Below are 65000 nucleotides of genomic sequence, written 5' to 3' on the forward strand. Positions count from 1 at the left end.
GAATGGACTTTTACATACAGAACCGTGGCCTGGTTTGATTGTCTAACGATAGCTGTACGAGCGACGGTTGAGCAGGCCAGCAATGCACTCTACGGCCGCCCTGTACTTCCACAGACATTTTTAACAGTTTTCTCTCTACTCTGTTTACCTACACCCTTCAAATTCTGCACGACAAATTGCAGCCGCCTGCACCCCGAATACCACTTGTTCCCGTCCACACTGCCTTCTAAACGGACTCTCCTTCTCGTGCAGACGACCGTGCATAACATCACTGGTCTGGTCTGGTTCAGTTGTACGTCCATCCTTTCCCAAGGACACATACCACATATCAACTGGCTACTCTTTGTGTAAATTGAGGATTTTATTTGTTCGTTTGTTTGAATGTTTGTTTGTTTGTTTTTTCCTGAAGTAATTGTTCAGATTGGCAATGGTCATATTTTTGAAATTACCGGTAGTCTACTTGAGGAAAACTCACAACACACATCACATTCTGCACCGAAAGAAGGCATGTTGTGGATTCTTATTTTTATGAGAACGAGTTAAATAACGATCTCATCTTCCATGTAAAAGCCTGCACTTATCTCTAGTGATTAACAAAGATTGCCTCCACGAGACGGAAGGTCTCTTTAAAGAATCAGGGTCAGCAAAAAGAGTCATTTCGCCGCGATTAGAACTAGGCCCCGTTTAGCCCGACCCCGCTAGTTCGTGTGTTTGCCCGCTGGGTTATTTTTCGTTATGTGTGCGTCACCAAGCGAGAGGTGTGACAGGTTTCTGCACTCACCAGAGGAAATATTTGTGTGCTCTTTTATTTTCCTGTCCATTAAGCTGGGCGGTGACATTGCAGCATTCCGATCGTATCTGTCTTAGGTTAATTATTGTTGGTGTGAATACAAGAAAGAGTTCTGTGCCCGAGTGTTATGCAAGGTTGTAGCGACATTGAAATTGCCCTCTGTGTCTGTGTGTTTGACTGTGCACACACACACACACACACACACACACACACACACACACACACACACACACACACATACACACACACGCACGCACGCACACTAGATACTTGCTTTCTTTCGTTGAACGTGTTGTGATTAACGACAGTTATTGGCCTTATGTCTTCCTGCGAATGCAAAATTAAAAGTTATCTGTGAAACGCAGAGTGTGTTTTGGGAGCACGGGCTCTGGATATATGTTAAATGTCCACCCTTTTTTGCACTGACTCTATGATTGTCAAAGACCTGTTAATGAGAATTCAGAGTGATACCACGGGCTTTTGTTTAATTGTCACAAGGGACGTGCCAGGTTGTTCTTGACTGGTGATTATTTCTGCAGCTGTGGCTTACAGTATTTACACCCCCGGTATAGGGGTGTGTATAGGTTTCACTCGATGTGTTTGTGGCGGTGTTTGTGTTCGCAAGTAGATCTCAAGAATGAACGGACCGATCGTCACCAAACTTGGTGAACAGGTTCTATACATTCCTGAGACGGTCCTTACAAAAATTGGGACCAGTCAAACACACGGTTAGGGAGTTATTGGTGGATTAAAATTATACAACGACTTATAGACGGACACCCCCGTTGGTCAAAGGGAAATAACCATTCTCACTGCCACCAACTGAGAAGGTTATTTCCCTTGACGGGGGTGTTTTTCCTATCAGAGGAATTTGTTGTTAACAATGTATTCACCATTCACAGGTGATCGGGATAGAACTGAAACGGTTGTAAAGAAAACGTGTTGATCATCCCTCAAAGGCCTCTGTCAGTCATTCAGGCTTTCACAAGAACAAAATTGAAAACGTGGAAGAAAGAAAAAAAAATTGACTATGGAAATGCATTCGATTCCGGGCAAAACGACGAGGGATTGTATCGCTTTGTATTATGAGTCACTGTCCTTACACAAGTTAATGCGTTGTCATTGTAGGGGGGCGTGGAGGGGGGGGGAGGGGGTTGTCATCATAATCATGCATCTTGAGTGTAAAGCACTACCTCAGCAACACACGCGCACACACACACACACACACTGCACACGCACGGCACACACACGCACGCACGCACGAGCCCAAGCAAACACACACACACACACACACACACACCACACACACACACACACACGCACACACGCACACGAGTGCCTGCTATTCATTATTTTATGAGTGAACACACCCTGTCTATGATTACGACTGCACCCTTTCATGTGGCGGTGTTGGATTATAGGCGTTAGTCTCCAACCTCTTTATACCAAAAACTGCTGATTCATGACTTTTTGCTTGTTCATGTGTCACGCGAAGGAAAATATTTGATAAAGTAGCACGTGGCACCAAGTGCATACCTCTCGACCGCCACTCGGCTTTGAAATGCAGAAAATTCTTTTCAGAATCAGGAAAAAGAAAAACTAAATCAACCTTGACTGGTGTGACTTTGTGTGTTGAGAATTCAGATCCATATTGTGCATAATATTATATAATTTTTCCTGTGCTTCGGAATGTGGAAAAACCATCTTTTTCCAGGGCAGTAACAAAAATAAAGCTTGACTAACTGTGATTGTGTGTATTAAGAATGCATTCCCATTTGCATGTGTTATATTTTTCCTGTTTTATTTCGGGTTTGTTTTCCATCTTCTATAGAAATTCGGTTGTCGAATGGTAATAGCTTTAGTGCTCAGACCAGCGACAAAGGCTGCGTTAAACTCAGCGTGTTTCCCCTTTTATATAATATCCGTCCCTGTATTCTCTTGACATTGTTTTAAGTTTTGTACAATGTAATCGTCCGCCAAATCTGACTGTATATTGTTTTAAAGAGCACGCTCATTAGCATTGCTTGTTGGGCTCCTTTGATTTAATTACGTGTTTGCATGCAGTATATTAATTTGCAATTCTTTAAATAAAACTTGTTGAAAGCAATCTCAACGTGTTATGTCTTTGTCTCGTTTCAGATTTCTCAGAAGAGTTTGAGACGATGGCGCTTCGGAGACGTACGTCTGACATCAGCAGGTAAATAGTCCACCGTTAACACACTCATTTCGCAAACGCACGCCCGCAAACACATACATGTACACACACACACACACACACACACACACACACACACACACAGACACGCCAGGGAGAGAAATATTTTTAACTGACAACGATACACCAGAAACCTCCACCCTATGTCTATCCGTCTGTCTGTCTGTTTGTCTGCCGCCCCCCCCTCTCTCTCTCTCTCTTCTCTCTCTCTCTCTCTCTCTCTCTCTCTCTCTCTCTCTCTCTCTCTCTCTCTCTCTCTCTCTCTCTCTCTCTGCCCCAGGACCACCCCTGGGTGTTAACGGTTATTTCAACTAAGCTCGTCCATGTGGAGAATCTCATTTTCCTATCTCAAAATATCTATCCTCAACGACGTAGAGAGTACTCCAAGTTTTGACAGCACCAAGATAACCTTGCAAAGGGGCTTTGCTTCGTCAGTGGTTGGTTTTTTTTCTCTGTTTTTTTGTTTCTGTTTTAATTTCCCGTCTAGCTCACAGTTCTTTCGGGTTCAACGTCTTGACCAGATTAGGAAGGTGTCTATAGTTTTTAACCTTGTGTTTGTGGCCGGTTAACGACGTCTTAACGGTGATCTCAGGTCAGCGACCTACACAGACGTGTTTCAACGAAAGCTTAGCGCCACTTTCGACCATCTCCCTCGTGTTTTCATTCACGTTGGGACGCTAAAACCTTCCTCTCGTCCGCACGTCCTTATGATGACCGAGACAGGCCGCCGAGACCATGGTGTCGTTAGGTTGGCCGAGGCTTCGACGTAGGTTTGGGATTCCCAAGCCCTGGGCCCGGGGTCAAGGAATTGAATCTGTAGTTGGGGGCAGTGGTGGGTGCGCATTGAAAAGAAGGAGGGGGAAAGGGGGGGGTGGAAGTAGGATTGGTATGGGGAGAGGGGGGATGAGTGGGTTGCATCGTTGTCCCATGGGTGCAACTCCCGGCCTCCCTTGATCCTCTTGTACCGCTGTGCGCGAGGAGGTGGCAGAGGCAGCAAGTGAATGTGCAGGCTCTCTGTGCAATTCCTTCCCTTGACGTTTGGCCCGACTGAAGCAAGAGCGGGCGATCGACAGGAATTTCTGCAGCAATTTTGTCCCTTGATCTCTCTTCAGCTGCAGTGTCGCCTTTGTGTTTTTTTCTTCTGTTTCCTGTTCAAGTGTTGATTGGAGAGGTGCTCTTTAATCTGTTCGATTCTAAGATTAAAGAGAATTGTTGACAAAGCGCAAATGGGTCTGGGAACGTTACAAGAATGGATTGTCTTTTTCCGTGTATTAGATGAAAGCTGAGCCAGTGCATAAATGTGTGTGTGTGATGAGAATTAATCATTCCTGCAAAGGAAGTGCTCAAACAAGCTCATTTTGCATCTCAAGGAAACCGAATTCATCTGATCCCTCTGTTCCTTTCTGTTGCCGTAGAAATCCGTCTGGCATTTAAATTTGTCGTCTCTTTCTTACATATTCGGGGACAATGTCGTGATGCTGAAGTACATCTTCTTCATCTTCTTATTCTTTTTCTTCTTCTTCTTCTTCTTCTTCTTCTTCTTCTTCTTCTTCTTCTTCTTCTTCTTCTTCTTCTTCTTCTTCTTCTTCTTCTTCTCAAGTTCTTCTTCTTCTATTTCTAACTGCTCTGTTTCTCTATTAGTAAATTTTTTCTTCTTCTAAGAACAACAAGACAAAAGAAGATCAAAGATATTGCACAGCACCCTCAAAAGACAAGTGAGGGTGATGGATAGAAGAGAGGTGATCTTGTGATCCATCGAGACCAGACAAAGGTTGAAGATTGCTGCCTGACCCCGACCACCACCCCCCATCCCCCCCCCCTTCCCCCCAGTATGATCCCCAACACACCCAGTAACACACGAACCCCCCTCCACCCACATGCACGCACAGTACACGCACGCCCCCCCCCCACACACACACACACACATCCGTCTTCATCACACTCCTCCCCAAGAAGAGAATTTATCTTGTGATCCATCGAGACAAGACCGGCAAAGGTTGGATATTGCAACCAACACCAAGCCACCACTATACCCCAACCCCATCCCCTTACCATCCTGCCCCTGAAACCCCCCGGGATATTTAAGCCATGACAGAAGAGTCAAAAATACCGGCCTTTTCCATCTGATCCATATGTCAACCCTCCCGTCCAGCTGGGAATTACTGGCCAATGACCATTCCCTGGCTCCCCCCGTCGGCTGCTGACCACTGCGCTGCTGATGATATCGGTGTCCGGTTTCCATCGTCAGTGGCCGCCGGCTACTCTGAGAAAGAGACACTGATAATAAATGGTTGGACTCCTGGGGAAGGGGTGTGTGTGTGTGTGGTGGATGTGTGTGTGTGTGTGTGTGTGTGTCTGTCTGTCTGTCTGCATATTTGTGTGTGTGTGTGTGTGTGTGTTTTTTGTCTTTCTGTCTGGTTGTCTGTCTGTCGGTCTGTCTCTCGGTCTGTCTGTTGGTCTGTCAGGGAGGAATGATTGCATATTGGTAAAGCGTGGCAGGGGCAAATCATTTTGGATTTCCGAACAGTTCTCCCTCAAATGCATGCTCTTTGAGGAGTGATAGCTTATATGTATATTATATGTTTAACATACTGTGTCTGACTTCAAATGTCGAGTGATTAGATGGTTAGACTTCCTGGGTAAAAAAAAACATTTGACTGTTAGGTGAGATTCATGACAGCAGGATTTGTCATTTGTCAAAGAGATCTTCATACTTTTTTCAAGGGAGGTACATTTTCGGTTCAAGGTTGCCCTTTACAAAAATTGATAACTACGGGGTTTTTTTTTCTCCGCTGATTTCTGGCGCGAAAGAAGCAGTCCAGTTTATTTTGAATATTTCAGTCTCTTGGCGAAATCATGCTACTAAACTTGTTGAGCATATGTTTTTCGTCTGCAATTTAAACAGATGTAGTGTGAAGAGTTTTCGTCCATCACTCCCAAATGTGCTGATCGCTACATTTTTCTGGCCGACCTTCTACCCGAAAAAGTTCAAAGATCTCTGATCCCGATACGTCTGGGCTGCCTATCAATAAAGAAGCCCCAGAGTTAAAAGGTATCCCCCTGTCCGACGAAGATTTGCTGATCCTGGCATTTCTAAGCCGTCCACCATCCGTGGAAGATTTGCTCGTCCTGTCCTCACCAGCGAAGCCTGACAACAGAAGGTGAAGGTTTCTGTCTCATCTACGATCACCTATTGTGGTTGTGCTGGCGCAGTGGCCTGGTGGTTAAGACGTCGGCCTTCCGTGTGGAAGGTTCGGGGTTCTAATCCTAGCCGCGCCTGGAGATTTGTACGTATATCTAGCCCTAATGTACCTAACCCTCCCGTCATTATTGTTTTGTAGGATGTGTGGGTGTAAGGGATACACCCGTGAACCCATGAAATATATTTCTGAGACAACAGAAATAATGTTTCCGACGAATGTAATCACGATCTGGCGCGATGGACTAGGGAACATTAAATATGACTAATAACAGGCAACTTTGCTGGAGAGTCAGCAGTTACAAATCCACGGATGACTTGAAAGGGATGGAACTCACTTGACGTTTTTATGAATGTAACATTTTGCGATAAACGCTAACCATTTTTAACTGTAAATTCAGCAGACAAATGTTGCTTTCCTCTGCAAGCGATGTGGTCGTAGTGTATGTAAAGCCTTGCGTGGGTTGGTGATAAAATCGTAACGAAGGAACGAAAGTATCTTTACAAGGCTATGGTTCTAGGGGGAAGTAGAATGGATAGGGGTCTATGGCAAAATGTGCACAAGCACACACAAAATACGATGGAACGAATGTTACTTTAAGAGGCTGAAGGTCTTGAACGAGGAGGAATGGATAGAAGAGTGTGACTGTCGCGGAGAAGGGCATGGGACGTCTTCCTCTAAGAAGGGAACTTTACGATCGCTCGTCTTTTAGGACGGCCGAAGAGAGTAGGGGCGGTTAATTCAGTTAAAGGGGAACAACCTCGGTTTATAGGCTTGTCTTCCTTTGCACGTTTCACACTCTTCTGACCATCAATGTCAGGCACGTTTTACAGCGGCGGACAGTTCCAGATTGGCGGAGGCGGGGGCGTGAGGAGGACATGGTTTTATTTTTAGGTCTGCTAGCACGTCCTGTGATGTTAATTGAGTTGGGTTTTTTACGACTATGTACAGGAAAGAAGTGAGCACATGCCATTAAACGGGGATGGATGGGGGAGGGGCACGGAGCAGTTCGAGGACTAGTTTAATGGGGTGGGGGTGAGAAGGGGGTGGTTACAGATAAAGAAATGGGTCAGAAAGTGAGATGTTTCTGGGCAGGATTTTTTTTTCTATTCCTTTTTTATGTCCTAGCTGGGACTTTTTTACTGGTCACTTTTTCGGAATCGGTCGACAGGAAAACCTTTAAAAATGTAAAGTGCATGCGTTCTCAAGAACAAGGCTTGCGCAGGCACGCTCACGGGAGAGATAGAGAGAGGAAAGAAAGAAGAGAAGAGAGAGATGAAAGAGCCAGAAGGTCCGTGAGCCGTTTCTGGATGGCTTCCCTTTTTCTTCTGAGTTGTGGTGGACCTCTTGCTGGGTTTTCTGCATCGTTCAACACGAAGACCCTAAAAATCCGAGTGCACATGCTTTCAGAAGGGCTAGCAAGAGATATGGATACACAGTCAGACGGACAGATAGACAGATGGAGTGGAAGAAATAGATGGTTTCCAAAGACTCTTGCGACCCAAAACCGGCACAGTTCCAGTGGAAGGGGGAGGGGGAGGGGGGCGGGCGAGAGAGAGATGATTGTTATTTGACGAGAGAGAGAGAGAGAGAGAGAGAGAGAGGGAGAGAGAGAGAGAGAGAGAGAGAGAGAGAGAGAGAGAGAGAGAGAGAGAGAGAGAGAGAGAGAGAGAGAGAGAGAGAGAGAGAGAGAGAGAGCGAAAGATAGGGGGAAGAGACAGAGAGAGAAAATTGATATTTGACGAGAGGAAGAGAGAGAGAGTGAGAGTCTAAAAGAGAGAGACTGAAAGAGAGCGAGCGAATTATTATTGGACGACGGAGTCTGATTGCGCCCCGTAATGGTACCGATCATTGGCGGCGTCTTTGATCTTGCAGTATGATGGACATTGAATCACTTGCCGCGCCTGTACGTTGCATGCTTGGCTGAGCATCTTTTTGAACCGTGTCCAAGATTGCGTGCGCCAATGAGGGAAATTGTGGGAATCGGCAAAAGGAGAAAAATCACGGTGCCTGTCGCCGTAATACTTAATGACTTTGTCTTCCTGAGCGTGGAAATGGTCGTTGCTTTCTCTTACTTTTTACCATTGTGTGCTCTCTCTCTCTCTCTCTCTCTCTCTCTCTCTCTCTCTCTCTCTCTCTCTCTCTCTCTCTCTCTCTCTCTCTCTCTCTCTCTCTCTCTCTCTCTCTCTCTCTCTCACGTACGCAAACCATCTTGAACACGCGGCCAGTGCAACTGGCCTTGACACGGAAGGATTCAAGGGGGGCAATCTCAGTCATCTGAAAGAGGGAAATCCAAACGCAATCCGCCTTGTTCGATTTTATGGGCTTGGACGATAGAGAAAAATAAGAAAAGCAAAAGCTGGAGTCCAGTCTGGACGAAACTGCTATCAAGAACGCAGAATTGATTTTTTCTGAGTTTTTTTTTTTTTAGCCGTAAGCGCCATTTCTCATTTCGAATTTCTCATAACTGCTGTTCACCACAGTGAAACCAACAAAGGGGCCTCACTCTGGAAGAGTTTCCTGCTCCGATAAACATGGCGCTTACGGCTAAAAAAAAACTCAGAAAAAATCAATTCTGCGTTCTTGATAGCAGTTTCGTCCAGACTGGACTCCAGCTTTTGCTTTTCTTATTTTTCTCTATCGTCCAAGCCCATAAAATCGAACAAGGCGGATTGCGTTTGGATTTCCCTCTTTCAGATGACTGAGATTGCCCCCCTTGAATCCTTCCGTGTCAAGGCCAGTTGTACTGGCCGCGTGTTCAAGATGGTACGCAAACACACACACCGTCACACACACACACACACACACACACACACACACACACACACACACACGCGCGCGCGCGCGTGCGCCGAAAAACTGAACAAGTCGCGTAAGGCGAAAATACAATATTTAGTTAAGTAGCTGTCGAACTCACAGAATGAAAGTGAACGCAACGCAACGCAGCAAGACCGTATACTCGTAGCATCGTCACTCCACCGCCCGTGGCAAAGGCAGTGCACGTGGAATTGACAAGAAGAGCGGGGTATTCGTTGCGCTGAGAAGGATTGCACGCTTTTCTGTACCTCTCTTCGTTTTAACTTTCTGAGCGTGTTTTTAATCCAAACATATCATATCTATATATTTTTGGAATCAGGAACCGACAAGGAATAAGATGAAAGTGTTTTTAAATTGATTTCGAAAAAAAAAATTTGATAATAATTTTTATATATTTAATTTTCAGAGCTTGTTTTTAATCCGAATATAACATATTTATATGTTTTTGGAATCAGCAAATGATGGAGAATAAGATAAACGTAAATTTGGATCGTTTTATAAATTTTTATTTTTTTTTACAATTTTCAGATTTTTAATGACCAAAGTCATTAATTAATTTTTAAGCCACCAAGCTGAAATGCAATACCAAACCCCGGGCTTCGTCGAAGAGTACTTGACCAAAATTTCAACCAATTTGGTTGAAAAATGAGGGCGTGACAGTGCCGCCTCAACTTTCACGAAAAGCCGGATATGACGTCATCAAAGACATTTATCAAAAAAATGAAAAAAACGTTCGGGGATTTCATACCCAGGAACTCTCATGTCAAATTTCATAAAGATCGGTCCAGTAGTTTAGTCTGAATCGCTCTACACACACACACACACACACGCACACACACACACACGCACGCACATACACCACGACCCTCGTTTCGATTCCCCCTCGATGTTAAAATATTTAGTCAAAACTTGACTAAATATAATTAAAAGGGAGACTGGTGCAGTAAATCCTTGTTTATCGGTATTTTCTCGCGACATTACCGTATCGTCTTTATAAGACTCTTTGAAGTCTACCAACTGAAACTTGAACTGCTGCAATCTTTGACTTACTTTCATATCAGCAGTTCGGTAGCCAGAACGAAAACATTTGCTGATATTATCAACATTTCACCTTTCTGTCTTTGTAATACGAGATGTGTAGCTTCCTTAGACTCTGTTTTTAACCTTTCCTTTTTTTCAGCATCGATGATACATGCATGAGCTTGTTTTGCGGATCATCCTTTCTAAGAATGAAAATCGTGAATTCCTTTCAATCTTTTTTTAATAAACTTTTATTTATTTTTTTTTTTTACCATTCTTTTTAAATGTTTAAAATTTTTTATCTCTGGTGTCAGGAGACTGCAAGGTTGCGCATAACTGAAGTTTACAGTTGTTGTAGGTTAGTATCTAGATCGCTTATTCCTCATTTTCTCACTAGTTATTTCAATGTTGTTTTGACTTTGTGTGTTGCAGTACTGCAGAGGAAGAGGACATGTACTGGAAAGAGATTGGTGCTGCCTTGGCCTTGACCTCTTTGGCCAGAGGTCGAATCGTCAACACCTAGAGAGCGTGTCGTCATCCGCCGAACCTCATCGCCGCCACCTCTGACGCAGTTTCATCCGCTTCTGGTCCCTCTGCCCTGCAATATTTTCTTATCTTCTTTTTTTCTGTTTTTACATGGATTGGAGGAAACATTGCCATGGACTTTGTGAAATCATTCAGTGTAAATTGACGTCACCCTTTTTCTCAAGCTGTTTGTGTGTCCCCTGTGGATTTGACGTCATTCAACACCTGCGTAGTGCGCAACTGATGACACGGGAGGAGACTTTTTGTTTGGCTTCGTCAACGTTTTAAAATGCATCGTAAAGTCTGTTGAAGCTACATTACCATGGAAACTCGTCGAAGACCACAGCAACTGTTTGGTTTTCCTTGCCAGAGGAAGAAGCGCGATGGAACACAGACTGAGCCAAGTGATTTGTCATTATGAATTTGTCCCGAATTATATCCCGAATTCTGCAGTTTCCCATCGTCGTTAAAATATCAAGTTCTGCCCTTCTTGTGAAAGCGATCGTCTACACCATCTCTGACCTTCCAAAGGATTTTACATGGGATCAGATTGTCTTTCCGCTTTGACAAATCCCCCCCCCCCCCCCCCCCCTCGAAAAACAAAATCAACAGCCTAGCCTCCTTGTGGGACTTTTTGCTGAATTATTTTTTGCAAATTGGCATTTGTCTCTTTCACATTTATTCAGCAAGAAATGGCCGCTCTGTGCAAAAAGCAGTCACACGGTTGATTTTTGGCATGTGGCCAAGTGGAAGGATGTTCTCACGGACAGAGTTATGGTAGAAAACATGGTCATCAACACGCGAAGGATGGTACCTTTAAACTTAAATTTTGGCGCTGGAAACTGACTTTTCGCTTTTTTTTCATGGGCGAGTACTATTCAGATTGCTGTACATGATTTTAACGCTTTCTTATTCAATCACCCAGACGGACTACTGAAATATATATGACTACGGAGCAGCTGACTACTGAACCACGATGCTTGAAGCGGATTCACAGTTTGAAGACTGATCGAAACATAATGAAGCAAGGTTCTGATGAACTGAATACAGAAGATTGTGGGAATACGAGGATGATGTATAGAATGTACAAATGTGTCATGTCTGAAAATTGTGTTCAGTTCTAGGAAAACCAATCATTGCGTGTGTGTGTGTGTGTCTATTTGTGGATTTGGTGTCTTTTCTACAATAAGTCTGTGTGAGAGCGTGCATGCGTATCAGTCTCAGTTTTCTGTGATTCATCAAATCAATGATAGAGCTGCGCTTGAAGCCTATGGACGCGATATATATGATTACGTTATTTTCTTTGTCCTTTTTTCCTTATAAATTGTGTTTGTTCGCTGCATCTGATGATAAATGAATGAATCGTATTTCTTTGATGTCATTTTGCTCATACATGTCCAGAGCGCGCTTTCCGAAAATATGTTGTCCTCATTGTTTGGGCGCATACCTGCATGAATATCAAGGGCAATTGTCATCATTTCCACACTATTCTTCGGTCGAACTTTTAAACCATGCATTTTTTTGTGTGTACCTCAACAAAGTAATTTCTATATTAGCATGTCCGCTGTTATCGGAATAATCCAAGGCGCATTAGGTTAAAACTACGACTGAGCTGGAAAAATGTCTTTTAAGCTTGGCAAATATGGAGAGATTCTAGGACAATCTGAGAGATTTCCTGCTAAAAATGAGATCATTTCTGGAAAATAGTAACAAGAAATGAAGCCTTAAACAATAAGGATGTTCGAGTGAATGCAGTTTATACCATCCCCTCCGGGGGGTGGGGATGGGGGGGGGTGCAATCGCGGTTGGAGAGGACAGAAAAGCACAGAAGATCTAACCAGAAAAGTAAATTGTGTCGTTCTGGAACAGACAGGCGTGTGAACTTAAAGGGGCACTGGGCTGCACTTTAAGGAAGGTATGTTAAAATAAATTTCTCTAAGACATGATACAAAAACTGACCTTGCCGTTCTTGAATCGTGAAATCGTCGTAACTGTAAACCAAAATGTAACGAAAAAACGCATGCGAGCCTGGCTGTTGCTGCTATTTTGAATATGTCATGTAAAACAAAGAATCACACAGTGCAAGAGTGACCGTATTTCATTGTTTTGTGAAATAGGTTCTAGGAAAGGGTTGATGAAAGTAGTCGATGACTTTTCTTGAATGACAGTCATATGAGCGTATCCTGTTTGCTGGCCCATAGACAGTTGTCATCACACTTTAAGTCGAATTTGGAGGAAATGTTGTCTCTACGTATGTGGTCTTGTTTTGTTTTGTTACCCTGTCAACCTTTCCCATTTCTACTCACCCTTAAAATGTATATGTGTCGGCCTTCCCTCCCCATTTTCTCACTTGCGCTGACACCAGAACTGAGAGAAATGTCTTAACTGCTTTGAGTTTGCGCGCCGCGTACACTGTCCTTTTTACTCTCAGGTATTATGGTTCATGATGAAGTTGTTCATTCTCTCTCTCTCTCTCTCTCTCTCTCTCTCTCTCTCTCTCTCTCTCTCTCTCTCTCTCTCTCTCTCTCTCTCTCTCTCTCTTTTCATGTTTATGACGCAGCATATTCGCTTGCCAGATTGTGTATAATACGTAGAGAGAGAGAAACGTGAAATGCTAGTGCAGCTGAACTCTCGTCGACTATTAGTCAACCATGGCTAATGCAAGCTTTTGTTTGTATTTTTGCTTTTATGTACAGTGTGATTTTCATCCACATCTATTGCAAAATAACAAACACTGAAACTGGAGTAGGCCTTTTGTCATTACTGGAGTGGCTGACACTCAAAATTTGCCTTTTCTTTACATCTTAGTTTTAGTTCAACGTCACGTGTTTGTCCGTGTTTAATAATGGTCTCGGTCAGCTGACCCAGATTTCACAGTGAAATAGCGCCATTCTCGTCTGATAATTATCGCCTCTGATGGGTTTGATAGCCCGAAACTATTTGAACAGCAGCCTCATATCTTGGATCCCAAGACAAGTGATCCAAGTGTCAATCAATGCGCCATTCACTTCGCGTTGAGAGATGTTCTCTTGCTGATTAAACATTAGCATGTTTGCAACCCAACCCTAATCCAGAAGCGTTATCTATACTACACGTCAGAAGAATCTAAGCAGGTGAAGATTTTGTCGATTTCATTAAGCGGAACTTAAAGGCACAGTGCGCCTCCCGTAAACCATCACAGATACTGTCAGGCTTTTACACACAGTACAAACACCCTTCCATTTGAACGCTCACCAAACGGGAACATCCTAGGTACCCTACGTAAAGAGCGAGCAATTTTCAAAGAATTAATTTTGCGGATTGTGTCAGAGACAATCGGACCGTGGTTCGTTTTGGCGCTAGACCTAACTTTTAAAATCAAAATAATAAATTGACAGCTTGTTACACAAACATTCTTAAATCATAAAAGAATTCTTTTTTCATCAAGACAAGATCAGTACAATTCGAAGTTTTGAAAGTTTGAAAAAAGAAACGCCCGGAAGCAGGGTCACGCAAGGTCGTGGTTCTCGTAGCAGACGACGGTTTATGTCTTTCGCCAGTTCCTCTGAACAGTCAAAAGCCATCGCGAGAGTTCTTGTGAACCACAGCCGTTTGTTTCGTGTATATTCAGAGGTACATAATACAGACCTGTGCACATCTACGGTTTCTCCGTAATTTCTCCGATTTTTATACGCGGAATACGGTGCTACGGATTTGTAATTAAAATTCCGAAATTCCAATGTTTTACTAAAAAAAATTTTTTTCTGTTTTAAAATGTTTTGACTAATTAGTTAGCCGCTGCGCTGAAAAGACGTTTTCCGATTTACCGGAAGTGCGCGTGTTCTCAGCATTGAGTCTTTGTTCTTAGACTTAGTTCGTCCAGCGTCTGCGTGGCAACTTGTGATTAAAGTGAAACATGAAAAAGAAAAAAAGAGTGCGAGATTCAGATAGTGAAGAGACCGCATCACGGTGGTCTAGTGGTAAGGCGTCCGCCCAGTGAGCGGGAGGTCGTGGGTTCGAACCCCGGCTGGGTCATACCTAAGACTTTAAAATTGGCAATCTAGTGGCTGCTTCCCCTGGCGTCTGGCATTATGGGTTTAGTGCTAGGACTGGTTGGTCCGGTGTCGGAATAATGTGACTGTGTGAGACATGAAGCCTGTGCTGCGACTTCTGTCTTGTGTGTGGCGCACGTTAAATGTCAAAGCAGCACCGCCCTGATATAACCCTTCGTGGTCGACTGAGCGTTAAGCAAACAAACAAACAAACAAAAGATAGTGAAGAGGAGACACCAGCTCTGTCACCAAAGAAGAAGAAAACGGCACAACAGTGCTGGAAGTCCAGTTATTCTCAAGACAACCTGGAGATCGTAAAATCCAGTTTGCGTGCTTTGTGAGCAGAATTATGTCTTGAACTGTCTTTACAGCTTACCACTGAAACATTTTAAAAACTACTGAAATTTGGTTTGTTTACTACTGATGAGCGTTTTGCGTGTGCACAGGTCTGATAATAACGTGCTATTGCAGATAAGCTCACAGCGAGTTGCATTCAAATTACTAACTGACGACTGCATTGTGAAAAAGGGAAACTGGATCACACGGGTTCACGATGGCTCAGGGTTAATATAAACCACGCAGAAATAAATTCTTTGAAAATTGCTCGCTCTTTACGGAGGGCACCTAGGATGTTCTCAAGCGGTGAGTGTTTAAATGAAAGGGTGTTTGTACTGTGTGTAAAAGCCTGACAGTATCTGTGATGGTTTACGGGAGGCTTACTGTGCCTTTAACTTTTGCGAAGTCGATTTCCGGAAGAGTCTGTGATCCCCGTACCACTGTACAGACTCTACCGTCTATAGCATCAGGCTGTTGAGTTTTGGATACGGTATGGAAATAAATGGCGTTTCGAACAGTGTACATCCCAAAGATCAAAACCCAAACGCAGCCGCCTTGTTTCTTACGTCGAGTAGCATATCAAAGGTCGTCATAAGAGATTTGCTACATCCAGGTGGGCGATGTGAAAAAAGTTTGTCTGCTCTCAAGGTGAATACACAATACAACTACACTTTTGCTGAGACTTTTTTCTTCGTACTATAGTATTATTCCAATCACGTTCGTAGTGAAATTGTTGTTGTCCTTTTTCAATGAAGGCGGGATTCTTTTTGAGAAAAAAAATGAGGTTGATGACAAAAAGCTTATTGTCAGATTGCGAATGTCTTTTTGGAGTGGAAATTATTTTGTGGGAGAGATATGTTGTTTTCAAATCCCTCTCTTTTTATGACTGGAATGGCAGCTGATCATATAATTCTGGAGCCTTTGTATCCTGCCGCTGGTTCATGGCTGGGGTTGTGGAATTTTCCCTGAACGGAACTGACTGAAATATCAACGACGTTGAACTTTTCGAACGAAAACAATAACCCTTTTTAATTTGTGTACCTTTCTTCTCAAGACTAACTTGTGTCTTGGTCGATTTAAAAGGTACTAGGTAGCTTGGCCTTCCCGTATAAACCTTCGTGTAAACCACAACATTTCTAGCCAGGCTTTTATATATGTGATACGAGGGTCCATCCACAAAGACACACGACCAAAAGCCAACTATCTCCAGGCTTTTACACGGGATAAGACAACCATCCACTAAGACATACAAAAAGCCAAGTCTGTCCTGGCTTAGTTATACACGGGATAAGACATCCAACCACTAAGACATACAAAAAGCCAAGTCTGTCCTGGCTTAGTTATACACGGGATAAGACATCCATCAGGACATACAAAAAGCCAAGTCTGTCCTGGCTTAGTTATACACGGGATAAGACATCCATCCCCTAAGACATACAAAAAGCCAAGTCTGTCCTGGCTTAGTTATACACGGGATAAGAACATCCATCCACAGAGGCACATACAAGTCTGTCCTGGCTTAGTTATACACGGGATAAGAACATCCATCCACAGAGGCACATACAAGTCTGTCCTGGCTTAGTTATACACGGGATAAGACATCCATCCACTGAGACATACAAAAATTCAAGTCTGTCCTTGCTTAGTTATACACGGAATAAGAACATCCATCCACAGAGGCACATCCAAGTCTGTCCTGGCTTAGTTATACACGGGATAAGACATCCATCCACTGAGACATACAAAAATTCAAGTCTGTCCTTGCTTAGTTATACACGGGATAAGACATCCATCCACTGAGACATACAAAAATTCAAGTCTGTCCTGGCTTAGTTATACACGGGATAAGACATCCATCCACTGAGGCACATACAAAAAGCCAAGTCTGTCCTGGCTTAGTTATACACGGGATAAGAACATCCATCCACAGAGGCACATACAAGTCTGTCCTGGCTTAGTTATACACGGGATAAGACATCCATCCACTGAGACATACAAAAAGCCAAGTCTGTCCTGGCTTAGTTATACACGGGATCAGACATCCATCCACTGAGGCACATACAAAAAGCCTGTGTGCAGAGCGAATTTATTTAAACTTTTGTCAGTTACAAATTCATTCAGCAAATGAGACCCAGTTTGCTCAAAAAGCCGCCATTCTGTAGATTGTTGGTATGTGTCGTAGATGGAAGATGCTTTTATTTCCATGTAAAAGCCTGGACAGATCTGGGATGATTTACACGGTGGTTTACACGAGAAGGATAGCAACTTCAAGTAGTTTGTATAAAACCAATGTGTCTCTGCTTACAGATGCTTCTATTACATTGCTTTGGTGTTTTGAAGGGCTGATAAAGATCATGAATACTCTGGTCTCACTGATTTCTGATGACGACCCCAGTCTGTAAACGGCATTAAGAGCTGATTGGATATTCAGCTGACGGTTCCGAATGGACAAACAAATAAATCATTGCCCGGTCTCAGTAGAAAGAAGCATTATAGGTGGGGTTTCTTTACTGTTTTTCTTTTGGAAAGGTGTTTGCAACCAATGCAAACTATGTATTTGACTAACACGAGAAGAAAGATATTTTTGCAGGAGTCAGAAGTTCACTCCAACACAGCAAATGTAAAATGGCAAAGCCCTCTTCTCAGAGGGTTTTTCAAAAAGTGAGTTTAAACGCCGCAGTTCGCTATTCTTTTGTAAAGAATATTTTCAGATGTTTTTGTTTTCTTGGAGATATACCTGCCATAATTGTACAATGACAGACTGTTCTGAGAGCACTGACCAAAGATGTCTATGACATTGTTATGTGGGCATGGTACTAATCGACATGGTAAGACAAGGGACAGGCAGAGAATGACGACAAGAGACAAAGGGTAAGAGAGAGTGGTGTGTGTGCGCGCGTGTGTGTGTTTGCGTGGATGTGTGTGTGTGCGTGCGTGCGTGTGTACATGCGTGCGTGTGTGCGCGCTGAAAGAGTGTCTTCGGTTGGTCAAAATAAACAATAATAAACGAACACCTTTAATTCCGGCAGTAATGTTTATGACGAAAGACAATGAAGCTGTTTGATCGTTACTATGGCACATTTTGTGTCTGTGCAAAGTTTTGAAAGTGGTGTTTTTTTCGTGCTGGTTGGTTCTGATTGTTGCTGGTATTAGGAGATGTATCTTTTTATCTCGAATTAACTGAACTCAATTTGAATTGACTCTCTTCAATGTCAATCTTTCCAAATTGGTGTCAAGGTTTGTGACAGCTTGGGGCAATTTTGTTTTGGAGAATTTGCCTCCAGTTTTGAAACAAAATATTAGTTAGAGATACATTTTGAAACGTGAGGCTGTATGTGGTTGTCAACTTCCACTCCAACAGCGATTAGCTTCTAGGTATTGATTGTTTAAAAATATTTGTTTTTACTATTATTGTTATGTATCCAATAGAGATAAAAATGTTGCAAGTTGATAGGAAAGTACGCTCGTCAGGTTTGTATGCTTCGGGTCAACCGGCATTGGTAAAAAATCTAGAGAAAAAAATAGGAGATATAGCCGTAATTATCCTAGGGGGGGTCAGATAAAAGTGCCCGGAGACCGTTACTTCTTCATTGAATAGCTTGATGTTTAGTATGTAATTAGTCTTTGATTAGTAAGGTGATTTTGTTGTAAAACATCTCTTCTGAAAGGTGAGCGTAGTTGTATCAGATATTCAATCTTAAACAGTGTCTGACAATGACCTTTTTTGGTGGTCGATTACAAAACTATAACACTCAAGACTCAAGACTTAAAGATCTACAATACAATCTTGTAGTTTTAAGTCTTGAGTCTTAAGTCTTGATCTGTGTTCGTTTAATATGAATGCGATTTTATATAATACATGTTGTCATTATCGTGACTAATTGTTGATTCTGACTTGTGATGATGATTGAACAGGTCTGCAGTCATTACCCTTGGCAGTAGATGATGATGCAGCCTGTACTCGTTAATGATGATGTATTATTGTATATGATTTTTCCCCTCAAAAGAAAACAAAATGGCGAACGATTTGAATGGGTGGTGTTGCTGATTGTATGTCACTGTGTACCTGTCAAATCCCTCTGTTGTTAATAATACCTCTGGAGTTTTTGTATTCAAATCAAGTGTTTGTGTTGTACTGAGTAATGCGCACAATTGCAGGAGGGAATGTGAGAAGAATCGATGAAAATAAAAGAGAATGCAAGCAAGCAAATAATATTATAGACAAACATCACTGATGCTTTTTCATTCGTTTCGATATCTTCCCATATTATGATATCAAAAATGGTTCATTTGTACGTAGACAGTGAAATATATAGTATACTCTGTGGGGTTTTTTTCCAGTGTGGAGATTAAATAAATTGTGCACATAATTTGTTTGGTTTTTTTATTATCAAAGTTTATTGATGTTGATTTAGGAACAGGGCCTAATTCTGTTCAAATGACCTGTGCGTTCCTAATAATTGTCACTGTAAATTTGTTCTTGTTATTTTTCTTACTTTTTGTGGACATCATTGTTTCCGAGCGAGAGTTTATATTCATCAGGTTTACAGATGTTTACTCATAGCTAGCTATGTCTGTGAAAAAAAGAAAGTCATTAAAGTTTCGAAAATGTCTGTGTGATTGCTTTTTAGCTTCGTGTGTGTGCGTGCGTGTGTGTATCTCTGAGTGTGAGCGTGTGTGTGTGTGTGTGTGTGTGCGCGCGCATGCGTTGAGTGTGTGTGCGTGCGTGTGTATCTGTGAGTGTGCGTGCCTTTGTATCTGTGTGTGTGTGTGTGTGTGTGCGTGCGTGCGTGCGTGCGTGCGTACGTGCGTGTGTGTGTGTGTGTGTGTGATGTCAAAGTGACTCTTTCGCGCACTCCTTTATCTCCAACATAAGCCACAATGTAAACTATCAAAGATCCGCCTAGACTTCCACAGGCGCTAGGAAAATCCTTCCACTTCAACATTTGCAGAAAAACGCAAGCTGAGTTGGATATTTGTAGGCGCTTAGAACTATTTTAGGATTTGCGACATATAAAAATCATCATTGTCATTATTATATGTTTGCCGAATTAATATTGTAAAATGTCACCTATATCAAGAAACATTCATCTGTGCACGCTTTGCACGCAACGTTTATCCGGTGTCGGTTATTTTAAAACTGCCATCAGAACAAACTGAAAAGAAAGGTAGCTTTAATTACCTTTAGGAGTGCGATGATCTGCTGATATGTGATATGGAGTTATGATGACTGATGGGTTGAAAGAAAGTGCGGAAACGTGAGTGGACTGTAAGTATTCACGTGCTCTTATTGCTCTCGCAGGTTTTTTATTTCATGATAATGCACAATTGTTGTTGTAACCTGCAAAAATAATTTTATTGAATCAAATCGTGGCGAAGGTATGATGTCTTTGTCTCAAGTGAGACTCCTATCCCTCACTTCCTCACCCCCCCCCCGCGCCCCACCCACCTTCCTCCAACCTTTCACTTATATTGTCATGAATAAAGCCTAACAAATCAACATGAGGCAGGGTAAACTTTTGTTTTCTTGCAAGGTACATGTATTGTGTATCCGCCTAGGAATGCTGTGAACGCCGCTTATTATGAAAACCTGGAGGAAAGAAAGAAGGGTCACATGCACCAGGTAATTGCTAACTTGTCCTCAGACGTGATAACCATGTACAGTTCGGGTTACTGCCTCCTTCGCTGTGTCGTCTCGACCGTGTCTTCGTGACCTTCAAGAGGCAACTCCTCACCAATTAACTATAGTGATTCCTACCTTGTTTTCTTTTTTACACCCATAACACAGGGTGTATAGGTTTCGCTTTGTCTGTCTGTCTGTCTGTCTGCCAAACTTAGATTATATCTCTGGTACTTATGTGTCGATTGAGCTGAAATTTGGTATGTAGCTTGGCATTGGGGTACATGCGGTTTATTTGTTCTTGTTTTGGTCCATTCAACCGAAAATGTTTAATTTTGCAGAACAAATAATAAGACACCAACAAGTAAAGGTCCTTTGTTGCTGACCTACATGCCAACCGGCATAATGGGCAGTAAGTAAGTAAGTAAACAAATAATGACTAAAAAAAAGAAACACACAGAAACCAAAACGGAAACAAGCTTTAAACAAAACCGCGGTGTTTTCTGGGTTGTGCGTGTGTTCTCTTTGCTTTGTGTTCTGTTCTGCGGTGTTTTTTTTACTTCACATAGCTTGCATAACATAGGGAAAACCTATCTCGTTTAAGACAAAACGAAGTTACAATTTAATTAAGCGTTGCTGACTATGAATGTAGATGTAAATGCTTGTATAACTGTGTTTTAATTTTAAATGTGTCAAGCGCAAAGAGCATAATTGTAAAGTTATGATGTTGCGCTATATAAATGCTGATTTATTATTATTATTATTATTAATTATCACCAGAGACGTGAGTAAAGTTATGATACTGTCCTGAAGGAAGTCGTTTCTCTTTTGGCTAATACCTGCATGGACAACAAAAACAATACAAAACAACACAATGCAATACTATACAATACGATACAATCCAAAACCATTTTATTATCTCAATAACAAATTCAAACCTTATCATACAAGTGTCAATTGTTCAGACGTTATGGCGACCACGTTCAAAGCTATTGTGATAAACGAAGGACGGACACCAACAAAACGAAATAGTCTCCAATGTTCAGGCAAAGGCCTGCTTCTTGTAACAATACCTCAAAATACGGTCACAAAACGAAAGTGAGATCTGGGTAGAAAATAAAATGGACAAAGGAATTGGGCATTATAACCTCCAAGTAACCTTGACCTTGAATGGAGGTATTTAAATTTTATTTTTTAAATAGTCTTCATATTGAAGGATTATCTTGTCTTGTTCTTCGTCAACTTTTCCTTCACTTCCTCTGGTGAGTCATCACAGTACCGAGTTTCATTGGGAAAACATTTTCTAGAAGACTTTATAGACAGGCGAAGGCTGAACATCAACCAACAAACAAACAAAATAATGATCAGAAATAAAATAAATTCATCACCACCCTCGTCCTCTTTCCAACTTCCGCGGGCTCCGTGAGAATTTTAAACAATCTTGAAGAACATAGAAAGCGGTGAGCCGTTATCCGTTGGAAGCCTGACTGGCATAAGTAACGCGATTTTTGTTCACAGAATTCTCGTAATCAAATAAAGTTAGTCTCAGCTAGAAACCGGAACAGACAGCACGCAATCCACTAATCTTTGGGGCATTGAAAAGTGCGGAGAGTTTCAGCTGTTCAAAAGACATTGAAGATTTCCTCACAGCAGGCTGCACTTACGACTTCAGATGGAAATCAGATTATTCAGCTGTAGCGATTGTCTGTCTGTCTGTCTGTCTGTCTGTCTGTCTGTCTGTCTGTCTGTCTGTCTGTCTGTCTGTCTGTCTGTCTGTCTGTGTCCGCGCAGGTATCTATTAGCCTGGATGTCTGTGGATGTCCTACTGCCAGTTTCCCGGTGGAGACGCGTCACGCCCATAATTATACGTACCCAGACAGTTGTTACGCCCGATTTTGTACCCAGAAGATCGACGTGGCGTGTGACTTAAATTATATTATCTCAGGCAATTCGTCCAAGTGAACATCAAATCATATACGCCGGAACTACCTAATGTCTCTGCCACCTGGCGGTATAAATGTTTACCGAGATAGCTGATCTTGTTTTGTAGGCGAGAACATAACAAATACCGCGTCTTTCACTTATGTCTACTTTAGTGCATTGACCGTAACGGCGAAAAATAAGAAATATAGTAGGCTACTAACAGACGAACATTTTATACTAATAAGAGGAATAAGGCACAGAAGTTACTCGGCATTAATCTAAAGTTTTTTATCAAAAGAAAAAGTAGGTAAATTGAAGTATGCTTTTGTGTCTCGTTACGGTGCCCAGAAACTATTTGCTACGACCCCCGCAAAGTTTGCATCATGACTGTTTATATTGTCTTTGTTTTATGCATAATATATTATATACTTCAGTTTTGCAATGTGTTACTATTCTCCGATAAAATTGTATTTGACCTTTCCTTAATTTCATATTATTGGAGTTTCCAATTTTTGACAAATAACGTATTTTAACCTTCAGTTACATTAAAAGTAAACTGATTTTTCCACAACAGAATTAGTCCAATAACTTGTTACAATTACAATTACATAGTTTATTTAAAAAAATACCCATGGATAAGTTTTACTTCCCTTGGTGTACATAAGATTATACATTTTACTTGGATGAGATGTTTTGGAAGATCCAAACTGTGTAGCAAGTATGCAATGATATTATATATATATATATTGTGTGTGTGTGTGTGTGTGTATGTATGTGTGTGTGTGTATGTGTGTGTGTGTGTGTGTGTGTGTGTGTGTGTGTGTGTGCGTGTGTGTGTGTGTGTGTGTGTGTGAATGTGTGTGCGTGTACGTGTGTGTGTGCGTGTACGTGTGTGTGTGTGTATGTGTGTGTGTGTGTGTGTTTGTGGTGTGTGTGTTTGTGTGTGTGTATGTGTGTGAGTGTGTTTGTGTGTGTCTTTGTGTGTGTGTGTATGTGTGTGAGTGTGTTAGTGTGTGTTTGTGTGTGTGTGTGTTTGTGTGTGTGTGTGTATGTGTGTGTGAGTGTGTTTGTGTGTGTGTGTGTGTGTATGTGTGTATGTGTGTTTGTGTGTGTTTGTGTGCGTGTAAATTGTGGTGGCTAGGCCAACCCCGCTGGGATGACCCATGCGGTTCCAAGGTGACTTACTATGAGGCAGAATGTGCCAACCACCATCAGTAGCTTCAAGTGCATAATTATTGAAACCCGGCAGACACCGACTGTCTTGCGCTTGAGTTAGGGGGTTAAACAGCAAATTTGATTTCCTCCTCACAGACATAACTGGGTCAGTAGCATCCGGAAGAAATCAGTATTTAGTGATGAGGAGAAATATCGGAGTCAGTGCTACAGGGGCCGCAGAGGGGGTCACACAGTCGCAGCCTTGCATCAGGGCAGTTCAAATCGCCACTGAGACTCCTGTGAGAACGCCAAAAGGGAGCGAACAGAGCAAGACCAAAAGACTAGATCAACCAAGTCATTACAACACTCTACAACACTCTAAACTGAAGTGTTCCACTTTTGAGACGATTTCTTTAACCATTTTTGAACACTGAGTGACATAGTTCTACAACCAGAAGTTGTTACCATGCTACTTTTGCTAGTAGTCTTATGTATGTACTATGTCATACCGTGTTCAAAACTGGTTACAGGAAGTGCATGTGTTCAAATTTAAAGTGGAACACTTCTGTTTAGAGTGTAGTCCTGCAGATGACGGCTTCGCGTGGCAAGAATGTTGACAAATATATTTCGCATTGGTTTCCCGAATACATCAAAGACACACTTGTTCGCAGTTTGGCTGTGCTTATCTGAACTAATATTTGTTTCCTAGAAACTCGTCCAGAAGTAGGAAGGACCATGCATTAACTAAATGTATAGCACAGTATAAAACGTCAATGAGAGCCATTTACTTAAAGGGACTGTCCACATCCATAAATAAAAAGCTTCACATTTCTCGGAAGGATCTTTAATTCGGCACCTGGGTTAGCAGAATAAAAATGAAACACTTTATCGGATTTCAAAATTAAAATCAAATAAAAAAGAATCGTTTGAAACCGTCTTCCTATAGAAAAAAAATAGGGCATTGGCTAATTGAGACTGTGGAAGCCAAGCTAAACTATAAGGATATCTGTTGATTTAGGTACGGTGGTAAAAAGGAAGCTTAAAGGTGAACGCACAGTGGTACCTCCGATAAGACTACACCTTTATGACCAGTGCAAAGTGCCCCTATACATTGCAGGTGCCGGCCCTCTAAAGTCAAGTTCATGGTCCATTACCCAAGAGAAAATATCCTTTCTTTGGGGATGTCCCCTCATCCGAGGGCCTTATCATCTTAGGTACCACTGTAAGATTTATAGCTCTTGATTCGCTTAAGACTTGTTGACTGAATGTCGGTGAGTTAGAATGTGATTTTTACTTTGTCAAATCAATGACACTTCTCAAATAAGAAGGTGGAGATGTCGCTGAAGAAGTGGCACTAACTATTGACAATTAGCCTAAAACGATTCTTGTCAAAATGATGTCTTGCTTCACCACCACCACTATGCATCCTTCCCTTCTTCGCAAATAATACTTGATTCTTGGGTGAAAAACATGAGCCATCATCTTCAGCTGCTTGGCCAATGGACAGAAGCCACTGACGAAACGTGACCTGCGTGTAGAATTCAAAACGGATGAAACGAGAGCTGACAAACAAAGGACCATCTGCGCAAAGGAGTTCAAATACAATCAGGCCAGCAGAAAATGTAGTTTTCAGGCTCAGACAAAATGTCTGGGCAGGAGAATATTAAAGATGACTGACTTGAGACAGGATTTTCTGAAACTAGGTCAGACTCAATCCACAGAATGTCTGTGCAAAGCGGACTCGAGCACAAATCTAGTCCCTGCTCGCTCATAACCGTAAATTCAAGGATTGTGTAAAAGGGTCGTGTTTTTAGATTGACCAAAATACCTCGGAGACAGTTAGGGGCGTGGTGATTGGGAAGAGAGAATGAGAGGACAGGGAATAAGGGGTGCGGTTGTTAGGGTTGGGCGAGTGGAAGGAAGATGTTACGGGTTATACTTGCCTGGTTGTATGGAGACGACCTCCTTGTCTCTGTCTGTCTGTCTGCATGTCTGTCTTTCTGTCGGTCGGTCGGTCGGTCGGTCGGTCGGTCGGGCTGTATGTTTCTACATATGTGTGTTCGCGTGCGTGCGTGCACGCGTGTGTTTGAGTGTGTCAGTGTATAATTATGTAAGTGTCAAAACGAAGGTTACATATGGAAACAAAAAGATATAAACGTCTTAAAAAAGCCAGCATGACCGCAGACAGTTTGGCAACTAAAAGGGGGCCAGGGTGACCAGAACACATCAAGACAACAACTCCACCTGCTAACGGACAACGAATATTGTCAGACCCATTCAAATCGTATACAAACCTCCAACTACGCCGCCAGAATAACGAACATCGGATTCAAAATCAGCTTTTGTCTCCTTTGCACCCGAAGGAGAGAGAAAAACCGCACTTTTGTCACGCTTCGTGTTTCCATAGTTCAAAGTCCAGAACGGACGGCTTTCAGGAACGGGGTTAAGATTTGAATCGGCAAAAAATGCATAGTCCTTTATTCGAACCCTGGCTTTATTAACCCGGAGTTCCTGTTGTGCATAAGAATGGTACTAGACATCAACGAGTATCTGTTTGCCTGGTCCGCTCCCATTCACCGTATTTTATTGCCTGACACGAAGGGCTCGGGCACATTTTGCTGAACATTTCCTTGCTGATCAACACGACCTCTGCCAGACAATAGTCTCATTTTTCAATATTCCGTCAGAATACTTAAACAGGGCTTGGCACATGTCGCATTTGTCTCATTTGGGAGAGGGCGGAGGGGGGGGGGGCACACATAAGACTGATCTTGCGACAAAACCCTTTCCGCCTTTCTTCCAACCGCGGCAAGTGACTGCGTAAACGAAACACACACACACACACACACACACACACACACACACACACACACACACACACACACACACACACACACACACATATATATAGACTTAGACATAGAACACTTTATTATCTCAACGAGAAACACACACACACACACACACACACACACACACACACACACACACACACTCTCTCTCTCTCTCTCTCTCTCGCACACACACACTCACACACGCATTAACACACTACACACACATGCACACACACACATACTTGTTTTCCCCTCGTTATTGTGACCATTGGCCGGCCCCATCGTTGTTTTGACAGTGCCTGCTGAAGTGACCGTTTGACCAATAGATAAGAAATTCCACATCAAGCTTATTTAAATTGGCCAAAAGTGAATGTGCATAATTACACTCACATACACTCAATATTTCAATAAACTGAAACACCGCCTGCATTGTGTTGACAAAGATGATACACACGATACACACTCGTGTGTGAACGTTGTTTTGACCGGGGTATACATGTTTTCCCCTCGTTATTGTGACTATTGGCCAGTTCCATCGTTGTTTTGACAGTGCCTGCTGAAGTGACCGTTTGACCAATAGATAAGAAATTCCACATCAAGCTTATTTAAATTGGCCAAAAGTGAATGTGCATAATTACACTCACATGCACTCAATATTTCAATAAACTGAAACACCGCCTGCATTGTGTTGACAAAGATGATACACACTCGTGTGTGAACGTTGTTTTGACCGGGGTATACATGTTTTCCCCTCGTTATTGTGACTATTGGCCAGTTCCATCGTTGTTTTGACAGTGCCGGTTGAAATGACCGTTTGACCAATAGATAACAAAATTCCACATCAAGCTCATTTAAATTGGCCAAAAGTGAATGTGCATAATTACACTCACATACACTCAGTATTTCAATAAACTGAAACACCGCCTGCATTGTGTTGACAAAGATGATACACACGATACACACTCGTGTGTGAACGTTGTTTTGACCTGGGTATGCATTGTATTGACTTTCCGTGGTAGTGTGATATTGTATATATATGATATAAGGTAGTGTGCCTTTACATTTTAACTTGCTCCTTTCAAAACCTTCTATTGGCACTTAGACCAAAGAATCACAAAGCCTTTTTTTATGTGTACGAAACAGCTAAACAAAACGTGTAGCTTACTTTGCAGTGCATAATCATGAAGCTTTTTAAAATGAAGTTTAATTATCATATTTGAAGGTGGTGGATACTATAAGTGTTATCAGGGACCTATATTAGAATCAGTCTGTCAGTTACGTTTTTTTTTTCCTTCTTGTAATGAAAGGTATTTTTATGATGGCGCTCAGTTCCCTTGCGTTTGTTCATCGACATTTTAAGATACCTTCACATTTGAAATTGCATTTTATTTTATTTACTTTGACTTCCATTCATTTAATGATGGGCTTGTTTAGCATAATTGCTTTTGTATACACATGCATTTTACAGTCTGTATGTTCAGGTGTAGAAACAATTTCTCTTCTTGAGACAATAATAGCTTTTTGTTAACTTTCGGAGTAAGGATTTGAATGATTTTCCCTGTGGCGATTATGTCCATGCAATCTGCAATCCTGTGATCACACATCCACATACAAACACAATCAGTCGAATCATAACAATAAGCATGTTTTGCAAAATAACGTTTGGTAGTTTTTATTCCTTTTCAATGGCATGCAACAAAACGGTGACATTTGCTTTTTGCAGACATTTAAAAAGCAGTGAATTTATACTGTTATACTTATAGCTTACAACCAGGCTATAACAGTGATTGAATGTTGCCCCAGTTGACAAAGGAACAGGAAATAGAATGCATGTACAACTTCTCGTCTCAAACTAAAATAAAGAAGAAAAACAAATCTGAATATCTTGTTAAAGAGAACAGAGAAAAAAAGTGTATTTTGTACCTTCAAAACCTCTTAAACAGCGCTTACATTAGATTTAAGAATTCAGTGAACTTAACGTATAACAACGATTGAATAACTCTGCCCAACATGACAAAGAAAAAAAGACAGATTTATTTCTCTCAAACAAAACCTTCAAACCTGTTGAAAAATAGGCTATTGCCTCCACCATCATTGTTCTGACCGCGCATAATAAACTGAACTTTTGACCAATGTCCAACAAAATTCAAATTAAGCTAAATCAAACACACTCTAAATAAATAAATATGAAACTGCTCATGATTAAAAATAATGAAAACACATAATGCACACCCGGTGTATAACATTGTTCTGAAAGGAACAATACACGGCTTTGCCTTTCTTTAAACTTATAAGTGGGCCTAATGCGTTCATGATAATAATGCAATATAACACAGTAAGGTAGTCTCGAGTCATATGATTACATATTTGTAACATGGAAAATAAACCAATGTTAAAATACTGTGAGGCATGAGAATTGGCATATATATATATATATATACAGATTATTTAAAACACTCCACTGAATAGTCCACACAATCAAAACAACTAGCAGCATCTTTAGTAAGGTCTATGCTTTTTCAATTGCAACAAATGAAAGATATACTTTTGTTTCTAACAGAAAGTAAGAAAACTGCCAATTTATCCTTTGTATTATAGCTTCCAACAAACGTATAGCGACGATTGAATAATTTTGCCCCAGGTGACAAAGAAACATACAATAAAACTATTTTCCAACTTCTTGTCTCTCAAACAAAATTGAAAAAGCAAATCTTCAAACATCCTGTTAAAATAGGCCATTTGCCTCCACCATCGTTGTTTTGACAGCACATGCTGAAGTGACCTTTTGACCGATGCCCATGAAATACCAAATTAAGCTGATCTAAAGAGCCAAAAGTAAATGTACCATAAATACACTTTATATACACTCAAAATCTTTCTTTATTCTTTATTTCTTTATTTGGTGTTTAACGTCGTTTTCAACCACGCAGGTTATATCGCGACGGGGAAAGGGGGGGGAGATGGGATAGAGCATTTAAAATCGAAAGCAATCATTACATGTGAAACACCACTATCATTGTGTTGACATTGAAATGTCACACACGATGACCCAGTGTTTATGATACGTTATGATTGTTTTGACTTTCCTACTAGCGGACCGTATGGTAGTTTGTGGTCACGATAATAAATAATAATGATCACATGATGACCCAGTGTTTATGATACGTTATGATTGTTTTGACTTTCCTACTAGCGGACCTTATGGTAGTTTGTGGTCACGATAATAAATAATAATGATAATAAAGTTAAAACGGCTATGCCTACGATGCCTTCGGGCCTTGTTTTTGGCCGATTTGAGCGGAATTGCTGTTATATATTGCCCAGCCAACCTTAATTAGAGCAATCCTTACCCGTGTTATCCCAAAGAAGTACTGTACACTTAAGAAACGTCGTTCAAACTCGGCGTACAGCAAGCTTCAGAAGCGACCACTACTCTTTTGTACAAGAGGGAGAGTTTAAAGCGGCTAGGTCTGATTTACTCTCTCCTATCGCCACCAGACTAGTGTTATGCTACTATAAACCATAACAATGCTTCACGACCGGAATAGTTTCATATCTCAAAACTCGGGTTCTAGTGGCCAATTCAGTGTGGCATTGAGACTATATGCATGTCTAAACGGGAAGTAATTCACACAGCCTCCACAATAAAAGAGCAGTGGTCGCTGCGGAAGCTCGCTGTACGCCGAGTTTAAACGACGTTTCTTAAGTCTTTCTTTCTTTATTTGGTGTTTAACGTCGTTTTCAACCACGAAGGTTATATCGCGACGGGGAAAGGGGGGAGATGGGATAGAGCCACTTGTTAATTGTTTCTTGTTCACAAAAGCACTAATAAAAAAATTGCTCCAGGGGCTTGCAACGTAGTACAATATATTACCTTACTGGGAGAATGCAAGTTTCCAGTACAAAGGACTTAACATTTCTTACATACTGCTTGACTAAAATCTTTACAAACATTGACTATATTCTATACAAGAAACACTTAACAAGGGTAAAAGGAGAAACAGAATCCGTTAGTCGCCTCTTATGACATGCTGGGGAGCATCGGGTAAATTCTTCCCCCTAACCCGCGGGGGGCGTACAGTACTTCTTTGGGATAACAAGGGTAAGGGTTGCTCTAATTAAGGTTGGCTGAACAATATGTAACAGCCATTCCGCTCAAATCGGCTGAAAACAATGTCTGAATGCAACGTAGGCATAGCTGTTTTAAATCAGATCTAGCCGCTTTAAACAAGGGCAAAGCCACCGATAATCATGACTCACTTGCTCAGATTTCGTATTGTTTTTTGCTGATAGAATCTGACATGCATTTTGTGAGTATTCATAGGCTCTACAAGTATAACCAAGTCAAGTTTGTATCATGCATTTTTCCATTGTCTGAAAAGTTGTGACTGTTCAATACGTGGTCAGTTGTCAGAACATAGCCTCATTTTTGCTGCACAAATGAATTAAAAATAGCCAATTGTCTCCACCATCGTTGTTTTGACAGCACATAATAAACTGACCTTTTGACCAATCCTAAGATATGTCACATCTAGCTTATCTAAAGGTGCTCGTCTGTGTTTTGCTCTCATAATCCTACCATTAAATTTCGCTAAAAAGTTAAGTCACATGATGAGAAGAACCACTGTGCAAAAAGTTATTTTAAAAAAGTTATAGGTAAAACAATGGGTTTTTTTCTCAGCAAACTCTCCTTATAATAGTCATGTTAAAAACAAGGGGAATAAATTAAGATGTCATCTGTCACAACTTTTTAGTTAAATTAAAATGTAGTAATATAAAAAAAAAAGAGAAAAAATGCAGACGAGCACCTTTAAAATGTCCAACAATGATTTGCAAGAACACATTCTGAATAAATCATTAAATATCAAATTAAAAAAACACAACCACCAGTGTGCTCATAATAAAAAAAACGAAAAAACATCATACGCACCCAGTGTATATACATTGTTCTGACGGGAACATACAATGTGTCGACTTTCCTTAAACGGACTAGCAGGACTACTGCTAGAGCGTGTTCCGTATAATCATGAAATAGAATGAAATGAGGTAGTCTTCAGTCATAGAATTATATTTTTGCATAATGGAAAATCAACCACCGTAAAAATAAACCAGTTGTTGCATGATAAATGGCACAATTCAAAACACTCCATTGAATAGTCCACAAAAAGATAATTAGCAACATCATGTTTAGTGCTGTTGTAAGTGTTATTTCAATGGCAACAAACAAAACAGATTTTTGTACTATATCAATGATTGACTAACTTTGCCCGCGGTGACAAAAGAACATGAAATAACACTTTTTTCCCAACTTCTTGTCTCTCAAACAAATAATAAAAGAAACACATCTTCAAACATCCTGTTAAAAATAGGCCATTTGCCTCCACAATGGTTGCTTTGACACCACATGCTGTAGTGACCTTTTGACAGAGGCCCCTGAAATATCAAATTAAGCTTATCTAAAATGGTCAAAAGTACATGTACATAAATACACTTTATATACACTTAAGATCTGAATTAATCATAACATGTGAAACACCACCATCGTTGTGTTGACAATAATAAAATGTCACACACGATGACAAAGTGCATATGACACTTTGATTGTTTTGACTTTCCTAATAGCGGACCTTATCTTTACTTTATTTGGTGTTTAACGTCGTTTTCAACCGTTCAACGTTATATCGCGACGGGGAAAGGGGGGGGGGGGGGGGGGATGATGGGATAGAGCCACTTGTTAATTGTTTCTTGTTCACAAAAGCACTACCAGAGCTGGACTCCAAGTTTAACATTGGCGAACGACAAGAAGAAGAAGACAAAAGCACTAATAAAAAAATTGCTCCAGGGGCTAGCAACGTAGTACAATATATGACCTTACTGGGAGAATGCAAGTTTCTAGTACAAAGGACTTAACATTTCTTACATACTGCTTGACTAAAATCTTTACAAACATTGACTATATTCTATACAAGAAACACTTAACAAGGGTAAAAGGAGAAACAGAATCCGTTAGTTGCCTCTTACGACATGCTGGGGAGCATCGGGTAAATTCTTCCCCCTAACCCGCGGGGGGGGTAGCGGACCTTATGGTAGTCTGTGTTCATGATAATAAATAATGATAATACAGTTAAACAAGGGCAAAGCCACAAAGAATATGACTCACTTGCTTATATTTTGTTTTGTTTTGCTGATGTAATCACATGCATTTTATAAGTGTTCATAGGTTTCATAACCAAGACAAGTTTTTATCATGAAAGATTCCATTATTTGAAAAGTTTTGAGTGTTCAATAGGTGGTCAGTTGTCAATACATATATAGCCTCGTTTTTGCTATGCAAATGAATTAAAAATAGCCAACTGCCTCCACCATCATTGTTTTGACCGCATATTAAACTGACCTTTGGATCAGTGCTAAGAAAGGTCACATCTAGCTTATTCAAAATGCCAAAAATGATTTGCATAAACACATACTAAATAAATCATTTAACATAAAACACAACCACCAGTGTGCTCATAGTCAAAATTAATAAAAACAAATAAAGATAAATGTGTAAATCATTGTCCAGTACAGCTCAAGACACAAACCTGCACTAGATATATATCCACTTAGTGGTAGTGATCAGCAACAACATTGGAAAGATGATCAGTAGCTGAAAAGCTGAACATTATTTAGTTTCGCTGATTTCTTTGCAAAGCAGTAATCCGGTTTCGTACATAGTTCTTGACGTGTAGCCAGGTACGAATTTTCAGAGCCTCTTCAGCCTGAAGGCACTTCTGGATATCCTCTTTTCTTGGCAGCACTTGCGTGGCGATATATTTTAACAAATGAGCCTCCACTGCCTTCACCTCCTCCTCCAACCACAGTCGACATGGCTGGCTTGAACCTTTGTGGACACAGATATCACAAGACCTATTACCGGAGATACAAAGGTTAAATATGTTATCGGATTAAAACTTTATAAGGAACAATCATGCCAACTCAATATGAGCGCCGGGTAGTCTGGTGGTCTAGGCCGACAACTCGTGATCTCAGTGTCTCTATTTCGAATCTTGATTGGGCATGGACATTTATTTTCCCGAGTCAACATTTGTTCTGATTCTTCTTCGTGGCACTAAAGCTAGTACACTAAAACTGTCACATTTTCACTGTCAATCTTAGTGCTGCTTACATTTTGGTTGTTCAATGTAAGTTAGATATAGTACCTCCTCTTTTTTCCAATTCCTGGGACTCCCGTCCCCGCCTCTAATACACGGAAGTGTATGTGGGCGTAATCCATCAATTACAAAAGATTTCAAATCTAAATTAAAACCGGAATTACAGACCCTGTACACATTCATTTTCAAAGCATGGGACAGAAGCCACGAATGGGCATGAGAAGTGGCAGGTCAGTTAGCCATTGCACTTGTTAACTGATCCACTTATTTATTCATTTTTAAATAATTATACAATTTACTGCTTAGTTTTGAATCAAGAAAACTGAGCGACAGCAGAAGGCCATTTTGATATGTTAAAGCACGTACGGATTTGAACTGCTCTTTGACAAAATGCCGCTCCTAGTTAGATTAACAGTTAACTCGTTATGAACACAGACCTGTTTACATCCTGCATTAAAACCAGTCATAAAAACACTCTCCAGAAGCTACCTTTTTTTTTTTTGTGGACCGGCTCGTTCATTTTATTTAAAGATTTTCTTTAAAGTTTTTCAATTCAAAGAACTGTGATCTTTGCTATATTGGAGAAAGATTAATGGAGATCACTCAAAAAGACTTTCAAATTCCGGCAACAGCAACAAGTCACTGACCGTAGCAAGAGATAATGTCGAAGCACAGACATACTGGTCAAATAAACTCGATGCGAAGCAGGCTCATGTTTTGCCAAACACAATTTGTTTGTTTCCATGTTCATTTGTGTACTGCATTTTGTAAATAAACTAATGCTGCGTCTAACCTCGGGATACGTTCGCTTGGTTCGCGGACGAACGACTGCAGTGACTCATGACTGACTAGCTTTGTTGTTGCACTGATCTCAATTCGATCACCAAAATGCAAGTGATTCGCTCTTCTTAGACTTCGCCAGACACTGCCACTTGACTTGATAGTTTTGCCGATATTCCTGTACAACTTGAGCTTTTTTGGTTGGCATTTTGTCCCCAGAGAGATCGGCCTTACGCTTACGACCCATGTCGATCGGACCGAATGCACAAAAACCACGCGTTGACCGACAAATACCTTGTTTTTGCACATGCGCAGACAAGGCTGTTCCGGTCGGCCTTGAGCTAAAAGGATATTACCTTACTCAAAAAACAGCATTTGATAATGGTAGTTTGTCTGCGTCTCAAAGAAATGCTGTCATTGTGTTAATTCATAAAGGTAAAAACCTTCCGAGAGATGAATTAAATAATTGGCGTCCAATTTCGCTAACAAACAGTGATTATAAATTACTGGCGAAGTGTCTGGCTTTACGCATGAACAAAGTTGTACATAATGTGATTAATCCTGATCAGGTTGGATATATTAAAGGGAGGCAAGTTTCATCTTTGTTAAGATTGATTGATGACGTCATAGATCAAATGAATGTGCAAGATAAACCAGGTCTTTTGGTCACCATCGACATGTTTCATGCATTTGATTGTATTTCAAAAGACTTTATGATAAATGTTTTTAAAAAATTTGGCTTTGGCCCGGAGTTTGTAACTTGGGTCGAAGTTTTGATGAAAGATGCCAAGAGTTGTGTTAATTATGCAGGCTGGTTGTCTGAGTATTTTCCAGTGGAGTCTGGAATCCGTCAGGGATGTCCATTCTCGCCTTTAGCCTTTGTTTTGGCAATTGAGTTAGTAGCCATTAAGATTAGGCAGAATAAGAATGTTAACGGTATTTCGAATTTGAATTGTTTAAATGATAGGTTTTGGGATGATATGTTAAAAATTGCTTTGTATGCTGACGATGTAACGTTATTTTTGAAAAGCGAAACGGATTTAAAACATGCCTTATTGATTTTTGATTCTTTTTACTACGTTTCCGGATTAAAGTTGAATCTGTCAAAATGTGAAGCCATGTGGCTAGGAAGTCAAAAACATTGTCAAGACACCTTTTATGATTTCAATTGGAAGAAAAAATTAAAGATTTGGGGAATTTATTTTTGTAATGACATATCAGCCTCTGACGTTGAGGAAAATTGGACAGAGCGAATTACGTCTGTTAAGCGCTTGATTGCGGCATGGGAGAAAAGAAATTTGAGTATCATGGGTAAAATTATTGTAATAAAAACGTTCTTGATCTCCCAATTTGTTTATTTTATGCAGGCATTTGTGATCCCTGATAAAGTATTAGCAGAAGTTAATAGACTGTTGTTTAGATTTTTGTGGAAAAAGAAAGAAAATAATAAAAAGGCATTTGAAAAGGTTAAAAGGATAATATTGTGTAGTGATGTCGAAAATGGTGGTTTAAATATGATTGATTTGAAACACATGCAGGCATCATTTTTATTACAATGGGCTGTCAGACTGACATCCCGCAAAGTCACGGATAAGTGGAAATGTGTTCCAAAGTCAGTGTTTTCAATGTACGGCTCAAATTGTGAATGTTTTTATTCAAATGTTAATTTTCGGAGACTAAAGGGGAGTGAACTTGTCAAATCCAAATTTTGGAAAATTGTTTTGAAAACCTGGCTTGATAACAACGTAGGCTTATGTATTGATAATAATTTATTTAATCCGCTTTTATGGAATAACCAATGTTTTGCTTATGCCGGAAATGTACTGTATTTTGAAGATTGGGCGAGAAAGGGTCTTAATAGCGTACATGATGTTTTATACAGAAACGAATTTGTCTCCTATCAGTTCATTTGTGATGTTTTAGGAAAATCCCCACGGAGAATTTTGGAATATAACATGGTTCGTGCTGTTGCTCTGAATGTAATGCACAAGACGATGCACGGAAAGAAAGAAATTGATTTGATGGATATCCCCTTATATCGTGGTAAGAAAGTACATAGCGCACAACAGTTTAGAAAAGAATTAGTAAGTATGAAAGTTGTTGAACCTTGTGCAATTGGCTTTTGGAGGAGGAAATTTAATTATGAAATTGATAAGAAAGATTGGCTGACTAGTTTTGAATCGGTTAAAGAAACAAGGTTGCGTGTATTACAATGGAAATTACTTCACAATATTTATCCCACAAACATTATGTTATGTAAAATGAAAGTTGTGGAGGACAATGTCTGTTCATATTGTAGCAATAGCGTTGATTATATAGAACACTTTTTTCTCTTTTGCCCAGTGGTGATTGAGTTTTGGAAACAGATAGAATTTTATATTTGGGTACATATGGATAAACAAATAGAGTTAACAGTGCACGAAATTATGTTTGGTGTTAAAAATCGAAAAATGCAAGCAACCCTGTTGAAAGAATTGAACCGTATAATTTTGGTTGCTAAAATGTGCATAAGTATTTATAAAAAAACAAAGGCTTCAATTCCTCTCTTTGTTTTATTCGAAAAGCAATTGCAGATCAGAAATGTAAAATTATGACTTTTATTCCTCTTTTTTATTTCTTTTATTTTTCTATTCTCATTTCTTTTATTTTTTTCTCCTTCTCTTCTCATTTCTAGATACGGACCCAAAGTTACACCAAGATGTATATAGTGGATGTCATACTGTGTTTTTTGTGTGTGTATAATTATAATGATATGCATTTTAAATACATATTTCAACGGAAAAAAAAGAAAAAAAGCTATGGTCTAAGCAAATAGTAACACAATCTTGGGGCAACCAAGGAAAATTGTCTAAGGGTACAAGTAAGAAAAAAGTTTTTCATTAATTTTGATACTATATACTTTTTGAGTGGTAAATGTTGAAGGATGAAAGAAAATATATTGTGAGTGGACGGATGCATGTTATTCATTAAAAGCCCCACAATGATGTGCTTGGCAAAAAAAAAAAAAAAAAAAAAAAAAAAAAAACCTTACTCAAAAACACAATAACTATCTAGTTTGCTGGTTTTGTTCTACTTTAAAGGAATAACTTTTGTGTGGATTGAGTCAGCTCCTTAAAGCTCAGTTCACAAAGAGAAAGAAGAGGTATAAAGACAATGATTATGTTTCCACTCACTGTTGCGCGTTGCCTTTGATTTGAGCTTCTTTGGTTTGGAATGGCTCCACTGTTCAGGTAGGTACTCATTGTCAGTTGAACCTTGGGGAAAAAAAGATGATATATTTTCTCAGCTGGCTTATCTTTATTTCAAATCATTTGATAGATTATGCAAAATAGCAAAAAAAGGAGATGGGAGGGAGCCACTTGTTAAGTGTTTCTTGTTCACAAAAGCACTAATCAAAAAATTGCTCCAGGGGCTTGCAACGTAGTACAATATATTACCTTACTGGGAGAATGCAAGTTTCCAGTACAAAGGACTAAACATTTCTTACATACTGCTTGACTAAAATCTTTACAAACATTGACTATATTCTATACAAGAACCACTTAACAAGGGTTAAAGGAGAAACAGAATCCGTTAGTCGCCTCATACGACATGCGGGGTGCAGAGAAATAAGGATGTGGAAAAGAAGACTTTTGGTAAGTGAAATAAAGGTGATGGATCCAGTCAGGTAGAAATAAGACAACAAGAAAAGAATTGGAAAACTGCAGGGAATAGTAGGGAGAGTTTTCTTGGAAGGAAATATAGGTGAAAGGACTGGTAAGGCAGAAATAAGACAAACTTACTTACTTACTGCCTTTTACGCCTGGTGGCGTGTAGGGCAGCGACAAAGGACCTCCACTTTTGTCTGTCTCTTGCAAGCCTTTCCAGGGTCGCCCAGGAGTGGTTGAGGTCCTTTGATTCCCCCTCCACTGTACGTCTCCAAGTCTGCTTGGGTCTTCCCCGCTTCCTCTTTCCTTCTGGGGTCCATCGAAGTGCCACCTTCGGAATGGAGTCGTTTTCCATTCGTAGTACATGGCCAATCCATCTCCATCTTCTCTGGGTTATGAGTGTCTCCATTTCTTCCATGTTGCATCGTTGGAGAAGGTCGTTGTTGGAGATCTTTCTGGGCCAGAATATTCTCAAGATCTTTCTGAGGCAGGTGGTGTGGAATGACGACAGTTTTGCTGCATCCGACTTCGTCATGCGCCAGCATTCCGACCCATACATGAGGGTAGACATCACACAGCTTCTGTATAAATAAGACAAAAGAAGAGAAGAAACAGAACCGTTAGTCGCCTCTTACGACATGCTGGGTAGCATCGGGTAAATTCTTTCTAGTCCCAACCAATATGGGACTCCCCCTAACCCGCGGGGGGGTGATGCCAGCATGTTTCTAAATTAATTTATATGCAATAAAGCTTCAACAATAAAGCTCGCCTGGGGACATAATAAAATTATAATTAATTATTTATTGTATTATGTTATGTTCAAAATAAATAAACGTGTGTTCGGTGTTATGAGTGTACAGGAATGAACTATTCTTCAAAGGTACAAATACATTTCAGATGTAAGACAATCAAAATGCATCAACGAATGCAGTTCTACCCCTCATCCTTAACACCCACCCACCCCCCAACATTGACGCCGTAAAAAAACACCTCCGAGAAGCGTGTTGGACACAAACAACTCTGTGAGTTAAATTCAAGCTGTTCCCACTCGAACACAGGAACCCCCTGACCTTCATCCATCTCCAGTCGCGCCCCCATGGAAAATTGGTTGACTAAGGAGAAAGATATATACTGAACTGTTTGAGCATGCACTGCTGTCAGCAGCACACCGTTGAAACTTCCTTTGGATTTCTGGTGCTTCCTCATCATCAGCAGAATCTGACAAATACAAAAACATGAATAACCCTTGTGATATTACCTCATTTTTTGTTTGTTTGTTTGTTTGCTTAACGCCCAGCCGACCATGAAGGGCCATATCAGGGCGGTGCTGCTTTGACATATATAACGTGCGCCACACACAAGACAGAAGTCGCAGCACAGGCTTCATGTCTCACCCAGTCACATTATTCTGACACCGGACCAACCAGTCCTAGCACTAACCCCATAATGCCAGACGCCAGGCGGAGCAGCCACTAGATTGCCAATTTTAAAGTCTTAGGTATGACCCGGCCGGGGTTCGAACCCACAACCTCCCGATCAAGGGGCGGACGCCTTACCACTAGGCCAACCGTGCCGGTCATATTACCTCATGCCAGGGTGACAAGTTTACACTAAATAAGTAAATGTATTCACTTTTACATGGAATGGCAGCTACAAATAAGAAATTAAATCTACTATGTTACTTTGTGGGAGTGAGGAGGGGGGGGGAGAGAGAAAGAAAAGTCATGTTTGCAACTACAAACTTAAGAGACTTTCAGACACTGAACAGCGATATCGCCATTCAAATATGTCCTGTCCCCACTCCAACACCATGTAGATGGGATGGATTCAGCCCATATTGTCCCTTACTGTCACCTACTGCAGTGGAGCGCTGCGGACTTAAATTAAGGGCCCCTCCTGTTTTTGAACACCAGGAGCTATCTAGTTTGCTGTTAGGTAGGCACCGGCTCATCTTTCCTGCTTCCTTACTTTCTTTTACTATCAACATTCTGTTCACAGTTGTTATTTCTGCCAAAGTGACCAATCGCATTTGTTTTTATCCGAAACTGGGAGTGCTTGCAGTACTGTAGTTGATAGCATGCGTACACAGAAGAAGAAGACTTACTGTCAGGTGCAGCTGTAGCAGGACAAGGTTGATGCATAGGCGGAGAGGGCTGGTTATGTGGCGGTGCCAAAGAGTCTTTTGTTGCGAACCTTCCTGATGCAGATCGTTCTGGAATAGGGCTGTGACCCTTTTCAACAAATTCTGTAAATAATAGTTACAATATGATAGAATAGATAAAATCCTAGATCGCAAGTACAAAAGTTTATGTAGTAAGTACCGTAGTATTAATGTTTGCTTTATTGTGTAATGCAAATTAATGTTAGCACAATATATCACATTGTAGTGTGCATTGAAGTATGAACGTTCTCAATTTAGATTTAAAACAAATAAAATTGTATTGGTGGTTCAATGTCACTAGCCACAACAAAGGCGATACCAGAGAGAGGGAGACCGGGATTCAAACCTGTGACTATGAGAGTCAGAGGAACTATATGTAGTCCACGCTGTGTACCGAATGAGCCATCCCAGCCCCCCAATTTAGAAGAAGAAGAAGAGGCAGAAGAAGCAGAAGGAGAAGAAGATGAATTTAAGAATACAAAAAAAAGGTTATTACAATACTAGATTTAGAGATAGTCTAGCTGTGTTCATTTTGTGCAAAAAGAGCAAAGGAATTCATGTTCAAAATGTCACACATACCTGCCTCCTCATCCGAGGTGATGGCTTCATCTTCACAGCGCTGGTGGTCTTGCAGCTTCCCCTTTTCAAGGGCAAGGAGTAATTTGCTGACTTTGGCCAACTGCATCATGTCTGATGGAAGGCGGTAGTACTCGCGGTGAGTGCGAACATCATGTCCCATAAACTGAGCAAGGGCATCCAGCTCGTTGTCCTTCAAACTGACTATCTGGGACAGAGTAGCAACCTGCTTTCGAAGTGAAGTAGATGTGATGAACTGTGGCTCTGCCAACTGCGCTGATGTCACAAACTTTCGAAGCGTGTCAGATCCCCGAATGTGCCCCTCCGACTGAAACAATGTGCAAGAAAACACAAATTTGTTGGAGCCGCTGACACCAGCATCATCCCTTTTTTGCACAAGCAGTTCCACAGCTGCTTTCACCTGTGCAGTCATGAGAATTGGGACAATTCGGCCACGTTTTCCGATTATCTCAATCCTGGTCAGCTTGTTACATAGGATTTTTTCAAATGTGCTAAGTGATTTGAAGACATCTTTCACAAAGTCACAGCACCGTCGGAGGATGCCATTTTGGATGCGTTGTAAGCGAGACTGAGCTTCGACAACATTATTATGCAGTCCGCCGATACCGACAAATAGCCTACCTGGAAGCTTTCGTGGGCACAGAAAATGAGCCAGAGGACTTCGCTGATACTGCCTGGCGCACTTCAGTTCCTGCCATCGTTCAGAATTGCCAAATCGAACAGTCAAAAAGAGTACGACTGAGGAAGTAACTGGGACATTCTTCGCTGTTCCTTCCAACTGGCAACTCCACTGAACTTGTTAGCCTTTGTTGGTGATCTGTTTCGACCGTATATTTTTGTTCTTTTTTCATTATAAATGCCTTATTTTGTCTGAGAAAAAGAACCAGTTACTGAAAAAGAATGCACAACTCTGATGCATGTTTTTCAGAGGCAAAAGAACATAGACTGCAGATAGCAAACATATTTCATTGCCTTGGTCATCACAGGAAACTCACAAGTAATGCAGGTCAAACATTTAACAAATCAAATCGCAAAAACAAAATATCTTCAGACAGGGCAACAAATAATCTACTCTATAAAAACTCACCATTTGGGAGTCAACTGAGTGATGGCTGCTTATAGAGTCCTCTGTCACAAGCGCCTGTGGTTCGAAGCTGCAGTCAACTGTAGGAAAGACAGACAGAAAGCGCCTGTGGTTGCATGATGCTTGGGACTTAACCTGTTTTTGAGCTTCATATTTCCCCTTTACGTTGGTTTACAGTTAGAACAGTCTAGTTAACTATTTTCATATTTGTGTATAATAAATTTGATATGGGAGATTTTACTTCATTCGTACTGAAGCTTGCGTAGAGTCCAGCTAGATCAGCTGTAAGTCCTATTTCATAGACTGGACTGGAGAAAGGCATTATGGTTTGTCTATACATGCGACTCAGTTGCAGTCGCCCTCTTGTTCCTGAATCAAGCTGAAGCCAAATACTGGTTGAACGTCCGTATATATATCGTCTATCGTCAGACTACATCGTCTGTCTTCCGTCTGTCTTCCATCTACCGTCTGTCTTCCGTCTATTGTATGTCTTCCGTCTGTCTTCCATCTATTGTCTGTCTTCGGTCTATTGTCTGTCTTCCATCTATTGTCTGTCTTCTGTCTATCGTCTGTCTTCCGTCTATCTTCTATCTATCGTCTGTCTTCCATCTATCGTCTGTCTTCCGTCTATTGTCTGTCTTCCATCTATCGTCTGTCTTCCGCCTATTGTCTGTCTTCGATCTACCATCTGTCTTCCAACTATTGTCTGTCTTCCATCTATCTTCTGTCTATTGTCTGTCTTCCGTCTATTGTCTGTATTCCGTCTATCATCAGACTACATCCCAAGAATTCAGCACTTTCTCTAGTGGGTCCTCTATTTTCTCTGTTAACTGTGGGTCAGTCCATTCATCAGATTGGGATCTGCATATATATGAGCGTTGCATAGGCAAAGGCAATATTGCCGATTCATTACAAAGCACTGGAAAGACCGTCTGCTAGACTGCAGCTACTAGTTTTGCAAGGTGTGTTGCAGGAATTGAATTTTTACCAGGGATGTATTTCATAGACGGCAAGAATTTAGTTTTTGTACAAACTATATCGTCTGTCGACCAGTAACAGAAGCAAACCTGACCAGGTATGTGCATGCAATCACTTAATTCATCCACGGTGATGAAACAGGAAGCATGCTTTATTGTTGTAAATATATAGGATATTGAGCAGCTTCCGTTGACATATATGGCCTTATGACCGAAATAGGTCCATGTACATGTGAGACTATCAAATCATAACCCTGAATTCTTCCATGTGTATCAGAATAGCAATTTAACTACATATCTTAGTCATAACTAAACTGTGTTAACTGTAGTGTGATCACCCCTCCAGAAGTATTGCATAACAGTTAGTTAGTCAGGGGTTCCACTGGGTTTTTGCTTTTTGCGTTTGCATACACAACATGACTGAAAAAATGCGTATGAGCCGGGGAAAACGCGTACCATTACAAACTTAATTGGGGGAAAAAACGCGAAGGAGAAGTGTGTTTTTCTCACTACGATTGAGAAGACATGCAGTGTTGGCGTTAACCGGTAATTACTGGTATTTTACCGGTTGAAACGAAAAAATCCCGGAACAAAATTGGCTGCCGTTGATTTTTAGAACTACCGGTCTTTTTTCGCTGGCAAAACTATAAAACCAGTACTCTGAGCTGGATTCTAACTGGTTCCAATGACCAGCCTACCGTTAGGCCTCTAAGCGAGGAACTGAACTATTTGCATGGCGCTAAATGGAAGATATTTTGGCCTGAAAAACAATCACTTTGGGTCAGTCCGATGTAATCAGAGTAGACCCGGACACCCCTGGCCTGTAAACTGAATCGGCAGTGCACCAAACTGATGGCATGTGTGATAAGGCAGACCATTGTTTTGCTGAACACAGCAGGATCAATTATTTATTCTGTGACTCATGACCCCCCCCCCCCCCCCCCCCCCAAGAAATGTAATGCAATCTTCCTCTTCGGTAGAGCTGGTCATTCATAAGGCTATCGCCGGTGGCAGTGACCTAAGGAATAAAGATTCAATTCGGTAGAGCACTGGTACTATGGCCTCTGGCGATAAGTACACAAGTGTTAACAGTGATGAACAAGGCGGGTGGGGAGAATCAGAGGTGGGAGTTCAGGTGCTCTCTTCGTGGCTATTTAGTGTTTTGAGTGCAATTGTAATTTTGCGTGACAAAATGCAACATGTCAGTGAAAATGTGTACGGAGGCTGAAAACTGCGTATACTTTTGTGTGTGCAATAAGTGGAAACCCTGAGTTAGTTCCTTACTTTCTGGTTAAATCTTGCCTTTCAACAAAATAAAAATGGGATTACATTGTACCTGGATGATTGCTAGTGTCATCTGGCAATGGTATGGCAGGTAGACTCTTAGCCAGTGCAGCCTGCACCATTCTTTGGCCGTATGAGAAATGTGGGAAGTACTCCCTTGTTTTAAATCTCTGGCCTCGGCCTCCTGGTTCCACTAGTGACATAATAGAACATTTTATTAGTAAATTTTCATTTGATTAATAATATCATCCTACATACGTGAGAGAGACACTCGTGAGATAATAATCGTTCAAATCACACGTGTGTATATCATGTAAATGAGGTCATGTCAAGCAAGTCTGGCAGGGACCTGTTTTTCCACTGCTTATGATGCCAAAGTCACCGAGACAAACGTCATTATAGAAGAAAAAAGATTGCGCTCGCTAATTACCTTCGATGAATTTTTAGAACTAACACGTCAAGCCACACTTTCAGAGTGACGTTTCTTTGCTTTGACGTAATAGATTGCACGAGGCTTTAGAAGAGATCGATGTTCCAAAACAAGCGTCTTCAATGTAGCTGCCTCGACTGCAGGACATTTTCAGTAAAATACACGTAAGTACAGTATGTAGGATAAACAGAATACTACATGGCTTGCTGTTTTGTACCAGATTTACACTCGTTGCTTTTTAAAATAGTGAATAGCTCGCTTTCGCTCGCAGTTCAATATTTAAAAAAACAACTCATGAAAATCTGGTACGACACAGCAAGCCATATAGTATTCTCTATTTATACTTCCCTAACTCACATAAAAGCATGTGTACATTTTTAATTGAGAAGCATTGTCATTCAGGTGTGTCTGATCCAAAGGAGTTGGAGTATGATGAGAATGCATTATGTCTTACCACTGACGAGTCTCTGTCAGATGATGAATTGTATGATGCCGAAGAAGGCAGTGAGTTTTCTGACAGTGACATTGCGTCAAAGATGGTAGTGGTCGAGGGGGACCATGGGTTGAATGTCGAGGAGAGAAAAGAAAAAGAGAGCCTATACACTGTTGAATTAGCGGCTATGCTAATTATTTTGTCTGTAATGAACTTAAGTTGATGAGTTTGGGGGAGATACAAAGTACCCGAGCTACTGTAACCGGACTGCCTGGTCTCTGGGAAGAGACAGGGATAAACCATGCACGGAAAAAGTACATCATAGGTTTGAGGGGAAGCAGTAATGTCGTGGACAGGAGAAGAAAACAGAACAAAAAGAGGATGAAGAGAAAAAAAGAGGAACAAAAACGTGTGCGTGTGTATCCATGGGTAAAGTAAAACACAAACAGTAGGGTTTTTTTTTTCAACAGACGGATTTCGTCCCCAGAACGGAAGAATGGCTGCAATACATGATAAGTCCAAAGTCAGTCCAGCTTCGCCCGGTCAAATAACTCTTCACGTCCTGAACACATTTCCCTATTGCTAAGCCTCAGTACCGTAAGGATTTGATGAAAATGACCAGAAAGTGGGTATCTGTGTGTGTCAGACATGACATTTATGGGTTTTATGTTATAAAACATGTATGTAAAGTATACACGTATAATACATGTATTATCATTATGAGTAGTTAATTAATGAAGAAATCATACTGTCATTTTAATTTGTAACTAGTATGCATTAAATTGACAGAAGAAGACTCATCGTGTAAAAAGCAGAATTAATGATTCGCATGCCTGTTGGACCATGATTATGGGGGAGCCGAGTCTCCACTCACTCACGTGCAACAGGTGAAAAGCATGAACATATTTGACGATGCACAGAGCAGAGAGCGACGTGATCGAGTAACCGGACTTTACGGCCACGCCAGGAAGTCGCCGCGTCGGCTGGGTGATGGTGGAACAAAGAGATGAAACTTTCTTTCTTTATTTGGTGTTTAACGTCGTTTTCAACCACGAAGGTTATATCGCGACGGGGGAGATGAAACTAAACTACATTAAGCTTACAATTTCAATGTCAAGCGATTGTCTGCTTCGAGTCCCAGCACTTGTTCTGCCCCTAATTCGTCGATAATATCCCCAAATTTGTCTTTACTGACTGTATCAGCATCACCAGAGATGGTCCCAAAATCTCCGTGAAAAAAAAATCAATACAAATCCATTGCAAACTACCAAAACGTTCACCAAACGAACGAACCGCGGAGCAGCTATGTGCTTGTTTACAAAGGAAGTGACCTAAATGTGGTTTTCAAGCACAGAGAGCGCTTCCGTCCTGTGAGGTCATTCCTAAGTATAGTAACAAAGTCGTGCGGTACAGGACGTGAAGAGTTTTTAATTAAATAAATCGAATTAAAAAAAAATATAGTCGCACCGTGACTGACTTATTCGGTCTCCCTAATTCAACAGCTACTAGGCCTAAGGCGAGATTGAAATTTGAACATTGGAGCTAGATCTCAACCCGCCTCAGGCTCCTACACATAAATTCAGCAAACAAGCACAGACTGACACAAACAAAACATAGTTATATAAATACTGATAAAATCAGTGCTATTCGATCGCTTGTACGCACAGCTAATCTCAGAATCTTTCGGAAGTTAAAAAACCAACATGCATCGTGCCTTCTCAGTATAAGAGTATTTAGATCTGTGCACCACTCACCATAATTTGTTTTAATGTATAAGACTCTTGCATAGTAACCTGTACCAACAACTTGATAAGCCATTGATAATTAATGACTGATCAAGTTCTTGTTAATGTCACTGTCACTGGATTGTGAGCTCTAAATTCCAAAAAACGAGCCACGGTTAGCCATTTTGGAATGTCAGAGCCATGTGGCTACAGACCTGAAAGATAAAGTTGAAGGCGCGTCACTATTTCAAAAACAACTCAGTCAACTGTCTTTTCGTCTAAAATGGACAACAAAGTACTATAAATATAATACACACCTGTGTCTGTGGTAACTTGATGTACCGGCTGCGGCGTTCACCCCGCGTGTCGGCGTCAGCCATCGTGTCAAATCACGGTTTCACGCGGCAATCCGCTCTCGTCTCGCTCTCTCTCTCAATGTTGTCGCCAGGGGAACCCAAAAAACTACAGTTCTTGTTTTGACCGCAAAACACTAGCCCAACACACTCGCCACACACTCAACCCTGACAAAATTATCATAGTTTGGACAGAACCAATAAAATCAAATCCTTGTGTCACATGGTATATCTTAGGGCGGGAAGCTCGAAAATCGAGGCATCCGTTGTTGTGACGTCAAAACAACGGGGTGCGTCAAAACAATTCGGCTCCATTTTCGGGCCAAAGTCAAAACGACGCGGTCTTAACAAGAACACACACACACACACACACACACACACACACACACACACACACACAGAGTTTTAAGCAGTGGTCTAACTAAAACCTCGGGCCTTAACGTGTCCGGATTTTTTGTTTTCTTCGTTTGTGAACACGTCCACCCTGTCCATGATGACCGGTATGAATGTCCCTGTCCATGATGACCGGTATGAATGTCTCTGTCCATGATGACCGGTATGAATGTCTCTGTCCATGATGACCGGTATGAATGTCTCTGTCCATGATGACCGGTATGAATGTCTCTGTCCATGATGACCGGTATGAATGTCTCTGTCCATGATGACCGGTATGAATGTCTCTGTCCATGATGACCGGTATGAATGTCTCTGTCCATGATGACCGGTATGAATGTCTCTGTCCATGATGACCGGTATGAATGTCTCTGTCCATGATGACCGGTATGAATGTCTCTGTCCATGATGACCGGTATGAATGTCTCTGTCCATGATGACCGGTATGAATGTCTCTGTCCATGATGACCGGTATGAATGTCTCTGTCCATGATGACCGGTATGAATGTCTCTGTCCATGATGACCGGTATGAATGTCTCTGTCCATGATGACCGGTATGAATGTCTCTGTCCATGATGACCGGTATGAATGTCCCTGTCCATGATGACCGGTATGAATGTCTCTGTCCATGATGACCGGTATGAATGTCTCTGTCCATGATGACCGGTATGAATGTCTCTGTCCATGATGACCGGTATGAATGTCTCTGTCCATGATGACCGGTATGAATGTCTCTGTCCATGATGACCGGTATGAATGTCTCTGTCCATGATGACCGGTATGAATGTCTCTGTCCATGATGACCGGTATGAATGTCCCTGTCCATGATGACCGGTATGAATGTCTCTGTCCATGATGACCGGTATGAATGTCTCTGTCCATGATGACCGGTATGAATGTCTCTGTCCATGATGACCGGTATGAATGTCTCTGTCCATGATGACCGGTATGAATGTCTCTGTCCATGATGACCGGTATGAATGTCTCTGTCCATGATGACCGGTATGAATGTCTCTGACCATGATGACCGGTATGAATGTCTCTGCAGGTGATGACTCTTTTGGACAGCCGTAAAAGTTCACTGTCCTTCACTCAGCGACCTTTTCAAAACAACAGCAAGAATGCTAGTCCGTCTTAACGATGGCAACTAATTAGTGTCTGTTTCCGGTGGGAGAGAACTGGGCGTAGCCTGGGGCAAAATTCAAAATGTTGACCCTCTCGCGTTTTACAAAGATGTCCGCCATCGTTAATTGGGACTGTTTTGACCTTTCGTCACTATTTCGGTTTATTCCCCATTTGCGCAGTTAACACTGAGCTTGTGACAAGGACATATGGCCTTCCTCGCTGGAAATATAATTCAATGCATCACATGAGGTTCTAGATTGGAGTTATGCCATGTACTGGGGCGCAGCCTTTTTCTGCATTTTTGACCCTAGAAGACCAGAATTTGGAAAAGAGCTGTAGTCGTTCGAGGAGCACCGAGGCTAAACTCAAGCCAGAAGGGCGGAGGTAACTGACCCTGGCACTCGCCGGCCTGTCCACTTCTCTCCAGCGAGCCACAGGCCATGCTTGACACCGCGAGGGGCAACTAATTGGCATCGGTTTCACCCCCAATTACGAGAGCTTTTCACGAGTTAGTCTCGAACAGCTCCGAGTGACTTCAACCACTGAGAGCCGTCAACTCTTCACCGTGATGGGATTTAGTTGGATGAAGATACTGGTACTGTTGCTCTCTCTCTTTCTGTCTCTGTCTCTCTGTCTCTGTCTCTGTCTCTCTCTCTCTCTCTCTCTCTCTCTCTCTCTCTCTCTCTCTCTCTCTCTCTCTCTCCCAACACCCCACACACCAGTAACATCAACCATGCCCCACATCATCAAGACGACCTCAGAGCTAATCCCGGCTGAAATACATTCAAGGCCTTCGGCACCAAGCTCTCTCCTTCCCCCCTCTCTCCCTCAGTCTCGCTCGGACAACGACAAAGTCCGACGAAACCAGCATCAGTAGCAGGAGAAGCAGTATCGGCGATTTGCTGGCCGTCCAGACCTCGACCTCTGCACACTATCACCTCGCGCCTGTGACCAATAATTACTACCCGGAGTCCTCTCATTCTGTATCTTGGCCCCTGAGGCACAGTTAAAACGAAGCACGGTCAAAGATGATGGCCAAAACGACGGCGGGACATACTGGGAACATGATGGCTACTTCAGACTGTCAGCTTCCGAACCGTGTGTCAACTCAGCTGTGTATGACATCGCGTGCGTTTCAATCTCGAGGTAGAAGCCGAGGGATAGACTGATTCGCCTGCTTCTATCACTTCGGGGTGTCCTTAATACAGATTTGTCAGGACAGTTCACCCTTGTTCGTGCGAAAGGCTGAGGAACAGTGCACGACGCCTCCTGTACTGAAGAGTTCCTCCTCGCTAAATGCTGCTGTTCATGAGTGTTTTAGGGGAGAGGGTTGGGGAACAGCTTAGGGTTATCATTACCTTGTCGGTAGATTTTCCTGACTCCTCGCAGTAGTTTCCGTGAAAGGCCGAGGAACAGTGCCGCACGAAGGCTGCGATGAATTTCACACGAGTCTTAAATCTTAAGCTGTAAAATCCAGCTTTTGGCGATGTTGGTGTTCACGTGCGTTTCGGGAGGTGAGGTTGAGGGATTGATTGCTGTGGCTTCAGGTTGTGCTTAATACGACTGTCCGCTGTTTGTTTCTTTGACAAGGTCAGGAGTAATGCGTGTTTACCGCTCTAATCGTACTGCAGAACTTTTGCTTCGAAACTGCAAAAACAACTGATCTAGCTTTGTGTTACGTCCTTCTTTAGTTGAGGTGAGGGTTAGGGGAAGACTGCTACACGCACCGAATTTCCCTTTTAGATTAAAATGTTGGGGTCCGTGTCTAGGACATGCGTGTGGCTTAACTGCAGTCTTAAGTAGACTGTTCTGCTTTTCTGATCTATGTAGTCCTACGGCGTCATCGTTTCTTATCAAGCTCCACTCAGGTGTCAATAGGGATGCAGGTTTAAATACGCATCATAGTCGATGGCCAGACGCATAGGACCCATGTGACTCTGCCTCGATGACCAGCGATCACCTTCTCCAAGACTGACCAGCCCACACTATCAGGCGAGCCATGTGGCTGGAACCACAGACATAGAAAGAGTATTCTGTCTATATCTGTGGGCGTGAACCCGCAACACTGAAGGCAGAGAAGCTGCACGGGAACCTCAGAGACCTCCGCAGAAAATGTGAAAAGGCATGAGGTTTAAAAACATTCTACAGTTTTACTGTGATAGTCCTAAACGAAACGAGTTTTAAGCATATATATACGGAGGCTGCCATGTAAACTGAGAAAGAGAACACACTTGCATCTATGTTGCATTGTTGAGTGTGTGTGTGTGTGTGTGTGTGTGTGTGTGTGTGTGTGTGTGTGTGTGTGTGTGTGTGTGTGTGTGTGTGTGCGTGCGTGCGTGCCTGCGTGTGTGTGTGTGTGTGTGTGTGTGTGTGTGTGTGTGTGTGTGTGTGTGTGTGTGTGTGTGTGTTGCACCACGTAGTACGATCGCTTACATGCAGACAAGCACAATAGCACGGACGCACTTTGCATGACAGTTTGGATAGATTACAAGGTCTTACTGTGTTTTACGTCATCCTGTAATGGATAGGTGCATGTGTACTATTGACTACAAAAAATATCCAACATGGATGGGTGCAACCAAAGTGTACTCTCAACCCAAACATTGGTGAGCGCACACTCCAGAAACATAATAAGTCGCGTAAGGCGAAATTACTACATTTAGTCAAGCTGTGGAACTCACAGAATGAAACTGAACGCACTGCATTTTTTCACAATGACCGTAGTCCGCCGCTAGTGCAAAAGGCAGTGAAAGTGACGAGCCTGTATATGTTTAGCGCGGTAGCGGTTGCGCTGTGCTGCATAGCACGCTTTACTGTACCTCTCTTCGTTTTAACTTTCTGAGCGTGTTTTTAATCCAAACATATCATATCAATATGTTTTTGTTCCTCCGAAAACGGCGTATGGCTGCCTAAATGGCGGGGTAAAAAACGGTCATACACGTAAAATTCTACTCGTGCAAAAAACACGAGTGTACGTGGGAGTTTCAGCCCACGAACGCAGAAGAAGAAGAATATGTTTTTGGAATCAGGAACCGACAAGGAATAAGATGAAATTGTTTTTAAAACGATTTCGGAAATTTAATTTTAATCATAATTTTTATATTTTTAATTTTCAGAGCTTGTTTTTTATCCGAATATAACATATTTATATGTTTTTGGAATCAGAACATGATGAAAAATAAAATAAAAGTAATTTTGGATCGTTTTATAAAAAAATAATTTTAATTACAATTTTCAGATTTTTAATGACCAAAGGGTCCAGTAGTTCAGTTACTCTGAATCGCTCTACACACACACACACGCACAGACAGACAGACAGACAGACAGACACACACACACACACACACACACACACACACACACACACACACACACACATACACCACGACCCTCGTCTCGATTCCCCCCTCTATGTTTGTAAAAATGACAACTAAACACAACCTAATCTTCTGCAACAGCAGGCTCACTCAGGATCATTTTCTTCACTAGTTAATGATACCTTCCATTCCACCAAAACTCAGCTGACATTGTAAAAATAATCATCTGGGTGGATCTGCTTTCTTTTTAATGAGACGTACGTACGTTGGGCGAAAGATAAAACTTGAAGGAAATGTCAAAAGTGCAAACATCAAGCTTGAATTTTGGTCCTACTTCGCAGTATGTGATTTCAGTCGTGATTCTCAACTGTCACTTTTTCTGTAATTTATAATATAGCTGTAGATTAAGCGTCGCCCCTTAAAACTGCGGAAAAGGGCCCTTATCGTCTGCAGGCACGCATGCTTATGGACACACACTCACACACACACAAACACACGCATGCACGCACACACACGCACACGCACACGCACACACGCACGCACGAACGCACACGCACACACGCACGCACGCACGAACGCACACACACTCACACATATACACACACACACACAAACACACGCAGTGCACACACACGCACACACACACAGACACACAGACACACACACGCACACACGCACGCGCACACACACACACACACACACACACACACACACACTAAAACAATAAACTACAACAAAGGCAAATAAAAATAATACCTACAATAACAAAGAACACGGTTTGAAAAAAGTCCTCAATCAGAGGTCCTCAGCGAAGCACTCAGTCGACAAAGAAAGGCGTTGGACTGAAAATCGGCCAGAGAGATTGGATTTGGACCCGCACAGAATGAAACCAAGTCGCTGCCTGTGTCATGATGGAGAGGAAAAAGAGGCGATTTTCACGTGCACGGCATTGTGTCAACTGTCAAGCGCTAGAACTGTGATGGCGAGGTGGAAAAAGGAGAGACATAGAAGGAAAAAAAGGTGCTCTTTGTCTCTCGTGTCTTTCTGTGTTCCATCTCACTCTCTCTTGTCCTGAAGCCAAGCGGATATCGCGTGTGTCACTTGAGTACAAAAAGGACACTCAGATACAGCGAGTATAAGAGAGATGGTGGGAGTGAGAGACAGAGACAGAGAGAGAGACAGAGAGAGAGAGAGACAGAGAGAGAAAGAGAGAGAGAGAGAGAGAGAGAGAGAGAGAGAGAGAGAGAGAGAGAGTGAGATAGACAGAATGACATACTGAGACAGTGATCGAGACTCCGAGTGAGAAAGATAGAGAGAGAGGGAAACAGAGAGAGTACATCATTACGCAGGGAGATAGAGAGAGAGAGAGAGAGAGAGAGAGAGAGAGAGAGAGAGAGAGAGAGAGACAGAGAGACAGAGAGACAGAGAGACAGAGAGAGACAGAGAGAGAGAGAGAGAGAGACAGAGAGAGACAGAGACAGAGACAGAGAGTGACAGAGAGAGACAGAGAGAGAGACAGAGAGAGAGACAGAGAGAGACAGAGACAGAGAGACAGAAAGCGAGAGAGGTAGAGAGAGAGAGACAGAGAGGTAGAGAGAGAGACAGAGAGACAGAGAGAGAGACAGCGAGAGACAGAGCAAGAGAGAGAGAGCGAGAGAGAGAGAGAGAGAGAGAGAGAGAGAGAGAGAGAGAGAGAGAGAGACGGAGTGTGAGAAGAACCAAAAAAGTGGAGCAACGAGATAATGGGAAATGTTTCCGGGTTCCAATTTCATGGCTTGTTGATGCCCAAAAAGATCTTGCAAAAGTGCTGCTTCTGCTCTTGTTGTTGTTTTTGTTGTTGCTGTTGTTGTTGTTGCTGTTGTTGTTGTTGCTGTTGTTTTTGTTGCTGTTGCTGTTGCTGTTGTAATAGTGATTTAGCGTCACCATCAGAAAATGTGTTTGTTTGCTTGTTGTTGTTGTTGTTCTTTTGTCATTCTGTTTGTGTGGGTTTTTTCACTTTACTTTTTTGTTGTCAGTATGTAATTTAATCCTATAAGTTAACAGCACAATAACAGATATTTGTTTCCTGAACTACAGTGCAGAAAGCATGTTCTACTAATCCATCATGCATTTCCATTTCATAAATTCACATGATGTGCTTGACTCGGTCCTCCAATAAGTTAAGGCTTCAGTCTGTTTCAAGAAACAGTTCCCCCGGTATCAAAGTTATTTCAATGTTGACAACTGTGCCTGTTATATATATATACAATGGGTTCGGACGCGAACAATCAATTACTCAATGGCTGTGCGTGTGTACGTGTATGCATACATAAATGTCTACGTGTGTACAGTGCTGCATGTTTTCTGCTACTCTGAATGTGAATAGGCCTACAACTATTTAAATGCAATCGTTCGTCCCCTTTCATAAGCCTTTTTTTCTTTTCTTTATTTGGTGTTTAATGTCGTTTTCAACCACGAAGGTTATATCGCGACGGGGAAAGGAGGGAGATGGGATAGAGCCACTTGTCAATTGTTTCTTGTTCACAAAGGCACTAATAAAAAATTTGCTCCAGGGGCTTGCACCGTAGTACAATGTATTACCTTACTGGGAGAATGCAAGTTTCCAGTACAAAGGACTTAACATTTCTTACATACTGCTTGACTAAAATCTTTACAAAAATTGACTATATTCTATACAAGAAACACTGCCTCTATGTGTTGTCTACCTGTTTGTATGCCCGTGCTACCGTCATGCAGTGTCTTTTTGAGTGCTTGTCTGTGTGTCTGTGGGTGCGGATGCATACACGCCTTGATTATTTCAATTCTTACGCACGAGCTCTACTTCGTATGATTTGATTCAATTTCCTTGTCTGCCTTGTCGGAGTTTTCGCTTCGTCAAAGCCATCTTCACTTTCCTCCACGACCCCCCTCCCTCTCCCTCTCACCCTCTCTCACCCTCTCTCTCCCTCTCACCCTCTCTCTCCCTCTCACCCTCTCTCTCCTCTCTCTCTCTCTCTCTCTCTCTCCGTTCCCTACCTTGCACTTGCTTTCTGTACCGGAAGACAGTTTGCTCTCTGACTTGTGTCTGAAACAGATACCCCTGAGCCCCCCGGGAAATCAAAAGAGTTCTCGCTTTATGTCAGAAGCTTTTAGGCTAGTCTTACTGTTACCGCTTCTTTGAGACGGGCGCGAAGCGGCAGACAGGACGACTTGATCAGTTGGTTTCTTTTAAAGGCCCACCAATACTCTTGAATCAGACCTTGGTCTCGCAAGTCTCAGAAGTGACATTCTAAGTATAGTACGAGACAGACAGATTGTGACAAGAAGCTGGTAGGTGCGGGGGGGGGGGGGGGTGGGGGTGGGGGAGTTTACTATGGATGAAGTAGGGTAATGGTGATGGTAGGTGATGATCTGTACAATCTACTTTGAAATGAGATAGACAGACGGCACTCTCTGTGGTTTGTTGCCATGGTAATGTCAATTTACGGCAACGACTTCCAGACAAAGTTTTAGTATCAGAACGGATTTTCCGGCGGTGGAGATTGTCTCACTTCGCGGAATGAGTGTTTCACTCCTGGGGCGGGATTTCTATCATAAAAAATAATCGTAACACTGGAAAAAGGGGACGGTCGGCAGGTTAATTGCAATCAGGTCATAGAAATAGGTCAGTAACGTTGTTTTTGTCGGTGTTGTAGTTGTCGGTGTTGTTGTTGTTGTTGTTGTTGTTGCTGCTGCTGCTGCTGCTGCAGCTGCTGCTGTTGATGATGATAATGATGATGATAATGATGATGATGATGATGATGATGATGATGATGATGATGATGATGATGATGATGATGATGATGATGATGATGATGATGATGATGATACTCGGAAAGGCGACAAAAGCAGTATTGCTCGTGATGATCCTTCCGATCGAAGTGAGGAGAGAGAGGAAAGAGGGGACGCAGGTAAACATGGTGCATACAAGGGTAAGGGGTGTGTTGAGAGAGAGAGAGAGAGAGAGAGAGAGAGAGAGAGAGAGAGAGAGAGAGAGAGAGAGAGAGAGAGAGAGAGAGAGAGAGAGAGAGAGATCAAATCAAATCAAATCAAATTTTATTTTTCGAGGGTTGTGGCATAAGCAATACAACGAGCTTTTTTTCCACCAGCCCTCGCCCAGAGAGGGGACTAATCTAATCACATAATTTACACGGATATTCACGTAGAAAAAAAGGTAGAGAAAAACAACAACATATGAATATTTACATATTACATATTATACACAAATATATGTAACGTAGTGAAAACAATGCTGAATACACATGCATGAGTTAATGTGTTATTAAAGCTTTGAGTGTTTTTGTGTGGATATAATGAACACTGATGCTTTGGACAAATGAAAATATAACTAAACGAAGTCTTCCATCACTGTGATTTTTCGTAATTTAACATTAAATACAGTGAAAGGTGTTTTTTGAAAGTATTGAGACTCATTGGGACTCTCACAAATTCCGGGAGAGAATTCCACAGGACGCTACAAGAACAGGCTAAGCTTGACTTGAAGAGATCTATCCTTCGAATTGGAGAGAGAGAGAGAGAGAGAGAGAGAGAGAGAGAGAGAGAGAGAGAGAGAGAGAGAGAGAGAGAGAGAGAGAGGTGGGGGAGAGAGAGAGAGATGGGGAGAGAGATCGGTTCAAACACACGTCAACCAGAGAGAACACTCCAGAAATCTCCACGCTTGATTACTTTCCCCTAGGCACACTTTTGATAGCGTTCAGGAAACAAAAATGAGTCCATGAAATGTGTTTCTCTTGCTAGTATCCGTGGGTGGTCCCCGCACAAGGAGGGACTGAAAAACCATTCAGAAAAAAAGATCACCTTGAATGTATATGTGAACTTACCAAATCGGTAAAAGCGACGGAAAATGTTCAGAGCGAAAACCTCTCCCCTCAAACGCAAATGCTCCCTCCCGGCATGGCCCGTGCACCAAGCTACAAATTGTATCGTCATTCCTCAGAACCCATGTGTCCCGACACACAGACAAACACAGATACAGACCGTGCTGAGACGCAGGCAGACTCAAACAGACGGACACACACACACACACACACATACACGCACACACACACACACACACACACACACACACACACACACACACACACACACACACACATACACCCACACATACACACACACACACATACACACACATACACACACAAGCACACACACACACACACACACACACCCATACACGCGCGCGCGCTCTTCGTTCAATAGTTCAATTTCTCGATTTGCTCTATAAATCTCTTAGCGCACTGTGATGTCTCAATAACTTAAATAATACTACTAATAATAATAACTAATAATACATTTACTGATAAACGGGAAGACTGACATAAGAATTAAATTTGAATTAGATTTAAGGCTGAAGGGAGAGGTAAAAAAAATAAAAACAAGTCGCGTAAGGCGAAAATACAACATTTAGTCAAGCTCAGTCGAACTCACAGAATGAAACTGAACGCATTGCATTTTTTTCCGCAAGACCGTACACTCGTAGCATCGTCTGTCCACCGCTCGTGGCAAAGGCAGTGAAATTAACAATCCAGAAAAGCGCGGTAGCGGTTGCGCTGAGGAGGATAGCACGCTTTTCTATATCTCTATTCTTTTTAACTCTCTGAACGTGTTTTTAATCCAAACATATCATATCTATATGTTTTGGGAATCAGGAACGGACAAGGAATAAGATGAAATTGTTTTTAAATCGATTTCGGAAATTTAATTTTAATCATAATTTTTATATTTTTAATTTTCAGAGCTTGTTTTTAATCCGAATATAACATAATTATATGTTTTTGGAATCAGAAAATAATCAAGAATAAGATAAACGTAAATTTGGATCGTTTTACAAAAAAATAATTTTAATTACAATTTTTAGATTTTTAATGACCAAAGTCATTAATTAATTTTTAAGCCTCCAAGCTGAAATGCAATACCAAAGTTTGGCCTTCCTCGAAGATTACTTGGCCAAAATTTCAATCAATTTGATTGAAAAATGAGGGTGTGACAGTGCCGCCTCAACTTTTACAAAATGCCGGATATGACGTCATCAAAGACATTTATAAAAAAAATGAAAAAAAATATCTCGAGATACCATACTCAAGATCTCTCATGTCAAGTTTCATGAAGATCGGTCCAGTAGTTTTCTCTGAATCGCTCTACACACACACACACACACACACACACACACACCAGGCAGGTTTCATGGTATTAGGCCATTTTGATAGTCTCAGATTTGCTTAGTCTTTTAAATCCATATCTGTGAGAATCTGCTGTATTTGTTGTATTAACATGCAAACTAGTTGTTGTTTAAATACTTTTTTGAAAATAAAAGTTGAATTTTTTTATAATGTGTTTATTTATGTGCGTGTGAATGGTGGCGATCGTCAAAATACGGACGGATGAATTTACTTTTGCCACAGCATCACTAAACAAAGAACTAAATTCCAACACACACATGCACAAGTATCAATGCTGTTGTGGTTGAGAGTGCCAGAACACATTGAAATGATTGTTTTTCAACAACAATCGATATCCATAACACAAATTCTAACTTATACTAGCTCCGCAAAAAAAATGTATGGGGATTCGGATCTGTCCGTCCGCATAGCGATATCAAGAGCATCGAAACTAATTGTGATTTCACAGGACAAAAACACAAGTTTACCTAATTTTGTATACTGTAAATACAAGTTTGTGCACCCTTGAAGTGAGTTATAATGTTGCCGAGGTCAATTTGCCCTTGATCGAGGCACGGTGACCCGAGTTTCAAAGTTGCGATCCTGTCCGTCTAAACAATGTAACGATCGCCACATTTTTCTTTTCATTCAAAAACTAACCGTTTGGGGAGGAAGTGACCTCACGTTGTTTTACGTTGACGCTCGCGCTCGACAGAAAAAGACCGCAACAGTTTTTCAGTTAAAAAAATCGCAAAGTAATTACATTTTCTGAGGTTTTCTAGTGTCCGTCTAGTAACAATCGCCACTCTAACGATCGCCACTGAGTGTTGAAGTCACATTTAACTCCATTTTCGACTGTTTTAAGAAACTATTTTGACGCTCAATCGTCACGTTTCAGTGTCGAAACACGTACTGTGCATTTGCAATCAGCCGGTGTGTCCAAACTGAAATGCGAGTGATGCCTCGATTTGTGGCGATCGCTCACGTGGTTGACGGACAGAAATACCTTCTTAGGGGGTAGGGGAACAGTTACTCCTCCATACAATAATGGTGTTTACAAATGATTGCAAACTTGTCTCTTTATAAACTGTTCAGACATGTCTTCTCTTCAATAATTTTCAGTTTTGCTCGGTTTGTTAATCAGGAGCACCCTGCAGTAAATGTTTCATCTGTGACAATGCTCGAAATGTTGACGTAATTCCAATGCCCATATCCTTCTCTTGTTACCTCATCTAGCCAAAACCATTGAAGATAGAAAGACATTTATTGAACAAACTAGATGCACAACACCAGTCTTAACACGTTTTGGTCTTACATGTATATGAAAATATTGATGGCCAAGGAATGGTTTGAAAAAAAAGACGGTTTTTCCCTTCAAAACGGTCTAGGTCTGCCGGAAGTCGTATTTTTTCAAACCATTCATTTGAGAATCAATATTTTGATATACATACAAGAACAAAACTTGTTAAGAATGATGTGGGGCATATTTTTTGTTCAATAAATGTCTTTCTATCTTCAACGGTTTTGGCTATATGAGCTATATGCATGCATAGGATGACCGTATTGCTTTTTTTGCGTTTTCAGGGTATGCCGCTTTGCGCCTGGTTTTTAGATATAAATAAGGACCAGGACTATAAAAAAAATTACTGTTTTTAGTTGTAACAAACTCACTTTGTTGGAAAAACATGTCCTTTGAATTGTGTGCCAACATTTATTTTGTAGAATTTGAGTGTGTAAATAGTAAATTGCTGAACACAATACTGTGAAACCTGCCACCACGACCCTCGTCTCGATTCCCCCTTCTACGTTAAAACATTTAGTCAAAACTTGACTAAATGTAAAAAGAAGACGAAGGGAAGACAGAGGATTCAACAAATGAATTCGTTAGATCCGTTTGGCCAGCCTTCGTTTTGCTCGCATCCCTTCTCCCTTGTTGAATTATGCAAAGCTGACTTCGTAAAGCACCCAATAATGAAGCCATTCCCCAAACCCTTTTTTCCCAGATTTTTTTTTCGTGGCAAAGAATGGGCCGCTTCACAAACAAAATTACCATCATCGACTTGAAGGGGCTGTGCGCATTTGCCATCATGTGGAGAAAAATGCGCAGAAACGAAGGACCTCCATTCCTGTGTGTCTTGCTTGGCCCAACTTGTGAATGGTATCCCTCGTCTGATATGCAAGTGGTTTTCAAAGAAGAAAATTATTTTTTTACAAATAAGGGTGTAGCTGTGATGTGCTAGAGAGAGAGACAGAGAGACACAGAGAGAGAGAGAGAGAGAGAGAGAGAGAGAGAGAGAGAGAGAGAGAGAGAGAGAGAGAGAGAGAGAGAGAGAGAAAAGAGAGAGAGAACTCAGAACTCAGAACTCAGAAAGTTTAATCACTAAATCTTAACTTAAGTTCATTGCAATGGGGAGGTCTGGGGCGAGATCATCAGACGTTTACAATGTACACACTATTACCCGACATTGTATTACCGCGTCAGATTTGAAATTGTATTGTTACGGGGTTTTTCTCCTTGTGAAATGCGAATTACACCGTTCCCTCCAATGTCTGGATGAGAACAAGAGTCCCGAATCACACGCTCACCGAACAACGACACTGTCATCCGAGACACTTCGTGTATCACTGTCCTTAGATAGAGAGAGAGAGAGAGAGAGAGAGAGGGGGAGAGTGTGTGTGTGTGTGTGTGTGTGTGTGTGTGTGTGTGCGTGCGTGCGTGAGCTCATGTGCATGTGTTATATGTGTGTTTGTGTACGTGCGAGCGTGCGATTGCGTGGTGTGTGTTAGAAAAAAAACCCGCATGGTGTTCAAGATCTCCTTTACGTGAGGGAGAGAACCCGCTATACTGAGAACAAAGGAGGGGGGTCGCACGGAAGGAAAAAAGAACTACAGAATCAGTGGTGAAGAAGCGGGGTGAGGATTGCAAAATGGAATGGGGGGGGGGGGGGTGGAGGAAGGGCGGAAGATGTAAACAAAGGGGAGAAAAAAAGAAGGAGGAGGTGGAGAAGGAGGAGGGAGAGAAGGGGAAGGAGGAAAGGTATCGCCAGATAATTAGCACAGGGAACAAGGTTGAAGCAGTTGCTGACTACGTGACCGGCATAGCGAACGGTACATGACCAGCGGAGACATTGGAGAGCAGTGCCCGTAGGATTGCAATTGCCTTATTCCAAGCTTCGGCAGTATTCGCACACAGGCACAGCAAGCTTATTAGTCGCCACCAGCCTTCAATTCAATTGAAATGCCTTGAGAGACTTTCACAGAGGTTAAAGCAACGCGATGAAAGTTAATCCCCTTCATTTTATCTCCCTTTATTTCTTTTTTTAGCTTTCTATTTGTTATTGTTTGTGTGCGCGTGTGTTTGTGTGTGTGATTGTGAGTGTGTGTGTGTGTGTGAGTGTGTGTGTGTGTGTATTTGTATGTGTGTGTGTGTGTGTGTGTATGTCACGTGTGTGTGTGTGTGTGTGTGTGCGTGCGTGCGTTCGTGTATGTGTGTGTGTGTGTGTGTGTGTGTTTTAGGCATGGTTTGCTGAGACACTCCGCTTTATTATTAAGGCCAGGGAGGCCAAGGTTTGCCTTGAGTTTAATGTGTATATCCTTGTTTATCCTCGTTTTAACATTAAAGGCTTCCACATGTGCTGAGTATTGGAGAGATGAAGAAATTGGTATGCTCGACATGTTCGCTTTCAAGCTTGGAAAGTGTAATTTACTTTGAGAACTTGAAGGGTGGGAAAATACAAGCGTTTGAAAGATCAGCAGGAGCCTGTTGCAGTGTGTGCGTGTTGCGGTTACACGTTTTTGGGTCCTTTCGTGTAGTTTTAACACTGTGTCTGTCTGTCTGTCTGTCTGTCTGTCTGTCTGTCCGGTTATCTGTCTGTCTGTCTGTCTGTCTGCCCGCGTGTGAATGAGTGTGTTCGTAGTGTTCGACTGATATCTGTCTCTCTTTGTTTCCTTGTGGCTACAGTAGAATAGAAATGTTCATTAATATCGACCGCTCACCAGCCACCCCCCCCCCCCCCCACCCCCTGCCTCCCCTCCGTTTTTCATCACGCCCAGATATTCTTATCCTTCATTTACTTGAACCCAATTAGATTGCACAGCAAAGCAAACCAACAAAAAAAAAAGAATTGAATTTTGTGAATAGTTAATGAAAAGCTCAAAGAGAAAAGAAAAACGAAAGAAAACAAACCTTAATTGTTTGGAATTTTCAAAGAGCAAAGCCGGAATGAAGGTAAAACGAAGTATATATACATGCGCAGAAAGAACTTCACAAGGAACTTAGTCGATAAATATCGACAGGGGGCGGACAAATGGTTTACATGTGAAATGTGTGTATATGGGTGTGGGTCTGAAACAAACAAACAAACAAACAAACCATGTGAACCCCCCCCCCCCCTCCCACCGCTCGCGGGCTGAACGACTGACGTCACATGTCGCTTCGGTCTTTTCCAGAAGAACACCGCGTGTACATAATACACAATTCGATCGCGTAGCACTGCCAATGCCCTTTTTCGCAACGAAAACCGTGCTGCTGTTTCTTGTGTGTTAAATCTGAAAGCAATATAAGTGAACGAACAATTGAAAACTGATATCACGTTACTAAACTCCCAAAAGTAATAAATTACTTCTGACTGCGTTACACAATACATTTTCAAAGCAATTTTTATTATTTTCAAGACATAAAAAATACAACGGAAGAAAAATGCAAGCAATAACAATTTTTTTAAAGTACAGACTAAATACTGAAGCTCTCTATTTCTCTTTAGTATGTTGGATTCAGGTGTACTTACTCACAGTTGCAGACAGATACAGATTCAAACACGTGTCGAGCGTAAAACAAAAAGTGAAACTAGAGAATAACATGAACCTGAAAACTTTTAAAATATTTGTACCCAGCACCAAATGAGATTATTGTAAAAAAAAAATGTAATACAAAGTGTGTGTGTTCTACATAAGACAGGAGAATTTACATAGCAACAGAAAACATGCTTGTAAATCACTGAGCACCAATGTAGCTAACTTTGCCCGTCTCACACCTTGTTAATGTTAGTGTCACTGGTACGCAACCTGTTCTTCATGCTCTACTCTTTCCACCCGCGCTGCACTTTGTCCATCATTGACATTGTCCTCAGCTTGTGGTAAACTCGGATTTAAAAAAAAAAGCAGGACAGCATTTTTGAAAACATCTTCTCGCACTTTCAAAGAAATGTCAAATGCATAAACGGTGTCATATAAAAGCACAGGCACTGTATCATTGGTTTGGCACTGTTGCAGAAAGTCCTTGTCATCAGCTTTCATTTTGGCAGAGCAAGCGACACCCACAGTCCGACGAAAAATGTCCTGCATGTCAAGGAACATTTGCACAGTGTTTTCTTTGACAAATGTCAGTCCTCCTCGGTTAAGCACCGTTGTCATGTCAGTTGAAGAATCACAATCACTTTCTGACAGCTCACTGAACCTCAGTGCTTCTAAACAGCGCAGTTTCTCGTATCTGTATGCACCTTTCTTGAGGCCCCAAACTTTCTTTTTTAGTTTCTTCACCACACTCCCAGCAACATACCTGATCACATCCTTCCTCACACACTGGCACCGGTCGGTCATTCGCGTTGTCTTCCTGTTTGCACCCATAGGTTGCTTCGACCAGCCTTTCAAACATCCTGAGGCAAATGGAAGCTGATGCATGAGTCGACTTGGTGACCTCTGTAATGCTTGCATGGCTTGCGTAGTACAATGAGTGAGCCTTTTCCTTGGCCGTGTTCCGGAACTTCCCCTGTAGACCAAGGCATGACTCAAACACCTGAAGTTTGTCCCGAAGAACAGCACCTGTCAAACAGACCACAAAGTCTTACACTTGAACACATACAATAGAACCACCTTTGTATTACCTCAAACAATCTGAGAAAGCGGGTCTTTAAAAGGAGGCAGTCTTAAAATGAAGGAAAATTTACAGAAGTTATGCACAGACAAACTGACAAAATAAGGTCTTAAAAGGAAGGGATTATCAAATTGGGAGGGGGGGTGGTGGTCCACTGTATATATACAATAATAGATTTTTATTAGTCCATATCTTGGGATAATTCCCTGCCTCGTATAACTTTAAAAGAAAGGCAAACACACACACCATTGTATCCAAAAAGAACACTTGCACATTGACAAGCTTCATATTGATTGATTGAAGTCTGGAATGTGTACGCGAATGATCAACAATAATTACACGTATGCCATACAGGGAGCACTGCTTACTTGTCATGTATATATGACAGCTTATTCTCAGCGTAACTGAATAACTTGAAATTTAAACTTGAAATTGTTTTACATTATAAGCAAAAGTGAAAACACTACTCCAACAAAATTGTATTCATTCATACAGTGTTTCTCTAAACACTTACAGTCCAAGGTTTTAACATGGCTTCACAGATCAGCTGACAGGCATTCATTTTCTGCAATCTCACTGCACACCTCTTCCAAAAGTGGAACTGTCACCTGTTGACATTTAAAAACACATGTAAATGTACACACAGTGACACAATAAAAAAAATCATGCGTAATGAGAATTATCCAAAAATATTATATGATGCACTGGTGTCAAATGTGTTATGGTATTTTATGTTATCACAGAATCTACGTCTTGAAAAATACACATGTTAACACAAAAATATGGCAAATACCACATGAGACTGAAATATACACAAATCTGCAGTAACTTGACTGAGAAATCACAAGCGGGTGTAGTTGTAGGCATCACAATCACAAGACAAACAAATTCTGCCTTTATGTTTAATATTTTTTTAACAATAAATGTTGCAAATGTAACGAATAACTTCTCACCTTTTGTGAAATAGTACTTTGAGCTTGACACACTTCTGACAAAAGTGGTGCT

General features: G+C 41.4%; 1 protein-coding gene and 3 long non-coding RNA genes across 4 annotated transcripts in view; 1 reads left to right on the forward strand and 3 right to left on the reverse strand.

Annotated features, from left to right (window-relative positions):
- Positions 1 to 2849: 2849 nt before the first annotated feature.
- On the forward strand, positions 2850 to 13312 carry LOC138959115 (uncharacterized). The gene is made up of 2 exons (XR_011453626.1): positions 2850 to 2987; positions 10475 to 13312. It is a non-coding gene; the product is annotated as an uncharacterized lncRNA (long non-coding RNA).
- A 14810-nt stretch (positions 13313 to 28122) lies between these two features.
- LOC138959116 (uncharacterized) lies at positions 28123 to 37656 on the reverse strand. The gene is made up of 2 exons (XR_011453627.1): positions 37571 to 37656; positions 28123 to 33346 (listed from the first exon to the last, which is right to left on the reverse strand). It is a non-coding gene; the product is annotated as an uncharacterized lncRNA (long non-coding RNA).
- Positions 37657 to 39049: 1393 nt separating this feature from the next.
- Positions 39050 to 42040, reverse strand: LOC138959117 (uncharacterized). The gene is made up of 4 exons (XM_070330468.1): positions 41890 to 42040; positions 40785 to 41109; positions 40149 to 40289; positions 39050 to 39262 (listed from the first exon to the last, which is right to left on the reverse strand). The coding sequence occupies exons 1-4, from the start codon at positions 41890 to 41892 to the stop codon at positions 39117 to 39119; spliced, it is 615 nt and encodes a 204-aa protein (XP_070186569.1). The 5' UTR covers positions 41893 to 42040; the 3' UTR covers positions 39050 to 39116.
- Positions 42041 to 63869: 21829 nt separating this feature from the next.
- Positions 63870 to 65000, reverse strand: part of LOC138959118 (uncharacterized) — a 2820-nt gene continuing 1689 nt past the window's right edge. Inside the window, exons 2-4 of the long non-coding RNA XR_011453628.1 lie at positions 64949 to 65000; positions 64510 to 64603; positions 63870 to 63943 (exon numbers count right to left, since the gene is read on the reverse strand). The exon at positions 64949 to 65000 is cut by the window's right edge and continues 6 nt beyond it. This is a non-coding gene — a long non-coding RNA (uncharacterized lncRNA). The remainder of the gene's footprint in view (positions 63944 to 64509; positions 64604 to 64948) is intronic.

This window comes from Littorina saxatilis, linkage group LG2 (assembly GCF_037325665.1).
Source record: "Littorina saxatilis isolate snail1 linkage group LG2, US_GU_Lsax_2.0, whole genome shotgun sequence".
In the NCBI taxonomy this organism is placed as follows: domain Eukaryota; kingdom Metazoa; phylum Mollusca; class Gastropoda; order Littorinimorpha; family Littorinidae; genus Littorina; species Littorina saxatilis.

What these genes read in the sequence shown, in the direction of transcription:
- LOC138959117 (XM_070330468.1), bottom strand. An exon ending in CACCTCGGATGAGGAGGCAG is followed by an intron (nt 40,290 to 40,784) that starts GTATGTGTGACA and finishes TATTATTTACAG; the next exon opens with AATTTGTTGAAAAGGGTCAC. An exon ending in TGCTACAGCTGCACCTGACA is followed by an intron (nt 39,263 to 40,148) that starts GTAAGTCTTCTT and finishes TGTATTTGTCAG; the next exon opens with ATTCTGCTGATGATGAGGAA.